This window comes from Meleagris gallopavo, chromosome 7 (genome assembly GCF_905368555.1).
Source record: "Meleagris gallopavo chromosome 7, MGAL_WU_HG_1.1, whole genome shotgun sequence".
Lineage (NCBI taxonomy): Eukaryota > Metazoa > Chordata > Aves > Galliformes > Phasianidae > Meleagris > Meleagris gallopavo.
Window position 1 is genome coordinate 627,022 of NC_139410.1, and position 72,089 is coordinate 699,110.

A 72,089-nucleotide genomic window follows, 5' to 3' on the forward strand; every position below is an offset into this window, starting at 1 on the left:
AACACAATTTTTCTTACATAGCCAAAACACACTATCAGACCAGACACTGAAGAAAAACAACTGTCCCAGCTGAAAGCAGGACACCATAACCAAGAATTTTATAGAAGCTTGCTGCATCTGTCTGCCTCCTGCAACACCAACTGCTGACATAGGTACTGTGCAGGGGAGAATAGAAGGATGTTTTCAAAGTCACTGGGAAAGACAATGTTTTTTTTCCTCTTTTCTCTCCCTGGCCCAGATCAAATACTGAGAAACGACACTTTCACCTGGAAATCACCTTTCTGGGGTGACCTCAGCCCTTCAGAAATGCATTTAAGGGCCTTTTACCTTTGTCTGCTCATTACTAAGGTAGAAAGCGTCTAAATTTACCTTAGGTTGACAACGCAGGTAAGAAAAGACTGAGTTAGGTTGGTCTTGAGGCACTAGGTACTGCTTAGAGCTGCTCCCCTAAGGAGGCATTCTTGTCTCCGCTCATGCACTCTAAGGTGAAGCGGTCAACATGTGAGAACAAAACAAAAGCAACAGGTAAATGAGCTGGTATTTTTTTTTTTCCTTTTCTCTAAGAAGATTTGTGCAGAATTAACGAACATGAAGCCGAGAGAAATAATATAAGCCATGTCCTCAGGTGATGGAATTTCCCAGCCTGAAGGCCACCGAACTCTCCTTGTTTCTGGTGGGCTCAAAGCTGTTCCTCACTTCAACTTTAATGTTTGTGGCTACAATTAGGCAGAGGCCAAACCAGCTCTGGGAATAACTCTCTCCTAGTAAAACTCTGATGTGTATGTATTATCATTTGCATTCATTTTACGGCCAGAGAAGAACTGTGTTTATTTAATGTTACAGTTCATTAACTGTCTTTCATTTCCTTCTAATAGTAAGCTGAATTTCATTGGCGGCTGCTTTAGCTGGTTTTAGTTATGGTGAGCAGTATAATGATGCATGATCTCAGGAAGTCATGGACTATAAGACGACAACTGCCCTTCTAGGGACATCAGTGTCAGAAAGAACGTGAATAAGAGCATAGAAGATTTAATACTCAACTTTGCAGGCTACTTGGTTTGTGTTCAGAGCCAGTCAACCATATAAGTATTAAACAAAGATTAATGCTTCATGACACTTCGCACACAAACAATGTGTTCTTTCTGTTCCTGTAGCTAAGCGACAACATTGCAAAAGAAAAAGAAAAATACCTAGGAGCCATAATTCAGTTTATGAATTTAGGAATAAACTAATATTTTATTAGCATGCACAGACCTTGTGGCTGCCTTTCCTACTCATACTGTCATTTTGCTGGGGACAACTGCTATTCACCCAGTGGCCATTTCCCACCGTAGTATGAAACGCCCGCATTCCTGCTTTCCATCATCCTCCAACAGTCAGGCTGCATGGCATGGCTCTAGGCTGCTCTCCAGTGTAAGCACATTAGTGTTTCCCCATTCACTCAGCTATCACCAACCTTCTGGCATATGCTCTGTTTCCAGTGACTAGGCTGAGTGCTATTCATACTGGAAGATTTTATGTAACAGGGGAAAAAAAATAGAACAAACACAGCATATTGCTTATTTCTCTGCTAGGAAGTGGAAATCTTCCACTTCTGTTGCCTCCCTTACAGAACTTCAAAGACAGCAATTACAATCAAAAAGATTAATGAGGCAGAAGGGCAATACAGGAATGTAACAGCAAACAGACCAGTGCAGATAGGATGGTATTTCACAGGAAAAGTCAAGGTGCTTACCTGTCTCTGAAGATATTGATACTCACATTACAGACTCCAGAAGGGAGTAATCTCCAACCAGAGATCCTTCCCCAGAGGCAGTCAGCCCTTAAATGGCATCTAAGAGATGTGCAGCCAGGTTGCACCCCTTCCAGTCACACAGCTGAATTGCCTTCACCTGTGCTCCCATGACTGACTGGGTCCTGTCCCCAAGTGCTCAATCAGTGGCTCAAGCCATGACTTAACAGTTACCATGCAACACCTTGCACAGTTTTGTGATACCCTAACTACACTGCAGTTGTTAGCTCTTATAGAGAGCACTACGTGGTTCATTGTAAATATGAAGTCTTAAAAATTCTCATGAAATTCTCGTGATCCCAAACTTAAACTAAAAAAAAAAAAAACCAAACGTACTAACAAGGATAGATCCTAAGTGCTGAGATGGAGCCTAAAGCATTGCTAGCTTTCTTCACCAGTTCGGTGTTCAGTTTATTTGAACAGAGCTCTCACATACACTCTGTTGCAACTCTATGTACCTACACCATTGAACCAGAAAAGCAAGACCTTGAAAAGGCTTCTTGCTTAAACATTTCTTGCTTTGTACAAGCTCTCTTTCATGCCATCATATATTGAATAGTTTTGCTAGTCTCTGTATGAGAGCTCTTTCTTACAAAAAAATCATTTTTTGATTTTTTGTTCCTCTGTTTCTAAACGTACAAAAGGAGTGTTGATACCATCGTTACCAAGAAGGAGCTATGACACTGCTGGCACATCACATACAGCATAGACAGTGTTTGAGAGAAAAAAAGGAAAGAAAGACTGAAGAGACAAAGCATAGAAGAAAGAAGCAAAAAACAGAAAGAGAAAACAGATTGTGTGTACTGAATGGCCTTGTATAGAAAAACTATCATTTCTTGAGTTTGGAGAGCAGATATTTCAACCTCAGAACTTGATTGCCACTACTACATTCTACCCCAGGTCACTTGAGCTGGGGTGTGTGCTAGTGTGATTTGCCACAATGCTTTAGAGCAGAGAGGAGGACTCGACACATCTCAGGTAACAGCTCAGCAGAGGAGCCATGGCCACCTGCTCAACCCCCAACTGTTCAAGCATTCTTTTCTTAAGGATACGTGCCAAAAGGTACCTAAACACACCTATCAGAAAACTCAAGTAATAAACTAGAACAAGGTGCCTGTTTAAATAGCAAATGTGGTAGAACAGTACACAAAAAAGGGTTGAAAATTAACTTGCCTCTTCATTTTGCTCTTGAAGCATGATTCTGTCCCTCCAGTATTATTTATGAGTACAACAGTTTCCTGAGCTGAAAAGTAACAGAGGCACTCCATAAAGCCTTTCTCTTCCCATCACCTGGGACAAGCAACTATCTGCTCTTGGGGCTGCTCCTTCCTCCCCTGGTATCCTCGCTGCCCTCACACTGGGCATGCTCACCACCCAGAAACTTCACCTAGAAACTCCATTCCACACTGGCCACCCCAAACACCAGGCTCCTTCCTTGCTGCTGATTATCCCTCAGAGATAGTCTTAGGGATTGAGCACAGTACTTGCACAGCAAATGGGTACAAAAAACATGCCTTATGATACTTCATCTTAGAGTGAGGCAGCTTCCTCTGTGCAGAACTGGAGATAACTAGTATCTGCTGTGGAATTTTCTGTTCTATGGAAATGATTTGTTTCCCTCTATTGTTATAATTCTAATTCCAAAAAAAAAAAAAATAAAATAAAATAGTAAGGAAATAATGCTATTTCTAATGTGATAAGAATTCCAGTTCACCTGCTTGCAATTCAGAGTAGATTACAAGGTACTTTCTGCATGTAATAAAGCAGGAGTTCTTTAAAAAAGTTAAAAAAAAAAAAAACACCTCAGACACCCTGATGATTTTTCAAACTAGCTTCCATTTTATTTGAGTCCAATCCTCTTACGTCTATTCTTATAAGAATTTGACAAGCTTTAATTCACTTCAAGATAAGCGCAAGACAAAACACTTTTGACAAAATACTTATTTTTTAGCAAATTTGAAAGCAAAAAGCTTTTACACATAACGCACCTAATACTCATGAGAAAATTAATCTATACTACAGACTAAGAATTTCGTAAGTGCTGCCTCTGCTATTCTTTCTTTCCCCAAAATGAGTAACCAGCATTTCCATAAAGTAGTCCTCCTTAACCTGGACACCTAGTAACCAATAAGCTTTCTGGTCCTTCATTTCTTTTCCACTTTTAGCTTTCTTCAAATTTTCAAACTAAGACATTTTTATGTTTTATTGAAATCATCTTAAAACAAGCAGCATTTCTAGGAAAGATTAAACAAAATTTGCTTGTTTAATATAGCACCGTAGAATGTAGCTTTCCTATCTTGACACCTTACCAAAGGCATGGAAAAACATTTCTAAAAATTTTTAGCATGGAAAGTAACCTTTCCTTGTGAAGACTTCAAATAAAATCAGCACATGGCAAAACTCTGCCAAGTCCTTGGATTTCTAAGCATTAGAGGAGGGTCCCCCCCCCCGCTCCCCTCCTGCTGCTTCGGCTGGCAAAGGCCACCAGTAATACCCAAAACCTTCTTACACTGGAACAATGGAAACCTCCAGGAAACGGTACAGGCTGAGGCTCAGCAATTTCCTAGTTTTAAATTCTAAGAATAGAAATCAGCCTGAGGCCAACTGCACTGCACTCCAGCTGATACCAGACCAGCGATGGCTTCAATTATTTCTTTTTGGACAAGTAAAATTCACTTGCAGAGAATATCCAGTTGAGTTAAAACCTCTTCTTTCTGGGCAAGTGTGCAATGTGTGCCTGCCCCATACGACTAAATCATTTAACGGCTATGCAAACAGCCCTTTTCCTAGTTGGCACAAACAAGGTAGAGTCAGCAATAATACCAGTATCTGTAATTCCAATTAGAATCTGTGAAAAATTGAAGAAAAGCATCTTTTTTGTTGTTGTTGTTTGTTTCTAATAATGATTTAAATGAAAATGCCCTTGCAGTTCTATGTCATTATGCCCATTGCTTCCTTCTACCTTTCAAGTTGCTCACATGGACGCTTCCTAATCTGCTTTAGTGTTTAGAGTTTATTGTAATCAAGTCAAGGTAAATTGGGTTAACAAAGATTTATTTATTAGATTCCTAAGTAAACTGTAAGACTTGGAACCTGGAAGCCACAAAGCTCAGTGAGAGGACTAAGTATATCATCCAGAAGATGGAAAATGATCAAGAAAAAGGGGAAAAGTGTCAGGCAGCTGAAGGAAGATAAAGAGGAGTAAGCAGCCCGTTTGGCACAGAGAAAGATACCTGCATTGGGGTGGATGCTCTCCCACAATAACTCTTTGTCATCTTATTCCAAGAAACAAAGGAGATGCTCGCAGGCAAGTAATTGTTATTCTTCCTTCATTTTCATCCTCACATCACACTTTTTTAGTGATGTAACTACACTCTCTTGCATCTACATCAAGGTACTTCATTGCATGTATATAATCAATGAATATACAGATGTTATAATTAAGAAATATAGAATAAAGTTCCGCTAAACGAGTTATCATACTAAAGAAGAATGGATGGAAAGCTTACTCCTATCCTGGGCTCACTGAGACAACTCCAAGAGGAGCCATCTCCAAAAGAGATCCTTCCCAGTGGTCGTCAGATCTTAAATGGGGTGTAGGAGAGGAGGAGAAAGACCCCACCTCTTCCAGTAGCAGAGATGAATTGCCTTCACCTGCGCTCCCAGGGCTAACTCATTGCTGTCCTCAGGTGATCAGAGGTTTAGGTCAAGATTCAGCAGTTCCCATACAACATGAAATAAGCAAAAAGGTCCAAGATGAAGCAAAGAGGTGTTATAACAAATGTCAGATTTCTAGGTTCTGCATACAGGCTTTGCAGTTTCTGAATTCTTGATGCCAATTCCCAGAACTTGCTGGTACTGCAACAGTAACTGAGTACCCCAAACTTGGATACAGTGTGTACAAGCTACAACCACAGTCCAGTTGCTACTTTTACTTGAACAATTGCCTAATTATTTATTTGAAACTGTGCAAATTCCAGCAAGGTTCCAGACCTTTCTGGCATTCATCTGTCACACTGTCTGTCACATACAACCACCCAGAATTAAAAAACACATTCCTTAAGCATCTCAGCAAAGAGTTGTCAGGCAGAGCTCTTTTTGATGGATGATACTACTGACAGCTGCCAGAAAACACAGCTAAATTGCTCAACAGACACCTTGAAAGTGTGTGCAGCAATACATACTACCTCAAAAGAACCAATATATATCTTTTTCTTCATCAGTTTGTACTTGTACACTTTATTCTTTAATCCCAACCTCCTAAATCCAATTTCCCTGGAGTTACTTATGCAGACATCACTGGTATGATTAATAAAAACAGAAGTGAAATTGACAATGGCTAGATTAAAATGCCACGATCAACCAACAGAAACTAGAAAATGGTGTAGATCTATAGACAGAAGTATGCCAAGGGTGTCGTTGCTGATTTTTCCAATGCCATTATTTCATTATCATGCATCTACTGACAGAATTCCACGCCTCCTAGACCTCACTACTGGAGCAAGCCCAGATTATTATTATCTTTTTTAACTGTCAGTTAATTTGAGTGTTTTAATTTCTTCTTTTTCTTCCCCTTCTAATACTCTTCTTCCCAATTAGCCTTTGGATGTACTTGATTTGTAGTGAGACAAATTTGTCCTTCATTTTTCAAGTAGATCCACCTTCTGCAAAGCTTAAATGGATCTACAAATCTTTCTGTGAAAAGAGTTCCATATGTAGGGATGGCTTGTCTGTAGCAAGAACATTTGCCAAGTACAGCTTTTGGTTCCCTATGATTTTTTGTTTTTTCATTATTTTACCAAAAATCGGACCAATTACGTATTGTCACTGGATACAATTGAATTAAATGAAAATATTCTAAGTGAATGCTTTCCCCCCCCTCAATAACCATGTTTCACATTCACAATAAACAATAACAAGAGCAACCATTTCTCAAAAGTCAAGGTTCTCATCAATAACCTTCCGCTCTGCATAAGCTGTAAGGAAGTGACAGCCCAGAAATCATGGATGAAAACATGTCCTTGAAAGAAGTAGAAACAGGGGTGAAATAGCTGAGGTCAAACTTCAGGTCAGTGGAGGAGGTCTGAAGAGAGCACTGATATCCCTGCTCCTCGCCTGGTGCCTGCATCTGGCAGCCAACATATCTAATTAGCAGTGTATATCTCCACTTTACTCATGTCAATGATATTTACCTACTTAAAGCTGTGACCACAGTTAAAGAGTCACATTGAGGTTCCCTTGGAAATTCAGGTTGTTATATTATAATTAGCATAGTATATATACATACAGGACTAGGCTATCTCAGCAATAGATTTAATTCAGCAGCTGAGCCTTGGCAGTCAGAATGTGCTTTAAATTCTCTAAAGCTGTTTATTTAGTCCCTGTTAATTTTAGCACAGAAGAAGCTGACCACACATTTGTTTCACAGCACTGCTATTTTCTGAGTAGGTCTTGCTCTTCCTTGCCGATAACCATATTTGCTGTCAGTTTCAATTTTTTTTTCCCCCCAGAACTATGAATATACCAGAAGTATACGCATTCAGTGCAATGTATGTATCAAAATATAAATAAATTTTGTCTTTCAATATTTCTGAATAAAACATGGAGGTGTCAAAAAAAAATACAGAACCATTGCAACTTAAAAACACAATTTCATGCAGAAGAAGACATGACTACATATTTCCCCCAGATAAATTATCATTTAATATATTTCTTTTTCTGTTACTTAAATAACCTCAATGCAATCAGACAAAATAATAGTGATATTAGTGTAAGCAACTTACAGTCTCTAACATAAAAAATAACATTTAAACATTCATTTTCTATGGAAAACCTATCAAAGATCTACTATTCAAAAAAAAAAAAATCAAAAAATCTTCGCAAGGTATTCAAAGAAACATAAATGATTCAGTGGAAAATGAGAGCACAAATTTACTGCAATTTTTTTTTAGAGCCTCAGCTCTACAATTTCACATGTAAATGTACACATTTACTGTGCACAATCACAGTTCTGCTTGTAGCCTTCAGCTGTCATAATGACTTTTGATAACAGCCACAGGCCTTTCACTTCCTAAGAGAGCCAGTTTAACACCTCTGACAAGTTAGGCTCAGGTGGTCCAAGAGCAGGTTATGTTGCTTTGGAGCAGCTGTTACGAGTGAAACATTTTGAGATGACTAAATTCTCCTCAAGGTCCCTAGTAGACTGCCATGAGATGGTATTGGATCCTAGCGGACAAAGTTGAAAAATGTTAAGCAAATGCCTATCTGATGTTGTTATAGGAAAAAGATTAACAAGATGAATGGGAGTAAAAAAAAAAAACCAAACACACAGATAAAGGGAGTGGATGTACCTGCTCGTGTATACACCTAGAGGCAGCACACAGGAAAGTGGTACGCAGTAAAGCAGTCCACTTAGAGAAAGGAAGCAAGGATGAGTTCCAGGAGAAATCAACTAAAACACTTATAATACTAATTTAAGTAGTCACCGAGCAAACTAGATACTAACAGAAGTTAAGAAACATCTCTTTAATGAAAATCATGGTTAGGGATTTTCAATACTATAATTAAAGGTATGTGGAGGTCAGTAAAGTGAACTGTGGTTTAAACCTAGCATCCAGCTCAGCACCACCAAGCTGCTTGCTCGCTCTCCCAACAGCACCAGGGAGAGAACTACAAAAGGTAAAAGTGAGAAAACAGAGGGCAAGATAAAGAGAGTTTAATAGTAAAAAAAAAAAAAAATGCTGTGCAAAGCAGGGGATGGAGCTCAGTCATAGCTTCCATCAGCAAGCAGATGTTCAGCCATTACCAGCAAAGTAAAGCTCACGATATGTAACAATTACCTAGGAAGATAAGTGCCATCAATTCTTGACGTCCTTCATCCACCTTTCCCCAGGTTTTTATTTGTGAGGGCAATGCTGAATGGTAAAGGATATCCCTGCAGTCAGCTGTCCTGGTTCTGTCCCTTCCCAGCTCCTTGTGTACCTCCAGCCTCTTGCTGGGAGACCAATGCAAGAAGTATGACAGACCTTAGCTCTGCTTAAGCACTGATCTGCAACAAGTGGAACACCAACATTTTATCAATAGCTGTCATCACAAACTCAAGATGTAGCACCACATAAGCCTCTGAAGAAAATCAAGTCTAGAAAAAGCAACAACCAGGATAGGAATAGAGGTAACAGACTTGGGACAGTGTTACATTTTATTTAAGTGATTTATTTCTCAGCTGTAGTATAGATATAACTAACCTAGTTTCAGACACCTTCAGTTAGGGTAGACCGGTTAGTAGTTAGGACCTACTCAAACATTAAGTTGCATTTCTGTCAGAGAACTTTACAGCTTAAACTCCTGAAAACAAATGAAAGTCCATCAGTGATTCGTGAAAAAATATTAATATAAATTAAGTATTATGAAGTGATGGAACAGTAATTTTGAAAAAGAAAAAGATGATTTCAGCTCTTTTGGTACCAAAGCAATAAAAATCAATAGATAACTGTCAAGAGGGGGACTTGATTACTTTGCAAAGCTTATATATTTGACATCATCTTTTCATAAAATACTTATAAATATTAGAAGACGTATACAATGTTTTCCTGATGTTTATTTTAATAATTGTGGCTTGACTTTTGTTGCTTGAACATGAAATTTTGTGCTCCAAGTACAGTTTAGCTCAGTTTTAACTCCTTTTCTAGGAAAGGCCAAAAATTAATACTGGATATTTCTTTTCATTTACATAGAATCACAGAACACTCATACATTGTGAATGCTTTCTGCAGTGTAACAAGTGCTACTGATGTTTATGCAACTGTGTACATGTGCATTTAAGAAGAAGAAAGGCATGAAACTGCCTGCCTTATTTTGAAGTGACATAAATGAAGGCATTTTTTACTGTGGTATCTAAGTATTTTATAGTTATACGGTAGATTAAAATACGAAGTTAAAAAAACTAATTCCTTATTCTTATTAATAAATTTATTGAAAATCAAATACCACTGTAAGCAGCTGGGCATAAATTTCAATTCTACTCAAGTCAGTCCACAAAGGAGAAATTAAACAGCCCTGTAAGAAGCGTTATGGAATTATGTGTTTGATCATTAGCTTGTGTCAGGTATGTAGGAGACAGAGGCAGTGTATGTAAAAACATGAACGGCAAGTACACTTCAAAGTTAAATATGACTGAAAATTGAGCATCAACTTCTGTCATACAGCCCTCCTCTCTGCCATGCTATTTTCTTTAATTGTATGCAGGATGGATTTTTGTTATAAAATTATTTTACATGTTTTTGTATTGAATTACGGTATAGGAAACAGATAGGAAGATACTTGATAGATAGGAATAAACTTGTGGCCAACATTGTAATGAGTACTGCTATTACATTATTATTTTTACTTTCCATTGTAGTTTTTATAAAGAATTCTATTGATGGCACAATTATTCTGACTTCTGATTAGAATTCTGCTCATGTCACATTAAAATCAGTGGATCTGGTTTTGTAACCAAGTCTTCAGGAGCTTGAACCTCACACTTGCACTGAGTGTCAACAGTAAAAAGTGACAATTACTAAATCAAAACAAAGAATTTCGGGTAAGCAATAAATCTTTACAAACCACTGAAAAACAGACAAACAGAAAAAACTCAGTGTTTTAAGGTTCAGTAACACAACTCAGTGAGGTCCATGGAGGACTTCTGATTAATTTTATGTAACTTGAGCAGATGGACAGACTTCTTAAGACTTGTCTCCAAGGCTCAGCAGGAAAGACAATTAAATGCACCAGACAGTGATCTAATTATACATTTCACAGATAGAATCCTGCATAAAAAAACGTTTACGTTCTTGAACACAATGTGAGGAAACTAAAATTAATTTCCTTGGCCAGGGAGTCTGACAATTGAAGCATGAAACGTAGCTTAAGTAGCTCAAAGGAGACTAATTTCCACCAGTATCAGCTACTCCTACCTGAGGGTTTAAGCCTCTGTTGGAAGTCCAGAGCCAGTTTATACTACATTGAACATTGCTGGGTGCAAAGACTTGAGGTAGTTTTGGAAGAAGAGAACAAGCTTTCTTAGTATGGAGCTGGATTTGATCTAATTACAAAATTTAAATAAACCTGAGCGTGCACAGCTTCTAACACCCAAAAACCTTCTCTGCATGGTGACAGACACACCTTCTGCATAAAGTTTATTGCTGCATTTCTGTCAGGGCTATTGAGATGACAACTAATTCTTAGTTTCATTAGAAAGGTCATACTGAATTTTGTTTCTTTAACTAATTCAGCCTCTTGGCCCATAGTCATAACATCCATTCTCAAGTCCTTACTGACAGATATTTGCCAAGAACCTTAAAAACCTGCAATGAGAGGAGTTCTCACAGCATCCCCAGGCAATCCATCACCTCGTGCAGCCATCTAAAGACAAGCTTAAAGGCATAGAAGGTAAATGAGAAATCTGCTGAGGAACCTCAAACAAGCGCTTTGGGAAAATCACAATCTGTTTTCATACTTGGAGAATACTGCTCATTTTACTCACAATACCTCTAGATATCATGTACATAAAGCATACAGATGAAGTAATAACCTTAGTATAATTAACTGGAACAACCTAGTAATCAGTTTTAGTCCTGAGCAACAGTATCAGGTCTGAAAAGACAATATCTCACCTTCCTCCTGATAAACTGTACTCAACACGTAAGGGAAAATGGCAGCCCATTTCCAGAGTGAGCCAGAAATATCAAGGGTGTGAGATAGCACTGGCAAGCAGGCAAGACTTGGTAATTCAAACATTCATGAAGTTACTGTAAGCTTTTAATGTAACCATGGAACTGAAGAGAGGGAGAAAGTTTACTGTACACTTATTTGTGTATAATCAACTCCCTGCAGCTATGAGAAACATTAGAGAAAAAGCAAAAAGGTTGTTTTAATGCAGGTCCTCCAATATAGGAGGTTGATGACATGGACTGGTTGAAAGTCAGAGAACTGGCCTCTCTGTAATCAATGAGGAATTACATAAGAAGTGATAGGGCAGAAGTAAAAAAAAAAAATGGGAATAGACTGCAAGCAGCTTAGAAATGGATGGCGAGCACTTGTATTTGATTAACAGAAAGAACCGCAGAGAACTACTTATAAAGGACTTAAAATAAAGAAACACGAGAAATAAATCTTCTCCTCAATATTTCACTGAGATTATGGGGTGGAGAGTAGAAAAGATTACATGTCAGGGTTAAGCAAAAAAAAAGGTGATGCAAGCACAAAAAAAGGATAAAAATTTCATCTGTATGCTTTGTTACTAAGTCCAAGTTTTAGCTGTGTTATTCAGAAAAAAAACTTCAGGAAAGCCTAAAGCACTAGTATGTTAGAAACACAAAGATAAGAACTGGCACAAGAGTGTTGTAACAACAGTGGGATATTCTGCAACACTTACAAAAAGAGGTAGTAAGTTAATTTTTGAAATTAAGATCCATTTGTCATTCAGAAGTTAACCTTAAACTGAAGAAAACATCTGAAGCACAGGAACAAGATTTTAGAACGGAGAAAAATCTGCTAAATCATGATTGCAAATCTATGATTTAAGTAGCTGAACAAAGAAGTTAATGTTTGTTGATGGGAAGTAAAAGTTTATAATTCCTTCTATTTGTGTGTGATCTCATACACAGTTTGAAGTTCTTCTGCTAGAACATGCATGATGACATCGCTCTGGATTGCCACCATTCTCACACATAGAAATGAGAGCAATTAACAAGGAGCCAAATAACTTTTTGAAGCTTCAACCTTTAAGATAAGACAATATCTAGTTTCATCTACAGGAATTAACAGCAAAAGTTTTACTTTAAACTCATTCTTAAAACTTCAAAGTAGTTCCTCAGTACTCACTCCTCAAACTAAGTACCAAAATACATTCAGATTAATAGATATTAGTTTAATGTCAATTTGTCAGTATGACAGTAAGCACTTATAACTCCCTGGAAATAAAATACTGAAAGATATTACGGCAATACAAAAACACAATTTAACATAAATCTTGTATTTCTCCGATGCTAGCAAAACAATTGGTCTGTGTGCAGTGAATAACTCTGAACCTATAGGGAAGAAGTTGAAGGGATATTTCCATAACAAGAAAGCATGCATGTAAAGGACTAGTTTAGTGAAGTTTCCATTGCATAATAAAAAACTCCTGAATCTAAATGAACCATGAGAGTTGATTTAGTGCAAAGACTACTACCAAAAACCCGAAATGACCTTGTGCTATTACACCCATTTGACAGAAATAGATTAAATGTAGAATGACACAGAACGAGCTATTTCCAAGTTGTACTCCAGCCCTGCTCCTGATACAGATTCTCAAGCCAGCAGGCTTTACTAGAGGACTCTTAAACGTGGTTCAAATCTGCATTTGTTTACACAAATCGAAATATTTCAATATGTTTTATTTGTTTTAACACGTTTTAAGTGTCCTTACAAACAAATAGCCCATTTCCTTTGAAAAATCAAAACTAATTTTAATTTTTAAGTTTTATTCTGTTTGCAGAATTACTTGCAAGTCTTTAATTGTAGCACTCCATGTAGCCCGGAAAAATTGTATGGTGACAAGCTACTTGGATTTGTACATAAAACAGAAAAAAAACTTTCTGCAGGTTGATGGAGAGATGCTGTGGTGAGAAAATTTCCTGAAATCTCACAAAATAACCCATGTAAGTTAGCCTTTACATAAGAAAGCCACTGAACTTTGCCTGTAGAAATGGCAACACCTTCACATAATGTAATCTTGATCTGACCCTTTTGTATTGCACAAGGCTACTACCATGACAAAGTATCAACACAGAGACAGTACATAATGCACAAGGGCCAACCATTTCCTCCTCTACTGGATTTGGCTATACCTGAAATTAAAGAGCTCCTTGTATAATTGGAAGCTGTGTTACTACTCTGTATGAGCTCCTTGTGAAGCCAAGTCTTCATAAATGAAGTCCTTTGAAGAATTTAATTGAGTTTAATTAAGCTTGATAACCTTTGAAACACGATGGTTATTCTTTTGCAGCAGGAACCTCACAGAATGATCTTGGTGAGACTGCTAGACATTTTAGCTCCAAGATAAATTAGTTTGTGATTTTAGCATGCAAAATATATAGATATTTTTCTCCAAATTGTTGCTCTCATCGCATTGAGAATGAGCTTCACATGGTGCAGTAAGTTAAAAGAAAACACATAAACATCGGACAATGTGCATTACCTCCTCAGTTGTTTAACAAGTTGTATGGTCAGCAGCTCCGAGATCCTGCTTTGTGAGTAATTAACATCACTGGAGGTTAATTACAGCTACCCATAAAGCCTCATTTACAATCAAGCTGAGTGTAAGACTAGACTGAATATTTTAATTATATAGTTTAATTATGTTAAAAATGATTTTATACAGTCAGTGTAATAATGAACGTACAACAGAGTTTGTACCTTGGTTAAAAAGATTCTGAAACTTCAGATCTAATTCACCAATATTATGTGCAAGCTATTTTATAAAATGTTAAGTAAGGTAGATAGGAAATAGATGCTTATAATGACTAGGAGAAATACAAGAAATAGTGCAAGAAAATGCAAAAAAAAAAAAAAGACTGATCGTGAAGCTTGATTGTTTAAAAATTAATCAAAACTTGATTGTGATAATGAAAGATTTTTCATCTCGTGTTTACCTTCCTGCATGGTGCAGTCTGTATTTACCTCTTTCTTCCTATGTTATTCATCCAAATTTGTAAGAGTTCCAAACCTTATTTTCTTCTTGCCAGAAAACTCATCTATGAATTTCCCAGCAAACGGAAAAAATTGATGGTGCTACAGTTGTTTACATACTTTCAAAATGTCTGTACACGGAGCAGGTGTACCACTCACTCAGATAACAGCCAGAAATGTCTACAAACTGCATTTAACATTTTCCTCTTTAGAAAAAAAAGAGCAAATTGTATGTGACAAATAATAGGGAAGGAATTACTGCTGTGAGTGCTTGGAAATACCTAAGATTGGATTCGCTTCTTAGTGAAAGTGTTATTCTTTTTTTTCCATTTCACACAGCTTTAATTATTATCAAAAATTTTAAGAGGCTGCATAGTGCCATAACTTGTCCAGATACAGGTAGGAAAGCTATGGAGGTAATACTTTAACAGCGCGTACGACTAATCCTGCCTTCCAGCGGGAAGGTCTGAAGTCTAAATCTTGTTACACACCATAAACTACATGCAAAACCCATTCACCATACCATTACCCTGATACCTGTAGTATGTGGAGTAAGCTGAAACATAAAGGAGCAGCAGGAATTATGCTTGAGTAGGGAAAATTACTACAATGTTCTAAGACAAACGCTTCTTATGGACCTCCAAATATGCCACTGTTACTGTCCTCAATTCCTTAATATGCTCTATTTTTAAAGTATAGTTGATAGAGGAAAAATTATTTTGAAACTAACATTTACGCACATATCAGCATATTTTGGCTTGAGGAGTTATTTAAGTAGAAGGAAACCAATGTAGAAATTTTTTTGTGAAATACCGAATAAGTCTTTCTCAAACATACTGACATGGAAATATAGAAAAAGGAATTATGAAAAGTAATATAAAAACTTTAACACTTAAACAGCATGTGGACAACACAAAAGCAGTTATTTTTGAGGCAATACGCTCTACCCTTATCCTATACAAACCCAGCGAAATCTTTCACAATGTAGTTAGTGCTCTAAGACTTTAAAAAAATAATGCATAGAATTACTAAGAAAACATGATTGATTAATTGTCTGTGCCTATTAAATGTAAACTTTGATATATGTAGTTCACACAGAAAAGTTGTCTAAGAACAAAGAAATTACTGACGAGACTTAATGCAAAATTGTCATCATCTTGCCACAGAATTTGCTAAATTAATTTTTTACTTGAAGACCTGTTGTTAATTGCATGCAACAACTACTTACCTACCTGGACTGATTCCTAAATCTTTTTGTGAAGATCAAAAATGCTAGGTACTTACACCCCATTGTAAAGGCTAGGCCCTGGCACAAACTTAAGGGAGCTCATTTGCCATATAGTGGCCAGCAGAGACAAGGATTGCCACTGGCCCTGGCTTTCCAACTACATATCCCTATCTGAGAAGTCTGCCATTTACCCACCCAAACAGACGCTAATAGAATGACCAGGCATTATTATTTATAACTGCAATCCACAGGAAAATTAGATAAGGAGGGCAATCAGATCCAGGTTGTATTCATAAAGCTGGATGAAGTTAATCAATTATGGTCAAGTCACATTTCCACAACTCAAGATAAAAACCACAGCTTTCCATAAAAAAAAATATGGGTTCACGTGCAAATAGTATCCTGAAAAATGCTTAAGCTATTAACTATTGAAATTAAGTTTCATTAACCATATTTTTGATAGGGGTTAAGCAGAAGCGTGTTTAACAGTTAATAAAAACACGAGTCCTATATACATCTTCAAGAGAAAAAAGGAAATATGTTTATGAATCTCACTTGTTCCACAAATGGAAACAATGGCCTGCTTGTCCCGCAGCCAACGTATTTTTCTCTTCCACATTCCTCTAATCCATTTGCAAGAAACAGCAGACTTGCCAGCAATGCCATTTGGAACGTAACATGTTATTACCTGGCAAAATTAGCACATCATTTAAAGCACAAAAGTAACTAGTAAACACATCTTATCACTCAACTGATTGTTGAGAAATTATGGTGTAAGAACTACTCACACTTAAATTTTGTCCCATCTAAATAAAATGAGTTTTGTTTAATAGTGCCCAGTTATTCTTTCAGCCTCCACACATTTATTTGTTATAGTTTACATTCACCTAGCATCCCTGTCCTTTTCTTAGTATGCTATACTCCTAGAAAAGATGACAAAGCCTTACCAAAAGAATAAGTACACACTGCGAGAATAGTTCTTCCAGTTGTCACTGACACAGTTTGAATCAATTATCACTCACTATTAAAAGAATAAAACAGTAAGATATAAATCAAAAAAGATGTAAAATCCCATACTCCAAAGAAACTTTTTGACAGTAGAAGATAAAAGTAGCTGCAGAACTCCATGAGATTTGCTGGAGATTTGAATTTCGCTTTTGTCTAAATGGAAAGAACCCAGATAACAAGGTGAACAGAAGCAACTTAAAATCCTGAAGTAAATTAGGGAAGATTAAGTTAGATGGCTCCAAATAATTTCTAATAAAAATGGAAGAGAAGCTGTGGCACTGATCTGCAGGGAAATGGCAAACTTACCAGGTGCATTTTTAAAATTGAGCAAAGCTGTCTGCCCAATTGTTCCAGCACCCTTACTACAAAGACCAAAATGAAGTTCTGTTGTTTGAGGTAATTAAACACTAAAAACACAATATTGTGTTTGGCATGGATCATCTCAGTCCTTTCAATGGGTCTTCACAGCGTGCTTGTTTTAGACCACTGCTTGGCTTACAGCCCTAATTACTAATTTAAAATATCCATGGTGGACACACTTGGAAAAACTAAAAGGAAAGATACTAAACCTTAACTTGATAAAGACAGCGCTTAAAACCTTCAGCAGGGAGTAATGAGGAATGCAGGGCCAATCATTTAAGCACATGGTTATGTCCTCCTCGTTCACTTTTGACTGTCACTCAGACACCAGTAACCCAGAGCCTGAAAGAAGCAGCAGGTACAGAGGGAGATGTGCTTGCCTAGACAGACCAGATGCATTTGCTTGGGTTGCTCCTCGAAGCAAGCGTTGAGAGGAGGAAAGAAGCAACGCATGGCGCATGCTGTGCTCCCAGGAGCACTGGAGGCATGTTTGCCAAGTAATATTTATAATAAGCCAGAAGGACACATGGTATAGATCATGTGGAATTTACTACATGCTCAACCATTATCAGTTGCTAACTTCCCTAATTATGGGGTAAGCAAGTACGCTAGCACATGATTTCAGCACTTCTAAAAATTGGTGTATGTTTTTCTCCCACTTCCCCGTTCCAGCAACTTCCACTGTTTTCTGTCATTTAATTTCTTTTTTTAATAATTATGCATGTTAAAAAATATTTTTCTAACCAAATAAACACATAGAAGTTAAACCGCATATGCATTGCAGTAATAAAATCAAAATTAATCTATATACAACTTAATTCTCTGAAACCAGTTTTGTTCCACTGCATTTAGCACTATGAAATAAGAGAACATGCAGTTTATAGTAAAAAACATAGCAAATGGAAAATGAAAAAGAACTTGCTTTGACAAGGAAGGAAACGTGTTTCAAACATTAAAAATCACCTTCCATTATCATTACATAATAAACATTTAGTAGGATTTTAAGTAGAATAACTTAAGTTAATTGAGATGCACATAATAAATTAAATACACATGACATGCTGTGAATAACATGATAACATTGTTTTCAGTGCTTGCCAGAAAGGAGTTGTCCATAAACAAATCATTAGTTTCAAATAGCCTGAGCTGGATCATGGAGTTGGGAAGAAGTCAACATATACATACGTAACTAAGAAGTTCTTATATTGTATAGAAATGCTAGATGAACAAAGGCACTTTAGAACAACAAAAAGCATCCAGGATGTGAATCTGAAGGAAAGAAAATACCAAACATTAAATACATGAAATGACAAGAGAGACATAGAAACAGAAGCAAGTCTTTGTAACACACCTGAGTCAGTTGAGGCTTTTCAACAATTCATTTACCTCTGCTTCAGGACTCTTTTTTTTTTTTTTTATCTCTGCTAGAGTACAGGAAGCTGTATTTGGATTTACTCTCTGCATAGCTCTGCTAGATAGAGATAAATTTCTTCTTTCTGTCGTAGGGAAGCATTAAGAGGGAAAAATGGGAGGTTTTAAGAAAGAAAAACTGCACTAGAAAGCCATTGCCAATAACCCAGTGTCCATGTCATCACCTGCAGCAAACACACTCTCCTCCATCCTAGTTAGCTTGATAAGCATCCTTCCCCATTAATAGGCTCATTCACATGAGACAGTCACTCACTGGTGCAGGACCATGTGGCAGTTAGAGTGCTCTGCAAAATGAATAAAGGATCCTCCTTAAAAGTATACTGACAGAACTCTAGAAATTTCACTGAGTATAATTAAGTGTATAATCCTGGGCACGTGCAATGGGTTATTTATAGCTCACTAGAACCATGTCTATTCTCTCATGCATTTTTTGAGTCTTCGTTTTACAGTGACAGCACCACCCACCCAATCCAGGTGTTTCAAGACTGATCCAAAATAGTTCACATCAGGAGATACATCCCCTTGAATCCATGGAATTTTGTATTACCTTCTCTTTCCTGTTCATTGTTTTTCCTTAAAAACAATATTTGTACTTAGCTCTTCCTGAGGATAATATTGACCTTAGTCTTTTCACCTAGAACTTAACTCTTTTGACCTCATCCTACAAGAAAAACTATTAATTTTCCTGAAGGATACACAGCACATTTTACAGATTAGCATGACTGCACAGAGGAAGAAGCCTACAATTTTAAACCAAGAGTAAAAAAACTCCTGCAGCACAATTGAAATTACTAGTTAATTACTTTTATACTGACTGCCACAGAGGTCTAGCCCATTGAAGAACTGACTATTTGATGCTTGCCAACTCCCTTCCACAGGACATAATGCAAGAACAAGCATCTTCTTCACTTGACCACACCGAAATTAAATGCTTATTTCAAGATAGAGTTGCTCGCACCCTACCTTCATAAGTTGCCTATGTGCTTTCTGAAGTAGGAGCCTTGTGACCTATGAACTTCTTGTTTCTGAGAATTAAGATTCAGGATACCACAAAACGAAGCTTGACATATTCTGAATCAGCAAGGCCGTGCAAGCTCTTACCTGCATCCCTTCACAGCCCCGCAATGAGACCATACCCTGAAACTTCAGCATCGTCTCCCTTCATTAGCACTTGATCTAATTTTCTGTCTTCACTCTAGGTACTTATCACCATAACTGCCTTGCAACACATTCTGACAACTACTGCAAGGGTGAAGGAAATTTGGGCAGGAGATCAGCTGCCACGCTCCTGAAATCTCAGAGGCTGACAGTGAAATATTGTACAAATGACAGTGGGATCCCTCAGGTCTGCAACCGAGAACCCCAGACCAGCAGGTGGTTTTCTACCAGACTTTTTTCTACCCCAGGTTTCTAGCTGTACTTGTTTGTCATCCCACTTAATTTATATTCAGTCAGTTTGATGCACAGTACAGAATTAAAGTTCGAATTTGCCTGCTGGAAAAAGTTAAGGCTTGTGGTCTGTGACATCTTCCTGCGGGTAAATGAGGAATTAGATAAATGAAAAGCGATGCAAGTCTTTTAATAGCATTTAATTGGTAACTGGATATTCTTGGAGAAAAGAACTGCTAAATAATATTGATGAAGAATCTGTCAAAAGATGAATGCATTGTTTGGTAAAGAATTGTGTGGGCAAACATTTCAATTGCTCCAGTCTAGCCAGACACAGTGCGTCTGAGTAATTCCTAAGCCTCGTCTTTTAAATTGAGCTGGGCTGGCTTCCAGACAAGAGCAAATCTGTCCTCTGGGTTGTATGGCTAAAGACCTCAGTGCAGAGCTGTGATTGTTGCTCCTTCTGTGATTTCCCATTCTTTCAAATCCTGACATTTCATGTTACAGTGTTGCTTTCGTTAACATTGTTTTTATCCCCTAGACTATGCTAGGTTTAAAAAACAACAGATTGACTCAACTACTGTACAAGAGGTTGCATCATCATTACTGACTAGGATTCCAGTTCTCTAAACCTTCATATGCATAGGTTAAGTCTCAACAGGACATAGAAGTTATTCAGATCTGGGTAGGATTTCATTAGTTTAAGTTGAACAGAAAATTTCTTAATCCACTGGTGCAAAGAAATACATGCAATATATACATTAAATTAAGATTTAAAAGGGGGGGAACATTACATAACAATCCCTTTTAGTTCCTATTTTTGTTACAGACATGGTCACACTACATGCATAGGCTTAGCTGTATGTACAAACGAATCCTGCTAGTTTAAGCTCAGCAGGACCACAGCAATCATGTACTTAATGGAAACAATTCAGCAGACTCCATCATACATTCTGTACATAAAATAAACGTACTCAAGCTTAAAATGAATGTAAAAGACAACCACAAATGGAAAATAATCCATCACAATTATCTAAATATGATCAGTGCCTTTTTAATGAGTTTACACCAAAGCTTATTAGGGCACCTTTGCTGCATTGAAACCAAGTTTTTTTCCCCTCAAAGTTACCTACTGCAAAGGAGCCTCACTTGTGTATACTGAGAAGGTGACATGTAACTATTATTCATCTAATGGTGATAATTAAAAGGAGATATGCCTTTAAATACTTTACAATAATGAACTCTTGAATTCTGATGTAAAAGTAAAACAAAACTGGAACAATAAGAATACAGTAAGAACCACTTGCTACCACCGCATAAGCCAAAATAGTAAGAATAAAACACTATCCATCGTATAGGTGTCCTTCAAAAGCGTTACAGGACCCAAGTGGTTTAGGCTCTGCTCCTAGAAGTGCCTTAGGTGTCCACAGGCCCCAGACTCACATTAAGCGTTAGTATACCTAAAGAAGGCTCATGGCATCAGACTATTTACTTAATCACGTTGAATTAACTTAACACTGCTGCAACATACCCGTTAGGCAGCATTCAGATGAGATGAAAAATCATCTTTTCTTCCCTGATTTCCAAGATTGGAATTAATCCCTGCATTAGATACTGACAGAATTTGTTTTAGAGATTAAATTTGTTCAAAGCCTTCCTTCATAGGAAACGTACCATGCATTACAGTGATGTCTTTGAGCATTATCATAAGCTAATAAAAAGAGAGATAATAAGGACCAAATCAGTAGAAACAAGATTTCAGAAGGTAAAACATTCCCTCTGCCTACAAATTTTTACTTTTCTCTCGCCTTTTCCCTTGTACCCTTTCTGCTCTACTTTCAGATTCAAACTCATTTCTTCACTACATTATTTTATGGAGTCGATGAAAACCTGATAACCTCCCTTTGCTAAGGAGGCAGAAGAACTAATTGCTTTTTGTTCACTATCTTGGCTGATGGGTGAGAAGCTAAAACCCAATTTATCCAGTAATTGCTGCGTTCATGAAAAACAGCATCAAAGCCTTGATGCGTTTTACTGTTGTCTCTTGGGAAGGCTCATGTCTAATTCTTATGCTGATATGGTTCATAATATAGTCCTCCGACTCTTCTATTTGCTCTTGCAATTACAAGGTTTCTTATTCCATTGTGCATATTCCTCTGAACTAAGATTAGCTTAACTGAGCTTCCTTTGAAAACTTGCCTACCCATCAAATGCATCAGCCCTAATGCATTCTGTAGCCACGCAAAATCAATGAACAGCACAATTTTCTGCTTCCTGCAATGATCAATAGAATTCACATAATGGGTGGAAAATTTTTAATCATGACAGCCCAGCATCTAGCAGGCATAAATCTTCTCTGCATTATAGCCTCTCCATTACGAATTTGCAGGTATTGAATAATATTTATGTAGCAATACAATTAGAACTTCACACTTGAGCGGTGATAGGTTGAGATCCCAGAGGCCTGTTTCCGAGACAGTGTACTGGCTTCCATATTCCATATGCAAAATCCTGTTTCACTCCAAGAATTAAGACTTTTGTCAAAAGTATACCTCCTCCAGATCAGGTCTAAAATAGCTCCAGAAAATTTAACTTAAGGCACCCATACAAAGCAATTAAGTATACTTCAGTGAGTAAATAATCTGCCATCAAATGAGCAGTTCCTATCTGACAGACTTTTTCTTGCACCATTGCATTGACCCAGTTTAGAGAAACCCATTCTCTTCCTCGACTCATCCTCCTCCAAAAACCCACATGGGTCAAGAAGGCACTGACCAATTGGCATAGACAGCATGATCTGCAGCACACTTAGCTTCTTCAGTAAGTGCACAATCACTTATTTCATTTATGAGACAGAGACAAGAGGATCAACTCCTTTTTCTTTCTTTTTTTTTTTTTTTATTTTTTTTGTCACCTTTGCTTTTTGTTTTTCTGGGGGCCAGAGGTGCTTACAAGTAAAATAACCTGAAAGATACAACATTATTTTCCCTCTAATATCTGAAGTTCAGACTATATTCAGAATACCTCTTTTCACATATAAAATAATGGAAAGAAAATTTTCTCTATTAACAAAAAAAAAAAAAAAAAGAAAAAATCAATTGAAGTTAATACAGAAAACCCTATATGAGAATTCGCTTCGTTTCAAGCAAGGCTTCTATCTGGTACCTATTGGCAAGACTTGGAAGACAGAATTGGGTTTTTTGGTACCCACATCTGAAACGATATTAAGTGACAGTTTTGGGAAACAGAGTACCTACTTAGAGCTTCCTTAAATTCCAGTATAGTATTCCAAGTTACAGAAGATACTCTGCATAGCAGAGCATTACAAGTCAGCTTACTCTGAATTCATAATGATTATTCTGTTGCCTTTGCACTTAAATAAACAATCAAGCTGCACTAATATTAGTCAATGAATTTTAATGAAAAAATCTTGAGCATCTTAAAATGTAACCTGTCATTAAACTGATTCGCTTGTAGTTTTGTCCAGCTAGACCTTTCAACTTTGAAGAACACACCTTTTGAACTCAAAGTACTTGAAGTAACTTTTGAAACATTTGTTTCTGTTTTAATTCGTTGTTAGCCCTGAAATACTGTTGATCAACTGGATGTCATAAAGCACTGGATGAAGCCTGGCTTTCTCACTGTACTTGGAGCTACATATATTTATCCAATTGTCTCTCTTTTGCTATTTTAGTTCTAAGATGTATTGTTGTGTTCTTACTAGCCTGCATATCGCAAAGCATGAAGTCAGTTCAAATAAAACAAGCCTTACTGAGGAAGCAGCCACTCCTCTAAGGCAAATGGACAAGAAACCTGGCCATCTATCACCCAGCATTCTGTACAAGAAAAGGGAAATTCAGCATAAGCAACTCAGTAGGAACATGAATTTTGAATATTAATGCAAAACATGATCATCATCCCAGAACTGTACGTGAGATGTGCATTGCTCTAATTTAGCGCTTTTACAGAAGCTAGTCACTGCAAAATCTAAGTGCTGTGAAGGTACAACAGAATACTTGGAAGCCTAAAAATATTTTTAGGATTTTTTTTTTTTTTTTAATGCTGATCACAGCCAAATGTGATCCACAGTAAACTCTGCTCTCTGATTGCTTACCAATCCATGTCACTGCTTAAGTCTGGTGCTTATATCTGTGCTACAAATCATACAGGTTGCACAAGACAACAGTTTCAGACCATTCTCGCAATCATCACTGAAGCGATCAGGAAAAGCAAAGGTTATGTGGCAAGCGCTTCATTACTGCACTGTCATAACTATAGCTGTCTACATATTTGCTGAGGTTTAGAAAAAAGATTTTTACCATTACCTTATTTTTATAAGAATTTTCTAAAGGAAGAAATATTGATTTGCAGTGAAGACACACACATCATCACTTGATACAGACAATGGATTACAGTATAAGTCCACCAAATATCTAAAGAGAACATAAGGGTTTTCTTCCTTTTTTTAAACAAGAATAAGCAGGGGGAAAAGAGAAACATGCTGGAAAATACATAGAGAATCTATCGTTAAAAAGCTAATCAAATAAACATTCAATGGGGGGCTCTGCTATTAATTCTTAATTTAGTGTAGAATTAAGATTAAGCAATGAAAAGCCTCAGTCTCAAACAACATCAAACCACAGCTTCTCAACCCCAGCAAACACAGGACTTCCTGGCTCTTAGTCTATGTTGGAAACTATTAACTCAGTGCTAGCTGGAGGCAGACAGCACAGGAAACAATTTCACTGATCTGTGCATATAGACCACGTACAGCTGAAGCATGGAGATTGTCTGAAATTAAATACGCCATTTTTACAAACTATGTAATTAAGTTATATTCCTCTGCACCGTATTGACTGCTTGCTAGTAGATATTTCTGTCTATCCTCCCTTCTTAGTATGATGAAGGAGATAGAGTTACAGTTTTGCTCTCAGCCTGCAGGAATCCATGTGGCCTTATCAAGATTTAACCTACAGAAAGGTCTCAAATTGCTGCTAAACTGAAAAATAGCATCTAATGAATATCTTTTCTATGATTAACGCTTCCATTTTAACTGCTTCTTGATATGATACTATGATGAGCTTCTAAAGATTCAAATTAAGAAACAATCAAGGAAGTACAGAATAGTAACTCAGCAGTATAAACACGCATCTTGGCATCCAGCTTATCATGCACAAAAGTATCCACATATCACCATTCACTTTCACTTATAGGAGACATCCTACACATTCTCAGGAGAGAAACACGTCTATTCAATTATGTTAAAACAAAAGTCAAGTCACGATCCCATATTATTATCAAGTAATTTTTCAAATTTTACTATTATTTTTAAAACAAAAGGCATAAAACGCCATTACTTTAGCAGACGATCAGAATTACTGCTCAGCTTAAATCCCACTATTAGCATCTCCAAAGTAGGATGCATTTATTCAAATGTTCTGAATCTGTTTCTCAACCCTTAGTTCTTCAGACAATGTCACAAGACCTAATACTTAACCATCAACAAGGCACCGTCTTCTAAGACAATGTTAACTATCAACAAATGAAAACAATTCTTGCTACTAAAAAAACATTTCAGCAGATACAAACGTTAAGAAGGAAAAAAAGAAAATAAGAGCAGGCAGATCTCCCTTCTCACCAACTTCTCTCACTGGTGAGTGCTGCTCACCGCCCCCTTTCTTCTCCTAAGGTCAAGGTGAAAATGTGTCCAGCAATGCTTTGGCCACACAGCATCAGCACTGGGTTCAGTGAAACAGCAGTCCTTCACAAATGCTTTCACAATCCATCCCTCACTGAAATGTAGTAGAACACTTCCTTCTTCACACTGCCATCCCTTTCTGGTAGACAGGCTAACTTGAAGCATGAGAAGTGAAGTATCTACTTTAACACTGTGCTGTGCTGCTGGGTGCCAATCCAAAATCAATACTTGAGCATTGCAATCTTATGACACATTAAATGGTTCAACCTCGATCCTACAAATTCTGCAAAAGTGTTACTTTAGGTGGGCTCAAAGGGATAAAATATAAACATATAGATAACAAAGTTGTCTACAAATTTTAGTTAATAACATGAAGAAAAAGCAGACAAACTCAGCCTAAACCTCCCACACTAAGCCCTGTCTCTTGTCAATTGTGATGCTAAAGATTCAAATTAAGAAACAATCAAGGAAGTACAGAATAGATATAGATATTCTCAGTAAAATAAAATAAATAAAATAATTAAAATAAAAATAATAAAAAATCATAGAATAGGTATTCTCATTAAAAAAATGCACCTGAAGTCTTTCATAACAATTTCTAATTTGAACTCCATATTCTGTTAATATTTACCTCACTGAACTTACTCATGCATGAGCATGCACAAATACATGCTCAGTTGCCTGGGCTACAAACATCGCAAAAATGATACATGCTTGAGTTCCTGTTTCATTTGCTATTTAAGTTTTCGAAAGCAGTGGCTTCCCCTTAATATCAAGAAAAAGGATTACTAAAATACTTCATTTTAATATAATATTTCAGCCTTTAAATAGCTCAGCATCCTTCCTTGTCCCCATGCCCAATGTAATCTAAGTGTTTCACCCTATTTTACGTCACACATTAATTGAAGTTCCACAGGAGCTGGAGAGCCACAGTCTAGACAAAATAAAACACCAAACAGAAGTGACATTGCCTGCTGAAAAGACTTTATGTTCTGGTAGTCCTTTTTGTCATTATAACTAATTATATAGGAGCAAATAAGCCTGCAATATTAACTCAACACTCAGGGGTTCCTAGAAATGGATACTCCCTGTGATGCTATGGATATTAGAAAATACAGTTTCACAGTTCTGTTGTCAGTAGGGCCTTGTGATCTATTAAGTACTGTCATGTAGGAGAAAAAGGGGAAAAAAACAGCGAGTTTTCAGAAAAATAGCTTTGTTCTCAGTAGCACTTTCTAGTGCTCTAATTTTTATTATAGTTGATTGCTGTATAATGATTTAAGCTAACCTGGTACATTGATATCAGCAATAGTTACATTGTTTCTGAATAAAATACAATCTCCCTTGACTATTTATTATGAAAACTTAAGACCAAGAATTTTGAAAAACCTTCAAATGAACTTTCAAACTTGCGCCCCAACTCAAATGATAACAATAAAGCATCTGAAAACAAGTCTGACTGTTTTCCACGAATCCTAGTGTTTTTATAAAAATGCAGGTTTGTTGTCAATAAATATTCTCTTGTTTACTGAAGATACTTTGGGAAAGAGAACGCATTTTTACTACTAACAAGGCTAAAAGACAAACAGATGAGACTATACTGAATACTAAGAACTACGTAACTGCTTTTTCTCAGCTATTTTAACTGGGATAGTACTAATAGATTCAGCAACTTCCAGGTTAGTAATGGGTTAGTTGTCATATTTACTTCTATTTCTTGGAGTTCCCCCCCCCATTAGTTATCTTTTAGAGTAAATGCCAAAAATTGTGTTGTCACTGAGCATGAATCACTGATAATCTGGAAGAGAAAATATTTTCCTTGATGGCACATCCCTAGCTTAATTGCAATTGTACTTTTTGTTGAGTCTCTTAACTGTGGTGCCTCACCGTTATCCCTTTCCTTTTTTGGTTTCACTTTGCTAGACTAAGCAAGGCTCTCAGTTTGTGAATTGAGTGGTTATAGAGTAGATACAAAGCCACATACTCACGCTATTTGGTGCGTAATACAGACACACTTGTATTATTAATTCAGATCAATTAACTTGTAGTTCCACAGCAATCCCGAGACCATGCTATCCCATTTTTCTCCAAGGTCACTATTAGGAAGAGGTCACTTCTGCCGCATGTATAAAGCTGTTTCTTCCTCCCACTGCAGGTAGATGTTGCTCTGCCATCACCTCACGCACTTCAAACATCAGCTGAATGTTTTCTTTTTTTTCTCTTGCATCAAGCACACAAAGATACTTGTTCAAATTTCAAGAGCAGCACTTAAAAGATAAGGAAGTGCTCATCCCCCTTTAACTACCAGATTGTGGCAAAACCACTCTTTATCTGATTGAAGCTTGGTTTTTCTGTCCCCATGACTTAGACCTACTGACTGTCCTCTGGTACATCTGCAATGCTAATATCTGTTCCCCTTGCTGAGTATACCCCTCTATCTGGCATCTGTCCTGACAACAAGCCAGCCATGAACATTTATAGGAAATGATGATAATACTGGAAGTAATGCATGCCTGTGCCTCAGCTGGCTGTTTGAATAAACAAGCTGGGGTTCAGGCTAGTAAGCAGAGCCAGGAGATGATTGTTCAGCTCTAGCATTTTGCATTTTCATACAGTGGCAAAGCATCTATAAATAGTCTTTGAGGAACATAAACATTTTAGTATAATGGGATTCATGTTTAATATGGGCAATGACTTCCCTTCCCTTAGGATCGCAATTAAAATGTTTAGACGGAATTAAACTGCTTCTTGGGCAGATACTATGATGCAGAGCACAATATTTAAATGAACTCCCAGTGACTGATAGAAAATGGATCTTAGCAATCAAGCTCTAAAAGATAAAACAACATAGCTGTATATTATCACTACATATGCTGATAAAATACAGGCACTTGAGGGCCACTAACAAAAAACATTCGATTTCTGAAAGAAACTAACATACCTCTTCTAAAAAAAAAAAAAAAAACAGCAGTTTTTGGAGGCAAGTTTGGGACCTGTTCTTATTAACTAGCATCATATTATTAGCCAAGATTTCAGCTTTGGCAAGACAGATTTTTGTGTACAGAGTAGTTTGATAGACATGCTGTTATTTGCAAGGAACAAGTTTTGATCACTGCATTCTCTCTGTGCGAGATCCTTGGCTTTAGCTGTAAAGCTCTTGGGAAAAGCTCCAGCAGGGAGCAAAGTTGTAGAACGCTTTCATGAGTCTCCAGTTAATCCAGAAGTGAATCAGGGATTGTTTAGCCCTTGGCACAAATTGGGATAATCTCTGGGCAGCTCCCACCAGTGTTTCTTTCCAGTTCTCTACAATAGGAAATGGCCAGATTACGATTAATTTATCTTAACCAGGACTTTTTCCTCTTTGCTACACGCTGCATCCTACATGTAATAAATTTGGGTCTAAGTGTTATGATACTGATTTCCACAGAAGGTTTTTCCTAGGAGACAAGTTCCTAGTGCTAGCAACAACTAAATAACTCACATAACATAGTGATATTTAAAGACAAAATAGTTACGCTGAATGATCTTAAAAGAGAAGAGCTCATGGCATTAATTTCCAAATACTGGAAACCATTTATTCACTAACAAGTTACACTTCCCAACTATTTAACTCTTTTTAGGTTTGCTATTCCAGTCACTAGTTGAAGCACTTCTGTTTAAGTGTTTTTAGGATTAGATTATATACTACATTGTGATTATTGTTCATATCCACAACAGCATATTACTATTGAGAACACGCACATATTAATAACTTAAATCCCAGGTGCACTGAGAAATTCCTTGTTGATTTAGACAAAAGTTTGTCCCTACTTTTGTCAGAGGGACAATTCTGCATTTGATTTTGTTTCAAATTTTTCGTCTTTTCATCTCAGAGCCCTAGAAAGTTCCATATCTATGCTCTCAATACTTTTTCATATTTATTAGCTTGGAGAAATTCTTTATCACCCTAGAGCATTTTACTGTGTATCAGGCATCACTTGGAGTTCAAGCTTTACCAACATCTAACAGTGGATCTACTAGTTCTTAATCTCATCACATCAAATATTAGCAGAAATTATTTCCAATGAACCTAACTCATTAAGCTCTCGAGAGTTGCTGTTGTTCATGATGTAATGAGAGAAGGAAACAGACACAGCAAGTGAAGACACTTTTGGCTTGCCAGACCTGTTTAATCTGGGAAGCATATTCTTAACAAACTGAACTTGAGGAGCTGTTAACTTATTCTGTTAGTGTTACTACTCTGTCAGTCTATATTGCCCCACAGATATATACAATGCTAAACTGTAATGCTCTTTGGCTTCCACGCCTTTCCTAATTGTGGTTTGGAGTCATTCCACACCCTGCAAAACCTGTGGCTGAGGATTCTGACATTGTACATCTTCCAACTAATTTGTATGATCACAGTGAGTATGTACTTGGCTAGCTCCTGACTGCCACATGTGGGTCATGTTGACACTCAAATTTTCCTTCTATCTCTTGCACTTGAGGATCCTACCTATGCACCAAGGCTTTGGAAGCACAATGACATTTTTAGCTATCGTGGTTCAGTTAACACTAGAAACTTGTACCTCTCTTGAATACATGGTACGCATCTGCTTCTCACAGAGCTTGCAGAACATCATATTGTAAGTAAGGCCAGTGGAGCTTGAGACTTGAGATAAAGCATACCTTTCCAGTCAGTGTGCTCAGGAATCTTGCTGTAGCTAATCAAGACACTCTGAGATCCAATTTATATTAGCATTTCTGCTCTGTGAAACCAGAGGGCAAGTCCTGCAACGACATCTAGAAAGTTCCCCGTGGTGTCAAAGTACTCAGTATAGCATATTACATCTTCCCATGTTCTTACATTAAATCTTTAAAAGGCTATCATTTCTACTACAATACTATGGAAACACTTAACTTGCTTTAGGAACGTAGCCTAAATTCCCTTGTTTGAGACTGGCCTTGAAACAAACACTGCTAGAACACAGTATGACTTACAAAAAAACCAACACAACAAAGCAAGGAGTCACTATAAAGTATAAACATATTCTTCCTACTACATAGAACTCAACTTTCCATAGCATCTGTGAAGGCAACAGAAAAATGCATTTAAAACAGAGCAAGAGATGCCTACTCAAAAACATGAAGAAACTGCTAAATTGAAACCGTCCATTTTGAAACAAAATATCAGTGTAACGTGTTCACATCCTGCAGCATCTGCAGCTATGAAAAAGTGCTTCTACCTCAATTGTGTGTGTGTGTGTGTGTGTGTGTGCGTGTGTGTGTCTTACAAAGCTCACTCTAGTCCACTTTTTTCATTCTGGTAACACATGCAGACCGTACAATAGACTTAAACAAATTCAGTTACCAAATGCCTTAAGCTTTTCTTGAACAAAGGTATCTAAAAACACAAAAAACTAAAAACATAAATCAACTATTGAAACTATTTTAATACCTCACTATGAATTCCCTGGAAACTACTTATTAAGTCTTTGTGGCTGTTATCTACTATTAACAAAACTTCGAACATGCCAAGAAAGCAACCTACTTAATTTCTTTTTAATTGTACAGATTTTTCCAGAAGGTATGGCTTCTTTAGAGCTTTTGTCATGTTACTTGAAAAACAACATAGCTGTTCTTCAATTATTCTTTAAGGTAAACCAGTTAATACTCTGTATAAGCTACTCCAAGACTTGAATCAACATTTCTCTATTATAAGAATAGCTGCTAGATTCAAAGATAGAGCTACAAACACAACAGATTATTTGTATTAGTTTAAAAAATTAATTCTGTATGCAAAATGTTAAATGAATGAAATACCCAAAATATAACAAGAAATGTGCCTGTATACAATTACATTGAAGTGTTTAATTATTCACTTCTGTAACATCTACAAAAGAGAACGATGTCCTTTGACAAGTTCAGTCTATTTCAGTGACAAATAATAATTCATCTTATAATGACAAAAGAATCAAAATAAGCACACTGGTCTTTACTGTACAGTTTTATCCTAACTGAAAGGCATTTGCCTGCTTCCTGACCATTGAATCCTTACTAAGTGGTGGAAAAAAATGCTCTTTGAGCTTGAGCAAAACTTTAGTCCAACCAAAGTCCCCTTACTGTGAGAGAAGCCAGTATCTCGCAGATTAGAGCAAACAACAAGCTTTTCTCATATTACTTCCAAATTTAAGAAGAAAGCAATATTTGTGCAGGAGTGAAGCTCAGGCTGGGACTGATCACAAGATTTCTGACTAAGCTCAGGATGAAGGTGTGCTAAGCACCGTCTGTCCCACAAGCATGAAGACTGCATTTCACTCATCACACCATCCTCCTCGCCTCCATCAGGAACAGATGGGTAGGAAAAACAAATGGAAAGTGGGGCACAGTGGAAGCAAGCTGTTTTTCCAAAAGGAGCAAAGTGTGACTGTCAAAAGCATTAATATTTCCTAACACTGCTTTTTCTAATTAGCAACTGTTTGGTTGCTATAGTGATGATTTGCTAACACAAATCCAAAAGGAAGTAAGACACACAAAGGGAGGTGAGCTACTGTAGTAGAAAAGAACACAGAGGTGACAAACTTGAATGGGTGAAAGGAAGACAGTCACAAACTATCTTGATAAAGATGGGTGCAGTACAATGCTGCTTTTATGCAAATAGCTACGTCAAAGTATTTTTCCACAAGCTGGAGGTTACACACTACACTGGAACAAGATCAGAGCTCTCAGTGCTTGGAAAACAGAGCTTACCGTGATACACAGAAGGATTTATTTCTTGTCAAACCTATGCTACCTCAAGGAAGAAAAAAAAAAAACAAAACCAAGCTTCAAAAAGGAATACTGCCAGCATACCCTTTAAATACTACCTTTTTTTTTCTTTTTTTTTTTTTTTTTACAGGACATACTGGACTAAATGAGTCATTATGGTCTGGTGAGTAACGAAAGCACATTTTCAAAACAGCTCTAAATATTATGCTGATTTTTAAACATAGGCTATGCACATATTTGGGTGGAGGACAATTAGGGCTGTACTGCTGTTTTCCTGGGAAATTGAAACAACATTTTTGTCCTCAGTCTTAGGTTCATCTGCAAGATGGATTCTCATCAACCTGATTCCAAGAGAAAGTTAACTTTTCACTTTTTTCCCCACCAAAAGGAGAGTCCATCTCATTACGAGTCTTTACATCATCTGACATTTTTCTCTCTGTCATACCAGCCTCCAAGGAGAAGCTAAGGGCCTGATTAGGTTCTTTAACTACTACTTCACAAAAATTAGGTCACAATTTATTTCTGTCCTGGAAAACTGCAGCGATGAGCTAGATCCCGTGATCATAGCTCAGCTCTCCATAGCAAGGAAGATAAGGAAACTGGGAGCTGTTCTCAGGTGGTCAGTGTAGACACCAGCTCTCAGAGATAAGTCTTAGTGGTAAAGACCCATGCTCTGGATTCTCATTTTGACCAAGAGCTGTATCAGGGATGAAACTGACCTGTTGCTTTAGGTACATTTTGTACTACAATTTGAGTAATCTTGAGCACAAAGCAGCAGTTTTGGTGTCTCAAATAGGGGCATTTAGGATTGTTGCAAGCCAGGAAGCTGATTCTTGAACTTCCTCTGTGCTTGCCTAGACATAACCTCAGACGCAGAGGACTTGCTAACCCAGATGCAGCTCTCGGATGAAAAGGTCAGTTGTGAAAAACAAAGGCCAAAAATACCATCGTGGTAGAAGTTGAAAAAGGAGAGATGAAGACTAGCAGTGGAGACGAGAGAAATGGAGCTACACAGGGAAGGGATAGCTGACTAGAAAAAAAGCTAAAATGGTATAAGCTAAGAAAAGTTTCTACATATTTACAAGATAAATTGTCTCTAAAAGACACATGCGGTACAAATCAGATACAAAAAGAGCCTTACCAACATGTGAATATGGTGGAATCCAATTAATTCTTTAAGCAGAATTTATTTAATTCATTGAAACTTGATTTGCACTGTTGTATTACACATTCAGCATGTACTTGCAGGTCTGCTTGTACTGCTATAGCATTAATAAGAAGCTTTTATGCATATTTGTCTACTCATCTGAAAAGACAATCTGCCAAGAACCATGTTTTCGCATTTATCAGTCAGAATGTTTTGGGCCAAATCTAGTGATGTAGACTCACAGAAACAGAATTTTACTTCACAAAAACACTGCCGAGAAGAACAAAATTTAGGAAGCATAAGTGACAGGCAGTTACTGGTCTCTGCCTATTTTCAATTCATCAGAACCAAGTTTCTCTTAAACTCATCTGACAATAGTTCTATTACTTAGCCATTAACTCAAACACTGTATTTTCCCCTTAAACCATCAGCTTACAATCTAGGCTCAAACACCTGCAACTGCCTGGCCCTTCCACCTGGTGCATTTCAAGCAGGTAAAAATTTAACCTACATTGACATTTGATCTGCTTTTTGACTTAGTGAAGAGCATCAATGTAGCCCACAGCAAGAATCAACCCACAGAAATACATTCAAGAGACTTGGTTGATATAAATAAAGGTGAGGATTGATTAGATAACTGAGCTGCAAATGATGTGCTTATTCAACAATCACTGGAAAGGTAATGAAATACTGATAACTCTATCCAAAACACTTTCAAATTCTACTATTTGTCCTGCAACAGTTTGTGGAGTCTTGATATTCAAGGATACATCCAAGGACCTGATTTTTTTTGCTGATAATTTCATGTCCATGCAGCGCTCAATGTTTTAATCCCTTCTTTTCTACAGTGAAATCAGCTGTTTTTTCCAGGCACCTTATTAGATTCTCTACCAACAGAGACCAGGGAGATGCACTCCGCTGTAAGGTTTCCTAGCTCTGAGCATCACTGTCTATCTGCAGTACCTAACGCAGCAGGATACTGCTCTCGATTAAGGCTTTCAAGGTTTACATGGCATTCATAAAAATCAGGAAGATTAATATACTTTCTACAGGAGTACAGAACTGAAGACGGAAAAGCAGTAGCAGAAACACGCATGAAGACTATGCTGGTTTATTTTATCATTTCCTGAGGGCTGCTACTCTCCTCCCTTCCGCTCCATCAGTACATAAATCACACTTGTGTTTCCTTACATCCATGGAATACCAAATCTCTTGCTGTCTCGCTTCTTACGAAGATCATGAGTTAGGGGAACAATAATAGCCACATTCTTAGGCTGTAATAGCAACATTTAGAGGTATTTGTCTTTCCCATTTTCTGACAGATCCATTACTAGTTCATTAGCCTTTAGTGGGTAGAGACATTCAGTAAACAAATGAAAGTAACTCCATTTAAGAGCTAGTGAGCTAAATACAGCTCTACCACTTAGCCTGCTAATTATATGGAGTGTTGCAAGTGCACACCGAAACAAATCCATCCTTTTGCAGCACTTACAGAATGTCTTGTCCTAAAATTTCTGGAAGTGAAAGCACACAAATTGGCTTTCTTTGTCACATTGTCAATGACTACAAAGATGGGAAATGGAAAACTCATCCAGGAGAATTTGTGCTACTTTATCTTGCCATAGTTGAAGGAGCGTGGAGATAATGATCTTTTTTGAATTTGCAATATATAATCTTTCCCTTCCACTATTTCCCTGTGCAGACGACAGACTATTCCAAGAACTAAAAAACACAGCAGCTGAAAGGTCCATCTCTAATTTTCAAACATAAAACTCAAAAAAAAAAAAGGGATTTAACGTAAAAGTCAAGCCTTCATTCTTCCCATACATGTGAACATGACTTTTTGCTTGAGTATTTAGCTCCAGGATACTTTGCCTCATGCAACAGGATAACATTTCTCCAACCCCCCTTCACTTTTTCTTCCCACCACATTTATGCTCTGACAATCAATCCAGGAAAATGATCATCTTTGTACCATTGCTTGGATCGTAACCCCTTGTATCAGGCACAGCACACTATCACACCACACTCCAGATCCCAAAGATCCCCTTAGCTAACCTATCTCCTTGTTATGTGCTGTTCCATCACATTAGTTCTCCCGCTATGTTAAGTTAAAAAAAAAAACAAAAGAAACAACACAATGGAAACTTGTAAACCTCAGCTGAAGATCTTTAGTGTACTAAACAAATGTCTATGTTAGGGGAAGAAATGGAATGCTCTTTAAAAAAAACATTTCAAATTGTTTATTGTTTTGACATAGCGGGGGGAAAAAAAGAACCACAATTAGTATTACCTGAAAAAAAGCAATCATGCATTAATAACTTGGAAATTTGTACATGGGATGTCATCAAGAACAAGTTCACTTACGGAATGAAAAGGACCTAAGCACTAAGCCAGACTCCTTTCTCAGATTTAATAGTGAAGTAGAAGATTCATATACTGTTTTCTCCACTTAACTAAGAACTGCTTTCTATTCAGTTTACTTCCAACTTGAAATTAAACAAGTGGCAATAAACAGCCATCACTAGGATAAAATAGCTTTCTGTTGGAGCTGAGAATGAAGATTCTACGTAAGAAATCCAAGCTTTTTGACTTCTTTGTTGGTGCAAATGCTGCCTATATTTTGACAAGTTATGATGTAGCTGTCAGAAATACACATTTTGTGAAGTTATGTTATTGCAGGGCCCTGTTGTAAAGATGCTTTTACGAAGATGTTGCCTGTGTTTCTAATTGATCAGAGGAAGTTCATCTCTTTGAGAAGCAGTGAGAGCTGGGATCAATGACCCACTAGTTTAGTGCAGCTCTTAACAACCAGCAGAGATTAGGAACCTGTCAGAAAGATAACACCAGAGATTTATAGATTGTTTTCCGAAGACATTCTCAGCTCTCACGAGTGCTCTGTTATGTTTCTCTACCCTTGGGTCTGTGATATGCACTCCCCTTACAGATCTAAGCTGTAATTCCAGTTTATTAAGAAAAATCACTGCACCTCAATGTGCTGCTCAACTTAGAGCAAACTGGGAGAGATATGTGGAAGCTAAGTCAATTAAGCACTTAGAAAGGCCAGAGATAAAGGAGAAATTCAAGTTATAGCTGCAGTTTCTTCTATCATTTAAGTAGGGTTTAAAGGGACTAGGTCCATTTCCCTAACAATACTAAATTGATGGAGAGACATGATCAATGAACGAGCCCCACGTACTCATGTTTGGGCGTCCGATTTCTGAAAGGCATCCGAAATCCTTGGGGAAGGGCCACAGGAGGCAGACGGAGTATCTTTTCTCACACATTCATATCTTCGGAAGGAGTCAGATTGATGCATGACAAAACCATTAGTACAATCCTAGTATTGATTTAGCACAATTAGGCTGCTTTACATTATCTGAGGATCTAGTTTCCTTCTCTCTGGCTGAGCCAACAATTCCGTCAACATTATGCTGAGTTTTCCCACAGCCTCTTGAACATGTACATAGCACCTTTTCAGACCAACTCATTTATGGAAATGTCTATTTTAACTCTAAAGATAATCTATTTCCTATCTCAAACGACTTGGATCGGGCTATCCATTGTAGTTAGTCCAGAAGATCATGTCTTGTCAGTATTCAGTTCCGAGAAAAGTAAAAATGAAGTACGAGAATGGTCACCACCTAGACACAGAGGACATTATGGTCTGAGAAGGAGAGAAATTCAGAGTGTACAGGGAAAGGTTACTCACTCTAATGCACATAAATTGTGAAGCAGTGAAGACTGGCGAGTTTCAGCCTACAGATTTATCTACACTCCTTTACTAACTCTGCAGAGGACCAGCCATCATTTTCATAAAAACATGACAAGGACAAAGATAGACAAAGACAATTAGTTTCTCATGAGGTTTGAACAAGGTGCAAGGTGATGACTTGAAACCAAGCTCCAACAGCTAAAGATATACAGCAGTGTAAGTGGGCTGATGTTATTTCTTATCTATGAAGTGAAGCATTAGGCAGCATCACACTGCCAGCAGCAAACAGTTACCCATTTTCAACTGAGGAAAGAGAGGACTCCTTTTTGGCAGGGTAGCAAGGTGGTTGTGTTCATTGTCTAATCATTCTTAGCTGGATTTTAAAATTTATTTCTTTTGTCATTTCTGGCAGTCACATGAAGTAACTGACATTCTACAACTCTCATTTTTATATATTCATTATAGTTTTATGTCAATATGCCTTGGATGACTTAAAGAAATACATTAAGTGGGCAGGTCAAGTTTAAAAATGATTAAAACTTAAGGAACTCCTAAAAAATATTATATGAAGTTTTGAATTTATTTTGATTCAATAGTGAAAGCCAGATTTGATTTTTATTTTATTTTATTTTTTTTAAGAGCTATATGTATCACTAGATAGCAAAACTAGTACAGGAAATATATCTGTAGCAAAGAGGCAAAACAAAAAAAAAATTCATGGCTTACAGTAATAAAGAAATATTGATACAGGAACTAAATATGCAAGACAGTTGTTTTCCCACACTGTCATTTAGTTTAAATTCAAGACATCCACCTAAATAAAGAAAAAATTTTATCTGGGAAAAGGATGTGGCCAACACCAGAAAACATTGGAGGAATTAAGCCTATAAAGACATAACTTGCGTAAAACAGAATTAGTTTATCTCAACTTGAAAAAACAATGACCCACAAAAAAAATTGGTTCTTATCCTTGTACTTGTTGGCATGTTTACTCCAGATTGTTGTTCCACTTGCGAACACCAGATAATCCTATTGCTGCATGCAACCACAATTATGTCCGAACACTGCTTTTTACAACACTGAATACTCAACCCTTACAGTTCAAGAAACAGACTTAAAAACTTAGGAGACAAGATAATACTGTCATAAGTATAAAACAAACTGTGCAGTAATAATAAAAATAAAAAACTACAGTATGTTCATATCAATTTGGGGTGAAAATTACCCCAAAACAAAAGATATGCACTGCGATTATTCGAGCACTTGATCAGGATGAGGCTCTTCAGAAGTGAACTACAGCATGAAGGAGTGCTGTGTTAGAAATTTGAGTGAGAACTTGATATTAAATACAGCCTTATTTTAAGACTGCAGGATAATTATTTCTTAAGTGTTTCAGAAGATGGGGAATACAGAAGATCTCATCATCCACAAGACACTCCGAGACACTTTGCATTTAACTCAAATAAACATCAAGGGATTGTTAAGGCTCATCGTACTGATAGAAATAGGTCAATATAACTTGGAACATGTTCATGTTGGTTCCAAAAAATTAAAAAAAAAAATCGCCAGCACAGAACAATAAACACAAATGGAAAAGTGTTAGGCACTTGTTCTCATGCATTGTTTTTAAGTTTCTACAATAGCAGATACTATCAACAAGCAACTCCCTCACAGTAATCAAGCAGTTTTTAATTAACATAATATAACCATCCGTAGTGACTGTCAATCCACAAATATTGACAAATTTTGGGTAGAAGTTTTGCAGTTCAATATGTCTAAGATAAATTGTTTTTCACCATACTCATCTTACTTACCCCAGGTATAGAAAGCAATCTAACTGTGACAAAACATTTTGAAAGGAGACAGATCCTGATTCTCATTTAGACTATTTTGATCAGTAATACAAAATACTTATGATGCATACTGCGCCTTGCTGATGTTTCCTAAAACCTAAAGCTAACTCTTCTCTACTCTCTGAAATCTGAAGATGTATAGAGAAACAAACCAAGAAAAATATAAAACAAATCCTAAGACAAAATGCCAAACACACAAGATACTACTCATTTCCTCTGTGACAATCACTCAAACTGTGGCAAGCTGTACTAAGACATGTTGTGCACACTGTATCTAAAATTTCAACTCACGTTACCACCCTCAAAGTTTCACAGTGTAACGGTAATCAGCAGTTAACAGCAGAGGAAAAGATACTTCTGTTACTTCTTGACATTGGGCAAGGACTGAACTACAAGTCAGGCCTAAGTTGGATAGCATATGTCACATAAGTAGTATTTGATCTACTTAAGTAGGTCCATACTGAGAGTGCAAAAGGTATATAGTAATGCTACAGAACAGAAACAAGAATTATCAGAGTAGCTTAAAAAAAAAAAAAGAAGAAAATGCCAACAAGTTTACAACAGTAGCTAGGAGTACAGGAGGGCATGGTAATCACCTGGGCTCATTGCTGGACACATCTGAGTTGCTAACTCATTCACAGAAGCCGAACCAGTGCTACAGCACAACTTGTTGTTAAGACAAGCCTGTGACAGAGCAAACAAAGCCAGCCTGCCTCTTTTCCTTGTGTTTCACCCTGCAGCTTGCTTCTTCTGCATTTTCGCATCCACCTCTGCTGTGATATACATATTACTTCATTCTAACTGATCTTCGTATGCTTTCTACAAGAATTGAGGCACAGAGATTGTAAATATCTCCTTTTAGGGATACCAGTACGAAAGCCTAAAACAAGTGACATGCCAGGGAACAACAGCGGTTTTGTCAGCTCTAAAATGTTTATCTACTCCTTAAATGAATCAAATTTCATTCCGATAAATAAATTCACTTGGATTAGCACCTACATCTGCATTGAGTCTCATAGGCATTGATGAGGTAACCCCTAGGACATGAACCCTCCGACTCCCAAAGCTAGCTAAAGGATTAGACCTGTACTTCCATTGCACCCTGAAAGCAGAAAGCCGTTGTTTTGCTTTTGACTTGTGCAACTCGGGTGACCTAAAACTACAAGTGCCTGTAATAGATGGTCAGCTTAAGTGCCACTGTACAATAATAAATACATTTGGCCATTTGATGGCAGTGTTAAATTGTGCATCACAGATACTGGTTATGTTCAGGATTTTGCTCCTTAGGACCATAAACACCTCTTGCAGTCCATGTGTGAGTTAAAAGCTTCTGAACATCTCCACCACTTTCCCTCCTTCTCCTGCTATTTTATTTTTTAATAACAAACGTACAAAGACTGTCAGAAAATAAAAAAAGCACAATACAGATTAATTATCTGAAATATAGTGAAATATTGGTTTATACTATGTGTAGACATCTCAGTGGTTTGAAGGACATATGGTTCCTACTGCCACATTACAGATCATGCCATTAAATCAGAAAATAATATGAATCACTTCTAGTCACAAGTCATCACAGAAAGCAAATGTAAAGTGAAAGGACCCATTTTTCCCTCTGATCGCAAGAAGTCCACCCTCTACTAAAGGGCTTGCCAGAAGAACTTAATTTCCCACTCTTGTACATTTCCACAGTGCTCAAGATCTAAAGCCTACAACTTATTACTAGCTCTGAACACACTAGACTACTAACAAAATAGCTATCTTAGACTACATCTACTTGCTCAAACATCTGTCACCACCCTGTTCAGTCAAGTGAATGATTCAGAGTGAACAATTAAATGGCAAATGTTACTTTTTGTTGCATTTACGAATTGCTACTACCCCCACTCCCCCTCAGATTTCTTCATTTGATATAATTATTAAAGTAAATCAGCTCAGGAAGTGATCTGCTTTCAGGATTCAGCATCTACAAATGAGGCTACTGAATTCGTAGCCCACACTTACTCCCTGCGATACCCTTCCTCAGCAATCAAGTAAATGCACAAAGCCTTGCAGCAGCCATGACATTTCTCATCCTGACTATTTAATTATAGTTAGCATAACAACTGAAACTATTCCACAACCCTCCTAACAGATAGGGAATGCTCACTTAGAACAACTCCTTCAAACAACTTAATTTCTTTTTTAAATTAAAAATTTTAAGTCTTTAAATCCTCTGCTCTGGAACAAAAGACAAAATAACAAAACAAAACAAAAAACCAGCAAAACCAGACATTTCCTTTGACCCCTAACTTCGCTTGTTGTATTCTGAACGTATTACACCAATACCAATTAAGACAGAGATACAATTAGAAAACAAGACTTAAAATTAACTAATTTAGAACCTGCAGTGGTGACCCTTGGCTGCCTGTTGGACCCTATCGGCCATTCCTTTGGGCAAGATAGCAAGATTGAAACAGCTTACAGGACAAACTAGAAATACCATTATCATAATGTGAAAAAAAAGCTGCAACACAAAAACATCAATTTAGCTTACCACTGATTAAGACAGTACAAAAAAAAAAAACAAAAAACAAAAAACAAAAAACCTCCAACCAACTTATGCTTCTTAGATTCAACTCTCTATTGCTTCTTTTCCCACTCATCTTGCTCCTTTCCCAAGAGATTCAAAGCTAAATCAGCACACTCCAGTACCTGCCTGCTGCTCCATCCTCATGATACTTTTCTGCTGTTCCGGCATGGTTCCTCTCCACAAGTCTCAACAAGGACTCCTCACTTCAAGCTGTTCCTTCCACCAGAAACCCACTCCCTACTAACTCCCCAATACAAAGAAATAGCTACCAACATCAACCCAACAGGCTCCCTCTAAATTCACAGCATTATGTAACTTATTGTTTTTCAACCCCCACAACACGTGAGGGGCATTTTTGCCCTTCCCTGAATTTTCACTGACGAGTCACACCTGGAGTGATTGGCTCAGCTGTGCCCTGTGGTATGTGCTGGATCCCAGCCAGGGACTAGGTCCCAGTCTCTCCTCACACAGATCAGCAGCACCAGATGAAGATAAATGCCTAACATCCTAAGTTAATCTTTTTCTAATTATAAACTAATAAAATGAGGGAGAATGTCAGAAAAGGAATATTTTAGATACGTGTTTTCTTTTGCTGGTTTGCTACAAAACAAGTTTTGCTGCTAATAGCAGAGTAACAGTGTTATTGCTCACAATGCAGCATTTTCTTAGGATTGAGCCTGGGTGCACTTTTCTATTTTTGTTCATATTTCTAGAAAAAAAAAAAAAAGAGAAACCTTTGCATAATATTTTCTGTTTGTTGTAATTTTGAATGTGTTTAATCTCTTAGTTTAAACACTCTCTTTGACAGGAGTAAAGAGAGTAGAAAGCTTGTGGCTCAGCTGTTCCTGTGGCGGTTCAGTATGGCCATGAGTGCACCAAGCCACACGGTGCTTATCTGTTTAAGTGAGAAGATGGCTTTCTACTTCAGTATTTAAATAGCTTTTATTTATTGACTTCAGCAGCTCAGTTTATTCGAAGATTCTACGGAACACAGACAGTAATAATCAATCTCCTCGTTCTGTGTTTTTAACAAAATAAATCTGATGCCACCATCTTCCCAAATATCATCTAAATTCATTTCTTCATATTGTTCTCCTTAAGTGGTCTATAAACTATCTCAAAATCCAACTGGAATGATCTTTCTATCCGATAGGAAGCTTTCAGTTTTAGAGCTTCCATCTTCCTTGGGCACCAAATATAACCAGATAGCATAGTGACCTCAAGAAATTGTGGTGAATATCTGAAGATATTGCAATCATATTAGTAGCCTCTAAATTATTCAGAGCACTTTCTGGTAAAACAGTGCTGCAGGCAATGAAAGAAAAAAAAAAAAACAATTCCCAGGAGATTAGATTGCAGTCCACCAGCCCCCCCCCATTCTGCTGTCTGTAATTATTTCCATCAGATAAGTTATTTGCTATGCAAGCTTACCTTCAAAAGCATGTTTGTTAAAAAGAGAAAGGGGAAGAAATCCTTTGTAGGGTCTGTACATGATTAAATGGCTTTAACAAAGCATAATGAATAGTAATGACACAGACCTGTCAATTGGAATGTTAAGCATTCTGGCTTGTGAATCAGAAGAGCAAATGGTAGCAAAATTATTACTTGTTCCAAATAAGTGGGTTCTTGCCAGTGCTGCTGATTGGTGAATATTGTTTTCTTCTATACGAAGATACCTAGGGTGATACAGCTTTCTAAATACTGCCATCATTTTTTTCTCTCGTTTCATGGACAGGACAGGCCAATACTAGGTGAAATGAATTTGAAGGAAAGGAGGCTTTTCTAAGGTGTTTCTTTATCTTTCGTCACCATGTACTTTAAAATTACACTAAGTTATACAAACACTTGGACATAAAACTATAGAATGCAGAAGCTGAAGAAAGAACATTAAACTTCAGTTTTCCACCTATTTCCTTCTTTACAAATCCTTTTGTGCAGCTTCTCTGTTCAGGAAGGTCCACAGAGACAAATGGCTGAGGGCATATCACTAGCTCTCTGGCGACATTCATTAATAATGTCACCTTTTATTTAAAGACAGAGTGTGCTCTAAGAACTCTCTTTTTGACAATACACTATGTGGCTAAGGCAATTTTTAACAACTATTACTCTTATATATTGTGTTTGAAATTGATACTACTGAATGTATGCGTATACATTGTGTGAGATAGAAAGGTGGTGAAGGCCACTACCACACCATCAAATAAAAAGATTAGAAATCTGATGGCTTTCTATTGAGGGATGACTGATCAAAAGGGATGCTTTAAGAATATCGGAAACTACGTTTTCTCCAATGGAGAAACGTATACCCTGTTTTCTGAAGCTCTCTATCAGACCTGTCAGTTCTGCTATCAGTTCTGTGAACTGTTTCAACATGATGCTGGCTGGATGAAGTGGGGGGAGAATGGGGAAAGCAATAAAGGAAAACATAAGTCAGAGTAGGATGTGGTGGGATTTTTTTTTTTTTTTTTCAGAAAGCTCGAATATTTTTAAATAAAAAACAAAGCTTATTTATTCCTTTTGAATAGAAATATTTCAGCAGCTGACAGTTCTATAAGTAGTTTTCTATTAATAATGAAGAGAAATAAAACAACTGAATGTGTGGAAATTCTGCCTTAGATTTTCATAAACTTGGAGCAGATTCCTGAATGTAAGCAATAGTCCTGTTTTGATGTAATTTATTTTCCAGTAGAGAAAATCAGCACTTCTGAAGCGTTATGTGTATACCTGCTCTTGAAGAGGCCAGATAAATCAGACTATTGAGGTAGATCTGTGTAGACCTTAATCCAAAATTGAATTGCTCAAAGCAGCCCTAAGGTACTGATTGACTAGCCTGATTTTATTAGCAAATGAACGAGAGCTCCTCTCTTTGTAATTAGAGGACACTTGGTTGTCTGATAACACAGCCCTACTATGACTCCCTCCTTTCTTGCTTCCCCTGGGAGCCTTTGGCAGTTCTTCTATGTATTTAGGTAGTCCCCGAGAAAAGGGAGCATCTACACATTCCGCCTTTTCAGGAACAAAACATGGAAACAGGGAGGAAAGAATTCAATTGGGAAACATATTTCACACTGTCTGATTAATGCTTGTATAGGCTTCTTAGGAGATAAGTACTATTTTATTAAATATTTTATTAAATTCTCACTCTACTAATATCAGAAGATTTCCTATGTTAAGCACTGATCTCTGCAGGTTGAGTATTTACTGCATGCTTAATTTATTTTTTTTTTCCCCTAAAGTTTATTTCGCTTCTTAGGTCCATTGTATTGGGAAAATGTTAGAACCTTGAATTTTATTTTAAAAACTTGAAATACATATATAAACCAACTTAGCCTCATATTCTTCCATCATTTTAAGATAAATGAATATATAATGAGACTCTGTTGTGATATATATCATGAAAGCTCATGAGATAGAAAAAGTAAAGCAGTAATTGAGTAAAGAGTTGGTTTGATTTTCTTTTGTCAACACTAGAGAATATGATAGTTTAAAAAATATATTGGTAAACGCCTTCTGGAATTTGGCTACTAAATTATAATTTCAGTTCTTGTTTCTAAAAAATATAAAGCATAGCTAGACCCGAAAATGATTGGTGATGACAATCCTGTTTTATTAAGTGAAATTTTGTTTCTGCGTGAGTCACTTGGCTATCGCTAATTTCCCCTGCATCACAAGAGTGACAATGGATGATCTTTAATATGATAGCACCAACAGCTTCACGTCATTGAGTTCACTTGAAGAGATGTTGATTTAACTCACTGAAATCAGTCTGACAACTGTATTAATTTCTGTGTAGAGGACGACATGCAATCCTGCTGGTATACCCCAACCAATACTCACAATCATTTGTTGGAATACAATCTTGACAAATCATTTAAGCATTTACTTTATCCTGATTCACTGCAGCAAAACACTCATGCACATGCCTAACGGTACAGGCATGCTCGACTGCTTTTCTGATTAATGATGGACCAGAGACCTGGTGTCTAATTTCTGGACTAACAGTGTCTTATTGCTAGATTGGAAAAATTACTCATTCTTGTACTATTCAGGGAGATTAACTTCACATTCCATTTCTCTTTTTCCATGAATGCTGCAGGTGAACATATGTTGGGCTGAGCCTTTGGGTAGAAAGAAGATTGAAATGCTGGCACATCACTGAGCTAGCCATGGGGTGACATCCCGAGCCCCTCAGGGACCAAAAGGGCCACATGCACACCTGCACACATCCACAAAAGGAAGTTTATAAACTACTAACACTGTGTCAGTTGAATGGGCGAATCCTAAAAATCCGTTTTCAGGAAATGAGAGAGGAAAGAGTTAGAGGCTTTTAACATCCTGTCAAAATGTCTGCTGCGTTCAGGAATGGTGTGTTTTTGCTTTAAAAAGAGATAAATAAATAAATAAAATAAAATAAAATAAAAAAAAGCATGACAATCAGTCCTGAGCAAAAAAGAACCAGAGGAAGAAAACAAATGATGAGTGTCGTCCTTAATGTGAATCCTGATTTCAGCCTCCAGACTTGAGTACAACAAGGTCAAGGTCTGAATTTAAAGAAAAATGCAGCCTCCCATTGCCAAGGCATCAGAGACAGTGTCAGACTTAATTGTCAGATTACTGTCTAATCAATGATTTCTCTGATTAGTGACCCACTGACAATACAACCAAATCAATGTGTTTATTCCAAATGTTAGTGCTGATGTGCTAGAAGAGTGAAAATCAGGAAGAAGAATTACAGCACTAAGTAACTCAAACCTCCGGCATGCCAACTGATGCTGTCGTTTGGCTTGCTTATTTACAAGTTTTCAAAGGTTTACTCGACTACAAAAGGGCTCAATGTTCAATGACACCTGCTATATTATCTAAATCAGTCCATTGCTGTGCACTGTGGAAGACAAAATATTTCTTTATTTTTCTTTTATATAGTTTTTGGCCTGTATCTTGTTGATGAGTTCACACTTGTAGGCAGGAGGGCAGTGTACTAAAGCTTCACAGAATCACTGTTGAGGTGGAGAACAAAAGCGCCCTGAAAACTGAATGGAATAACAAAAAGACAACAGAGTCTGTGCTCTAATTAATTTTACATGAAAAGGAGAACTTATAAAAGGCAATAAAGGATTTAAAGCCCAGAGGTATCTGGACAGAAACTTAGGAGAGATTGCATAACTGTGGAACTGATGATAAAAGTCCATATACCAGCGTTTGATTAGAAGCAGAGGTTATATACAAAAAATGTAAATTATGACTTAATCTATGCCCAGAGTAGATAGATATGCAGTATCCTCCTGATAGTTGAGACAAATGTGGAAAGAGGAAACTGGATAACACTGCCTTCAATTTTTAATTTACATTTCAAATGCAAACAGTTTTAATTATGTCTAATTGAAATGATTTATTGCCTTAAGTGAGAAGGAAGAAGGCCTGCACAGAAACGCAATTGCTTAATCTTTGTTCTGCACATTTTTCCTGATCCTCATTTGTTTACTGTGTTGAATGCAGAAATGGGAGACATATCTGTGTCGTGCTTTCGCACATCTAGCTTCTCAAGCTGAATGAGATAATCACGATATGAAGAGAGAGAAAGTACTTTCTACAGCAGAGAACCAAATCTGTGAAAAGGTGAGGTGTTTAAAGATGAACTGACATCCTGCTTCAGAAATGCGAGCAGCCAAGCCGTGGGGCTGTGACCTTATGGGAATGCACGTCTGGGGAGGAGCAATGTGAAAATTTTATTTCTCTTGTGCTCTTCATCCAAGAACTTCCCCTACAAAACCTTTTTCAAAGCAAAAAGCTAGAGTTGGCTATCTGTATCGATCGTTGAACTCTGTACTGTTTGCCTGTTAACTATATATCAGCCTGTAAAGTAAAACTATAAATCATTTCTTAAAAAATATTCACTGACTTTAAAGAAGGTGAACCTATTTGAAACATGTTTCAAGAGTTACTACAAATAAATTAAAATTAAAGAAGTTGATCAAAGCACATAGAATAACGGTCTTCTACTATAGGGATAATTGTTTATTTTTAAAGATAAACTATTTTCTAGTACAGTCTATAAAGATTTTCATAAAGCAATGGAAGTGAAAAAGCAGTTGCTTATGCCATATGTAACTGACCTGAGGGTAAGCAGCCTGCCAGAAATCTCTCATGAGGCCTAACTATCCATATAATCCTTGCGTTTGAGTTGATGCTTGCAGACAAGCAAAGGCGGATGTCAAAGTTCTGAAGGCCAAATTAAGACAAAGTTTCTCCAGGTTTCTCTGAAGAGCAAAGCATTTCGGACTATCTTTCAGCTCCTGTAACTCAAGTCTCCTTGACAGCCTATTATTAGTTCAGTCATATTACATTCTCTTGATTCTTTCTGACAAAGTTATCAAACACCCCACTGGGACCACAGCCAAAGAAGCATTCACCTTTACACAGAGGGCCAAATCCTGATAAAGAATGCGCAGCTGGAGTAAATGGACTGTTTGGTGAGAAAATAGAGCTAGATGGAGATTTCTGCTGCATCTTGTCACAGCTGGTATAAATCCAAGCCACAAGGAACTACATGGTATAGGGAGAAATAAAATATACAGCTCAGCAGTGTGGGCTTCTCCCCATGCCGACACTCCTGTGCAAATAGCCGTTGTGGATTCATTTTACCGAGATGTGCTTTTTTTTCCCCTCTCTATTGTCTATTCCTTCATCCATAAGGAAAGAGCTATTTCTTTATTTTTATCTTGTTCACAGCAGCAATATGAGCAGTAATTCTTATTCTGATGCAGTAGACACTCATAATACCCGATTTTTTTCATATCCTTATTACTTATTATTTCTGATATGCTTGTTGCTTTTTATTTTAGTGCAATTACTTCATCAGATTTTCACAGTTTTTATTTTAGTGATCTGACGTTCCATCTTTTGCAAGTTCAAAGTCATAAATTTCCAACTGTCCTTCATTCTCCAGAATATTCAGCCTTGTTAAGGTGTGCTGGAACAGACGCCGCCACTCTATCTTCTTATAAATTTTTGAAGAACTCAGAATAGCTCCTGGAGATGAACGTGGTGACTTTTGATATCCACACCATGGCTAGAGCATAGATAGCTACCATGGGTACACCAGTACACTACAAAAAGACAACACAACTCTTGCTGTGATTCTATCTGATTAAGTAGAGAAGTCCAGAAAGAAAACCAAGCTCATCAGCCAACTCTCTGATCTGTTTGCTGTAGCACACTTGAACTTCTTAATCCATTGCAGTCTAGTCGTTACACAGCTGCTCAGTAATGGGTTGCTTGTACATATGTACATATGTACATGCGTGTGTATAAACATACATTCACAGACTAAGGAAAAACAGAAGATGGCAAATCCCTCAAGAGGAAGCTATTGATTGTAAAGGAGGAGACAAAAGATAGGAGATGAAAGTGCGTGTAGGAGTTTATTTTGTTTTACTGGTACATTTGGCTCCTGATTTACATGCTTTGCAGTAAAGTGGAAACATTCCCGTGATTCTCACAGAAGTGGCGTCTTTGGTCAATGTAACTACCTGGCTTTCTAATGCTAAGAAAGATCTCTGTAAACATCTTTTTTTTTCTTTTTTTCTTTTTTTCTTTTTTTTCCACAAGGTAAAATTTCTCTGCTATAAACTTTAAGAAATATGATTCACCTTGTAAAAGGCAACCATCTGTCAGCTCTAGGTTCAGATACCTGCTTATCGCAGCTTCTGGTGATTTTCTCCAAGTAGAGTAGTGCAGGAAGATAAGAAGGAGTGTTAGCATACTGCAAATATATTGTCATCTTCTGCTGTGACAGACAAACCAGAAACATGTGCTCGTTTAACCTGAAGCAAGCACTACATTGGCCATTAAGAAGACAGATTTTTAAATTGAAGGATTACTGCTGATTACTGATTACTTTGTGAACAAGATTATTTAATGAACTTTAATTTCCCGTAACTAATTCCTTCTCTGCGATCCAAAAGTCATTTTGGAACATTGCAACAGGTGACATTAATAAATTCCAAAAATATCTTCTATCTTTTGTAGAATCCATCTAAATCAAAATAAGTATTTTTCACTTTTTTCCTTATCTGGCATTCCACATCTCTAAAATACTTAATAGAAAAAGATAATATGTTTACAAAAATAAAACTGCAGGAGACAAAGATAAATTAAAACGCAGAGTAAACAATGGATGAAGTATGTATTCTTCTTTCTGTGACACGTTACAAGGTGCAGTCAAATACCGCAGCTTTGTCAATAAAGATCACTGATCAATGCTTGTATTTAATATGCAGAAATGCAGTTAATCTGAGAGCACAAACATTCACTGCTATTTTAACTGCTTTTGCTTCTTTGCCCATGAGCTGAGCTTCTCCAAGGAGTAAGAAATAATAGAAGTGAGCTGTGGCTGTCACATCTAAAGCAGAAATCAACCCGGAAGATTTTCTACACTTGGCACTCAGAACAGTTGGGAAGGTCACAGTAGCATCCTTTTCCTTTGCTTACAATTTTGTCATTATTCCTGATGTGGAAACATTTCCTTGTGTATATTTAACACTGACTCCATTGCAACTACTCATCGGATAAGCCCTAGTGGGGTTTCTATGCAGACGTGAAGTGACACAGACAGGATTCTGAGCTCCTGCTGCTACTGGCAAACCTCACCTTGAATCAAACTAAGCTACTCCTCAAGGCCGTTGCCCTTTCAAAGAGCAGACTCTCACCCAAGAGTTCAGTAGTAACTGAGAGCAAGAAACTACCAAATGTAGGAGTGCAAAAACACTGGACGTTTTGAAATCTCTTTTCTAAGTCCTCCTGTCTGCTAATCATCCTTGTGTGCTAATGAATAAAATAATGTTCTACTCTATTCTGTATAAAACCAGCTATTTTATGTTTTCTAGAGCAATTCAGATATTTTTATTGGTTGTATCTGTGACTGTTCAACAAAGATATGTTTTGCAGAAAAAAAGTAGAACATATACAAATAAGAGTAATCTTTTAAAGTAAAGTAATTCCATTTGTTGAAGATTTATTTAAAATGTAGTTCATTGGTATTTATATAGAATAGAATGAAGAGGCAAAAAAATGTAGATTAAATGTGAAATGTAACGGTTATGGTTCATAGTAACATTTCATATTTTAACGCGTAGTTGCAGTCACAAATGAACAACAAAATGTATAATTGTCTTGGTTCTCTCACATGGACTGTTTTTATGAAAACCAAGTATTTGCTGTTTTTATAACCAGTACTATGATTTCTCTGTGTGCCAAGCAGTTAAAATTAAGGCATTTTCCAAGTAACCCTTTGTTATAATGTTTGAGATTAAAAACCCCCTATCTTAATTTCATAGAGAACAGTCACTCAAACTTATTCCCAAGGATAGTCTGGCAAAAGTCTGTCTTTTCTTATGTCAGTATCAGTGAGAAAGCTTATCTTTACCAACTCTGTATCTCAGTGTTCAACGTGACATACGAACTGAAAAGTACCAAGTTGTGCGTAATAAAAAAAAACAAGGCAGCCATAGCAAGAATATATTCAGGGGCAAAGATTTGCTTAAAGACTAAACTGAAATCATTTTTCAGGAATGTTGCTGAAATACCATTGTAGCACTAAAATCAGATGCAAAACTTATTTTGTGAGCTTTAAGCGTATGTCAAACTCCTACCCAGGGAATGTTTGTCAGAAATATGCTGTGTACAAACAGAAGACAATATTAAATATTGCAAAATGAAATCTAATTCTAGAAATTTTGCTTCAGTACTTGACTAAAACATCTAAAACATATGTTTCTCACACAATTCCCCATCTCGTGAGTGGAGGCTTCCCTGTCAGAACTGAGAGAATCAGGAAGAGGTGAGAGGTATCCCCTGCACACCTGGTGCTGTGCCAGCGCTACAAAGAAGGAGTGATCCCCCCTTCCTTATTTATCTGTTTTTATTCTGATATGGTTTTGTTGTAACTCGCCACAAATAATTCCGTCTTTCCTCTTGATGTGAAGAATATGCATGCCTAGCTGCTCTCTGCAGTTCATTCCCCTTGTAATTCCTCAGAAAAATAGTCATACTTGCTATGTTGAAGAGTGCATTTATGAAGCTGAACTCATGATTTTGTCCAATTCCTGTTTAGATTCTGCTACCTGCCTCCACACCAAATCTCAGTACCAAAGCAATCCAGAACTTTGCTGTCTACTCTGCATTCCTGTATGTGTTTTAGAACCAGCTTCCATTGGTTTATGTGGTTGCTGCCTCACTATTAGACTGTGGGATCTAGTGAAAAACAGTTCTAAAATAAAATATCCATAGCCCTCATGATTTTGTGGGTCTCAGATGAACAATATTGCAATTCAAAACTTTCTGATTTATGCAGTTCAAAGTAGAAAAAATGGCAACCAAAATATATGTATTTTAATTTTGAATGAATTATCATAATTTTTTGTTGTTCTTCTGCTTGTTTTGCTTTCCCAGAAATTATTTTCCCTTTCTATGCTATGCTACTCATTAGGAAACCAGGAGAAACTGAAGCCAGTTGAAAGTACTTACATTTTAAATGAGATGATATTCAATGGAAGATATTAGTGAACAGTGACAATGAGAGGATGTGCATATGAGTAACACATAAACATTATTGAATATGGAAACAAATATTTATGGTTTCTGCAAACAGAAATAAATTATATGTAGTTGGGGTAAGTCAAGTACTCAGCACTGTGCGAGCCATAGGCTGTAAGTACCATTACCCCCTGCATAAATATGACATAAATCATCATGCAATGAGATGACATTTTCTGCAAAGCAGTCCTTTTAGTAATCATTCCATAGTAACTTAAGATTATCAGATAACTACATGGAATGGAAATAGACGAAATAATCACTCTCTGAAGATCGTTTGTTAGCCTTTCCTCTTCGCCAGATAGAGATACTCTTGTTAAGCTTGCTCCTGGCAGATGTAAAGTATCATAACTGAATACGATATGAAATCTGTGAAAACTGCATTTTCACAAGGGCTTTACGTACACCAAGTTCTACTGAAAGTCTAGGCTAATGGTTAATTCTAAGCATTAAGAAATCTAAATGACCAGCTCATAGAATGTACAGTAGTGGTGCTGAAAATACGGAAGTGGGAAAGTAGTGTGCATGTGTCAGTTCCTCAATGTATAGTTTTAATATTTGCCTACTACTCCGTTTCAGCTGTTAGATACCTACTAAGTATAGCATAATAAGACTGCCGGTAATAGATGATCACTTTAGTGACTGCTGGTAAATGAAAGCTATTTTATGACAACTTCTAGAGCTGATACAATACTATTTAATCTCAACCGACCTGAAACACACTGTCAGAGCAGTGAAGAAAGACTTACAAGGGACCAAGGATCAAACTTGTTGCTGTTCTGCATCTTGTCTTAATTTTCTATTACAAAAAGAGGAATAAAACAGCTGCTTTTCAGATCTGATTCTATTACATATCCACTTAACAAAGAGATGAGGGATGACATATGTAGGAAAACAATGGAGAATGTGCCCTTAAGAAGATATTTTTGTCCAGTTATGCATTTGCTTTTTGAGCTGTCACGTTTTTCTCTTGTCCGCCTAAGTGTTATATACTGGAAAGTAAATAACTGTCATATATATATATATGTATATGTATATCCTGTTCCAATGTGCACACATAATATACAAAATAGAAAATCCGTGTTTGCTGCTGTTGTCAGTAGAAATCAATAAGTGACATTTCCAGTGATGTGTAGAGACAACGCGTTAGGAAACTAAACTGAATTCAGTAACCAAGTTTTGTAGTGTGTATTACACGGTCAAGCTGGTAGATTAATAGGTAAGTATACACTATTACTGACCTCACTAGATTCTTATCCTGAATTTTTTCACAACTGCTTTATGTGAAAGAATAAAGTTTTCGCAAGGTGCTCTGAGGAGAAAAAAAATATATATTTGCCTTACCATTCTGAGTTTCTATAACAAATGACAGAATGTACAAGCTACAAACACTGCTTCTATGTTAGCACTTAGAAACTCATATTTCCATTTCAGCTGCTGCATATATAAGTTATTAAATGTCATCTCTGCATTGGTACACAAAACAAAATATGACAGACATACAAGTGTCAAATAGGATTTGTGTAGTCTGTTGGCAATCTGTTTTGAGGTATACTCGTGTGTTTTCTTGTAGCTGTGAGTCACACTGTAAACTAGATTGTAAGACACTTGAATTTAAATGTGTATTGCATTTCAGGGGATCATTGTGGTTTGCTATGTTTCAAAACTCTCAGTGTTTTTGTATTCCAAGAGGGCTGCAAGATAAGACAAATTTTGAAAATCCTGCTTACAGATTCCTGCATTTCTGTTGGCCGTATATGCAGTGTTTTTCCTCTGCTCTGGATGAGTTTGTTTGGTCACCTTCACGTGTGCACAATGAGGAAAGTAGGAATATAAAGCTACTGTTTGCTGGCCAGCACACTCAAAATACAACCTGATCAGCCGTCTGGGCTGAGCACCAGTGCTGTCACCACACCTTGACAGATGGAGAAAGGACCGTAGTTCTGTAGTTCTTTACTCATTATCCTTTTTTTCCTTTAGGATTTTCCCTGGAGGGACGGCAATGCGTGGTACAACCCAGCTCTGGAAATGTTGCAGGCAAGGTTGAATGTTCAACACACGCTCTTTGCCATGTCCTTCGGGCTACAGTGTCCATCAGGGAAGGTCAGTGATGTTGACACTACTCTAGGTTATTGCAGAAGGGAACACAGAGCTGCTCCAGTTCAGATTGTTGGATGGTGTTCAGCTATTGCAAAGCACTCCACAAGGTCAGCTTTACAGGTAAGTGGCTTTGCAGAGAGAGTTTCACAAGCACAGCTTTTTCCCGTGTCCAGATGAGTGTTCCATACAGCAGTTCCAAGATTTAAATATTTCCCTGCTAATTCATGTAGAATAGATTGACACTCATGCTTTCACATTGGACTGAGAGAGCATTTTTAACCAGCAAAGGTGTTTTCATTTTTAGATGAATGGATGACATATCTGACATTTTTACAAGAGAAATAGTAGCAGAACTAGCTAAATCTTTCTAACCAGTAAGAATGCAATTTGATGATACTGCATGTTTTGCCTGCCAGTAATCCCTGATCCTTATTTTTTTCCTTCGGAAAATCTTTTCTCTTCAATCAGATTGTAAAGATAATAAATTCCTTCTCCCTGCAAATGAAAATAATGTAGCCTTTGAAAAGGCTGTTACAGCTTTCCTCCCCGCAATCACTATTTCCAAATGTTTCCATTCTGTACTCCAAAGCACGGGGACAAATCTTCATGTAAAGATTCAAATGCGAATAATAGAAAGCTACTGTTTTTTATAGTCACTGAGGAAACATTAAGACCTTTATTTACGTGAACCAGACAGTTGCACTGTTTTGACTCTATTCACTCCTATATCATGCTTAGTGACTAAAGTATCCATGAGGTTATGTGTCCTCAATCATTTGCTTCAAGAAAACAAATAATTCTAGTTTGCAGTGTAAACCAGAAACAAAATATAACCTGAAATAGGTGATTTTTGAGGTCACATTTGTCAAAATGAAAAATGTCTGAAAGATTTTTGGGTAGCAGAAATGATGGAACGAGGGTACAGATCTCTTGCCAAGAAGAAAAGATAATGAATACTGAAACATAGTGATGATTGTCACTCAAATAGTTTTCAGTAATGAGATTCAGCCTGTGTGTTCCTAGCAACAGATGCTCTCAAAGCCCCTGTCATGAATGACCTTTAAGCACAGTATTTGTTGTAAAGAACCATATTAACCATCTCCTCACAGATTCAGATACCCAACATAATGCTTATGTCCTGAAAAATCCTCTTTGAAATTTTGGGTTTTATTTCATCATCACTATTATTATAATATCAATTCAGGAATGTTAGTATGAAAACAAATGGGATGTAGCATAGAAAAAGATTTTCTGTCACGGTGGAATATGAACAGAAAAGTTTATTATGTTGAAGAAAAAAGGTGACCTAAAACAGTATGGCCAGTTACTGTAGCAGGTATGGCTTGAACAGTTTTTTTCCATTCGTATCATTCAGCAGCTAAAGTGTCAGTGAAACAGGTTCCTGTTTAACCCTTAAAGCTAAAGATTCTTTCCTGCTGCAACAAGTTCCACTAGAATGGATGAATAATTCAACTGATATAACATACACTTCTTTTCTACCAGATTTCCACTTAGACATTTAAGATAATTACCACAGGATTAAAGAGGGGCTCTTTTTGCTAATCATTTTCCTACCCACCATCTTCCTTCCTAGAGAAGGGAAGATGTCAGAAAATAAGGGGGAGAAATCACATTAATTAATTCTTAATTTTGAAATCTAAAATTCAGATGAATGTTCAGTGTACTGACTGCAGACAAGACAGTCCTTGTTCAGATGAAATAGGGGAAAGCGCTGTAAAGGAGGTTGTATTATCTGCTTTGAGTTGAGTGCTAGGATTACAATCTGTCCTTCTCTGCCTTCAGTGTCTGAGGTGAGAACTTGGGGAAAAATTAAGTAAAATTACTTAAATAAGAATATTTAATTTAAATCAAAAGCATTTGTTTCTCTTTAAGAATCTGTGATTCTTATGAAACTTCAGATATTTTGGACAAACTCAATTTCCATACTCATTTACATGAGCTGCCTTACTGATTTTTTACATTCTTCATACTAAAAAGGAGTTACACTGAGAGAGTTTTTGAACAAAGCAATAGCATTAATGCTCATTTTCAGCTGTGTAATTTCCTTTTTCTACTCTAAGAAACCTTTTCAGTACAATACAGTCAAATTTCAGAATTCTTTTCACTTCCTTTCCAATCTGTTTTCTCTGTCCCTCTTGTGCCCTAAAGAATATTGTGAACTGCAGATTGGTCTGGAGTTAATTACGTGTATTATATCACAGAGATGATTTCTGCACTGAGTAAAACCCTATAGCTAGGAGTACTATGGATTTTAACTGCGTTTATTTATCCAGAGGAGTTATTGTAGTGTACATAATCACTTTCTGTTGCCAGCGCTAGTTCTCCATAAATTACAAAACTCTGATTGGACAAAAACAACTTGTTGTATATGAAAATGAAAATAATAGTGCTACCAACGAAACAATGAAAGGACAGACAGGTAACTGAATGAAAAAAATTCTCCAGCATTCCTTTTTAATATCTCTGACCGCTTCCTTCTGGGTGCTGGCCAAACGGAAAAACGAAACAAGCCTAATAATTTATTATTTTGGACTCTTGTACAGGGGCTATAGAGGGAACAGCAACACTTACTAATGTTTGTAGAGAGTGCAATTTATTATTGATCTTTTTTCTCTTCTTTTTTTTTAGCTACTGGCATGTGGAGACTATGAAAACGTAAGAAATATTTATAATATTTATTATTTCAACTGCTACAGTCTTTTGGCATACACAGTCTAGCAAGTTAATTGTTTCTTCTGTTTGGTTGTTAATTGGAATTTATGTTCTTGTTGTGAAACTTCACACATTCTCATTTTATCAGCAGCAACTCAGATTAATACTACAAAAACTAAGATATTCTTTGCAAAGTTCCATGCTTGACAAATTAGTCGAGAAAATAACTTTCTATTATTAGTGTTCTGTTTTCTGAACAGTCATTAGCTAAACATACTTTGTATTTACATATCTGAAGTGAAGCAGGAAAGAAAAAAGTCACAAAATTTAGTTCCGATCTAAAAATTATGCTGCAAATAGGAAATAATTGAATTAAAATGTGTGTCAAACTCATTGGAAATAATAATTTAAAAACTAATGCGGGATGTCTCAAGATAAAAATAACAAATAAAGGAGGAAGAAAATCAAAAGAATGAATATATTTGCAAAAGTAGATCCACAAAACAGGATCTTAAGCATGATGTTGGAAGGTAAATTATCCACCCAGGGAGCGCTGGGATGGGCTGAGCGCCGGTGTTGAAGTTCCAATATATTTGTACTCGCTCTCAGGAGGAGTGGGGCCACTGGCAACATGATGGCTGCAGAGATACCTAAGTCAGACAGCATAAAAAAAACACATGGAAACACTTGTTTTGCTTTTTTCCTCTCTTATTCTAGCTCTGAAGACCTGAGCTTGTGCATCTCTTTGCACCAGGAATCGCTTCCTGGATTTATGTTGAATTTCCTCTTTATATATCATTAATCAGCTTCATATGGATGTTTATATGATGAAAGCAGTTCGCCAGCTACGGCAACAATAGAAGACAGAAAACACGCTTAATAGAAATGGTCAAGGTGCTCAAAGAGAATGCTACAGCAGTAAGATCTTGACAGTGAGGATGACTAAATATAAAGTGCTTTAAAGCAGGTTTGGACTTTGTCTGAAAGAAGGAAAACATAACTCAGAGAGGTTCTATATCCTGTGCTGTAGAGGATTATCACAACTGCTTTACATTATCTGCCCTTTATACATTATGAATCACTGCAATGTTTGAATACTTCATTTCCCTGACGGTTTGGGAATTGACAGGATGTGCACATTTGCCCTTGGGTTTGTTATTTCATACCACTGCCTACCATTTGCATGTATATTTTCATTTTATTTGCTCTTGTCAGTTCTTTACACAGGATACAAGTCTATTTGAAGGAATGCAAAATGGTGGCCTGGCCAATTCTAAAGCGAACCGTGTTGCGATACCGGCTAAATAATGCATGAATGGATCCGTGCTAGCAATAATTCACTTCCAGTGCTATTCATTTCTTTATCATATGTCAGTTCCCTTTCCTGTCAGGATATCAAATGGCTGCAAAGTGCAGCGTGCTGTTCTCCTTATCTTTGAGCTAAATGTTCCATTATATCACATTTTAGGCTTTTAAGATCTCATAATGAAGCACACATAAAGTCTGAAGTGATCTTGAATAGCATATTCGTGATGCAATACGTTAAAAAATGATACAGCACCAGGCCTGAGTATTATGCCACAGCTGCTTGGCAGGATGGAGTATGACTTAAATCATTCATCCGTTAGAATCGTAGGTACTTTGCTGCTGCTTTCCTGTGAGATTTCGGAGACATTTAAATAAATATCTACAAACATATATAAACACATAAATTTGTAGATATCTTGAGATCAAGGAATTTGACTGGGGTTAGAGAAGTGTGCAACTCTGGGATTCAGCACTAGAAAATGTTTTCTGTCTTAAGCCACCATGCGTGCCTGCTTCAAATCTTTTGGTCTTAACCTTTGAATTTTTACAGTGTGAGCATGTTAATCTCTTTCTCTTACAATATTCTTCCTTAAATGGGAAATGACACTTTGAAGATGTAGACTGTGTACAATGGTATACTCATTGCTCTTTTGGATGACAGCATAGGAGCTGAAACTATTTTTGAATCAGAATGGCTCATATGATATTAATATATGAAACAATCTAATTCTTTACTTTTGTTGAAAAGGTGGAATAAGAAATGGATTCACTATCTAACACGAGTCCCTAAAATACGTATTTGAGTTGCCAGTTTAACAACTTTGTTTTTCTATTTCATATTTCAGCTAACACTGGCTTATTTATTATAGCATTGTTCTTAAAATAAACAGTCTAATAATAAGTTTCCTGCATGGTATGTCACCAAACAGATGCTTGAAAGAACAGCAGTGATTCAAATAAAAACAAAATAGAAATCTTAAAAGGTCACATCTCTTCATGATATTCCAGGTGTCAAAAATCAGTGAAGCATAAGTATCAAAACTTAAACGTATCAGCCGTTGGAAGAAGAATCCAGAACCTGCAAAAATTTCTGAGTCATCTAACTACTTCTAATTATGCAATACACATAAGAAAAAATACTGGATTTGAGTTAAATTTAACCTAGGGTATTGGGAACACTTCTGAAAACAAGCAAACAAACAAAAAACAAATGAAAAATACAAAAAAATACCCCAGAAAGTAAAAAAAATCTCTTAAACAGATGTGACTTTCTACGTCTGGGAAGATGTTGTTCTTTACAAATGCCAGGGTTACTGCTGCGTCCATAGCAGGTATTGGCAGGCACTGTAGCCCTGCATGGGCTTACAGCTTCTGTTTGGTTTATCACTACCTTCACTATTTCCACTAAAATATTGTTATCTTCTCTCCCCTTTAAATAAAAAGACAAATCGGGGCAGATAGGTACCATGCCCAACTTTGAGTATCTCTGGTCAGTGTTCAAGGTGTTACCCAACCTAAAGAGCTGCTGTCTTAGACAAGACCAGTACTACTGTGGATACCTCATTGCATTGGGTTCTCAGCTCTGTGTCTTGTAGGACCCTGATAAAATGAACCACAAAAGACACCAAACAGATGGACAGCTGCACTATCATTACTTATATTTGCACTTAAAAAAATTAAAAATCATTGATTTCTGAATTGGAGGCAAATCTAAATGATAGCAGGTAGACTACCTCAAGCCAGTAAGCACATTTTCCTCCTGCAGACTTAACAGATACAGGATGAAAAAAAAAAAAACGAGTGGTGACATGCAAGAGCCGCTCCATATCCCTGCTGTACTGTCCAGGCTGATGCTGCAAGTGCCTACAGCAGCCGCCAGGCATCTCCTTTGCCTCTGCTCTGGGATACGCAGGTTGGGGAACTCAAAGCCCCAAAAACCTAGTATTTAAGCTTTAATGCTCAGAGACATAATCACAGATCTTTTCCACATTTGAGCTAATCCATTAGCCTTACTCAAATTAGCCTATCTGTTTATAAGATATTAAATGCACTACAAAGTCTAACATGTTTTCCATGCTCTATAATCAGAGCACCTGTTTAAAAGCTCACTGCAGCTGTACTTCCTGAATATTACAGGCCATTAGGCAAGTTGTGCAGTACCCTATTTTTATAACCTAATCTCTCTTCCTCTTTCACATTTGATTTTAGAAGTATAAAAATGAGATTCTTCTCCTTCTATACAACTTCTCAAATTCCTTTACTGACTGAGATGGGGAGAATAATATTTATATAATGCTCAGCTCTACCTTCCAGTTGCTATGGTAAAACATTATCATAAAATATTTCATTAACTTATCCTGTTTAACACAGTTCTTCCCACTTGAGAGGATATAGAAACTTGAGATTCTTGCAGGACAAGGTTTTGGTGAGAGATGCTAAAATATTTTATTTTTTCTTGAGTTATTCTCTTTAAAAAAAAAAGAAGAACAGAAGATGTTGAATTGGATGATGCTTCTAAAACAGAAGTTTATGGAATCATTCAAGCAGGCTCCATGAACGGAGGGCAAGGGGACCTGCATGGCCTCACTCTGCACTCTGTGTATAAAGGCCAATCCCTCTCTTGTACGTGACTGGACAGCATCGGAAAAGACTTCTCTGCTTTAGATCAGAGATCATGTACATGATCAGTCTCCATCTGTAACTGTCTAGTGAAAAATAGTAATTACTACAGGTTGCTGGCATTGGCCATGCTATACTTTTTGTGCTGGTGATGGACCTTTTTGTTTCTGACAGGATAAGAGAGTCCAGTACTTAGATCTCAAATCAGATATTAGGTATTTTCCATCATATGTTGTATACATTACAAACAGGGAAGAGACGGCCATTTAAAAACTATGTCTATTGTAAACTTTTCTATGAAGTTAAGGAGAAAGTATACTTTCATTTTTTTTTTTTTCCAGGAAGATACATGTAAACAAAATCTGTAATTAGCTCTATTGCTTATTTTCAATATTTGCAGCGCTCTTTCTGAGTGCTACACAAATTTCTGCAGAGTGAGACAGTCTACATATAATCCAATTACAATGCATTATCTATTTATTACGTCAGAATATAGATTTATTATGTCCTGCTTAGCAACTGCTTCAATATTCTGTAAATAGAAACAACAACAACCAAAACCAAACACAATCACTCAAGGTTTTTCAGACAGCAGAAAGATCATTAAGTGATAATACAAAATAGATAAAATATCAACGCGCAGCACAGTGACAATAATCATTAAGAGAACTCTTCTTCTATACGCAAGTGCAAATAGCATCACTGATTTATTGCTGTTGTATGTAAGCCACAGGAAGGCCTTGGGGTGGTGAAGAAAATTAGGTTTACAAGTTCTGTTCAATGGTTTTGGTGCATTTGTGCTATCTTCCCTAGGTAAGGGGATGGAAGGAGGGAGAAAAGGAGAAAGCAGAATGTGCATGGCACAAGCTGACTTCAGTTGTTGTAGGACTTTTGTTTTTTGCCTTTCTTTTATTAGCATCGCTAGCTCATATTATTGACTGCAGCATGCAAGGTCTGACCTTCAGTTCTCACTTAGAAAGAACATAGTACAGTGAATTTCATTGCAATTTACCTGTTCAGACAAGAAATCTCTGGCAAATGACCAATTTAAACTTTCTTAGAATACATCTACCTGGTATGTATTACTTGGTAAGCCCTCAACTTGTGATACAGTCCAAATTAGCTAATTTGGAAATAGACTATCATGGATACTGCAATAATTCCAAAGATACATAGATGAGCTTCACATTGACATTGCACATATGATGAATACTTCTTCAGAAAAAAAAAAACAACAAACAAACAAACAACAACAAAAAAAAAAAAAAAAAAAAAAAAAAAACAGTAGGTGAATATTTGAGATGCTGTAACCACTGCTGGACTTATTCATCTCAATGTAATCTATTACACAATAGATCTACAGAACACAAATACCTCCCAGACATTTTTTCTTTAAAGTGTGATTTAGTTGTCCCTTCTTAATCAGCTAGCTGGGACACGGTACTGAACTATTCTCCTTCCTCGTTTTCCAGTCACTAAGAGATTCCCAGTGAAGGAGGTGAAATAATAACATCAGAGTAAGATAGTTAAAAATGAGCTTATCCCTAGCTTTTATTGGGTTATTGGTAGGGAAAAGGAAATAACTTCTCGGAAGGTAATAGGTCATACCAAGAGTGTTAGAGGAGACAGTTGCTTTGGTTCCCTTGTCAGAATCATTTTTACCCTTTTTCTTTCTCCCCGTTAAAACAATGATGCGGTAGGCTTTGTAGATCCTGCAAAAGTCCAACTTCTGTTAAAATGTTCAACCAAAGGACAAGATGTTTATTTGTTTTGTAAGCTTATTATTCTAATCAGGTTAAGAAAAAGTTGCTGTGATGTTTCTATTTCCTTACTTAACATATTATACAGTATTAAAGTAGCAATTAGAGAAACTCAGTTTATCACCATCACTCTCTTCTCATAACATTTGCTTTGCTCATTGCGAGGTTATTGTTGTACTTTTCTGCTCAGCCCTCTGAACTGATGTCAGCTATGATATATACATAATCTATGTAATATTATGAAAAATGGCAGTAGACAGCAGTGTGAATTCTTAGTCAGATTCCTGGTCTTTACAGTGCTTACAGTACTGCCTGGATCCTGTTCCTCAGCATCAGTGAGATAGTCTAAGCTTGTAGACATTTTATTTATGATGTTCTCTCCAGAGGTTAGGTCATCTCAGTGCTTACCCATGAGCCCTTTCTGACTGGGAAGTTCAACTTGAATTACGTTATGTGGCCATCATTAAAATTCTCATATTGAGTTAAGTCACAAGAAATGTGAGTAGGAAAGTGAAAACTTGACAAGCTTAATGGTCATTTGAAGCTACTGTGATTTATTAGCTCGTCCCCCGAAATGAAAGTTTTAACTCAAATGTACTATTCAATAACAGACCAACTGACATAATCTGTCCCAAATTTACTCAAGTGGCAGTCAGGCCAGGACCTTCCTAAGACCCCATATACGTGCTGTCTCCTGAATATTGGTGGAGAAGAATTTTAGACCCATGCTTTTTCATGTCTCAGGCAAGACAATGCCTGTCACAATCAGAAACAGTTGAGCCAGTGCATGAATTTCTGGTGTGGGATCTCTTTGTCACCATTTTGTGAGGTGCAGTAAATAGTAAGTAGCTTTGATAGGAAGGAAAAAGAGTTTTTGTTGTTGTTGTTTCTTTGTTTTTGCCACCTACAATAAATAGTTGAACTCTTAAAAATACATTTTAAAAAACCAAACAATTGAGAATCTGTTCTATTACAGAGTCATTGGTAAATGTTCTTAATATTTTGGCGTTACTAGGTTATTTGATTTATTTTTTTTTACTTTACAAAAAAAGTCCATGGATTATTACATATTTTGTTCATAATCTGCAATTTGTGAACATATCTAAACGATAGTTCTGCCATTTGATTGGATGACTCAATAGTTAGAAGTTTTCAGGAAATACTTGTGAAAATTAATGTGTGTTGCATATTCATCAGGATATTTGCCATTATAAATTTGCATATGTATTCACTAAGTTGTTTTTACCTACAAGATATTAAAAAATAACTACGGTATGCCTAACTGTTCACTTAAAGATAAAACTCATTAAATGGGATAAGAACTCACTTATTTACCAGGTATTTACACGTATCATTTGGTCAAGATAGACTGAATTTTACTAGGGATACCAATTCCACACAAGCATTTGTCATGTTTAATTTCCAGTTGATGAGCTGTTTTCATTACTTCCTTTGCAAAATTGCTCTGCATTCTGGTAAACTAATTTTCAGAGTGGTTTCCTAAAATGCCCTATTCTGATTTTATCTCATTATTTGTTATGTATTACATTAAATAATCAAAATTCCCTGCATTAACATCTTTGACTATTTTGTGGGCTTTTTCATGGTTTCACTTAGTAACGGTTTTATCTAATGTTTTAGGTTTTCTGGTAAATCACATGCTGTAATTGTCTATTTTTTTTTTTTTCCTTTGGGTTGGATTTTTTTTTTTTAATCTCCATTTTGTAACTTTCTTTCTGGAAATGTACTGTTATAAAATGAGCACGGGACTTTATCTTGGCTTCTTCATATCCTTGCTTTGTCTCTTCTATATCTTAGAGGTCTTTATAACACCTTTTAGTTTTCTGACTGCATCATTTATTCATGTCTGCATATATTATTCCTTTCTTCTTTCAGTATTATGTTCTGGATTTTCATCTCTTTCACTATTTTTTCTTTATGTTATTTGTTTATATTCTTTTCTTCACAACTTTGACTTTTTTATTTTATTTTTTGAAGTACCCAGTACCTTTTGTATCATCTTGTTACTATTGTAGTTAGTATGCAGAATTGTGAATTTAGTACCACCTGTATTTTCAGTAGCACACTGAGAGTTTTATGCTTGTTATATAATGCTGTTATGAAAGGTTTGTACTTTGTGTGACTAGTGGATTTAAGTTTTTGCTAGAAGATATATTTCATTGGAGTCACCATAGGCATAGACGCTGCAGCTATAATATACCATCTTGCTCTGACTATAAAAGTATTGAACTGAGAAGAAGTAGGTATCAGAGGAGAGACCCAAGCCCTGTACTGCCTTCCAGACTGAAGCAGTAGGACTCAGCTGCACCTTCATTGAAGTTCTCCTATCTCACCAAGAACCACTGCATTTTCCATTGCTTCCATGTACTTTCACAGAAATTACTTAGAAATTGGCAACATTTGCAGAATTTATTGACAGCTTGTAGTTTAGCCATCCGCTGCTCTTGCAGGGGATACTGCAGGATCAGCACAAAGAAAATCACCTCTAAGCAGCAATCTCCATTGAAGAGTGATCTCTGTTGATGGACAAGAGCTCAGGAAAAGCTTAAGCAATTCAAAAAATAAAAATAAAAATAACACACTTTCTGATGCATCTCTTAATCCTAGTTGGATTCCTCTCACTGATGCTGACAGGAACTTTAACTCTCTTACAAGGTGTGGTTTCCAAATGGAAAGTAAAATGGAAAAGAGAAATGAGGAATTTCGAAACCGTAATCTTGTTTTGGTTGATGAATTCCATTTCACGTGTCTATACTCGGAAAGAGTGTTAAAGATTGCCCATTAAAATTATAGCAGTACAGTGCCGCATAATTTTTATGTGTCTGGTCGTGAGTAACTGAATCATCTTAAATGTCAAAGCTGAAAGTCATATAGCTGCTTTCAGGAGATTTTTATATTATCAGTAACTCTAATTTATAAAAACAACACCTCAGAATGTTTGTCCTGTCATAAAAGACAGACATAGTGAATCAAGATTAAGACAGTTTGAGGTTTCTCTGAAAAAAATAGTGATAACGTGGCTCAGAGTACTGCTCTGCGTGAATAGGGAAATAAAGCCATGAAAACAGTTCCTTATTATAAATTCTTAGCACTAGATTTAAACTAATTCCATTAGACACAGTATAGCTAGGAGAGTATTTTTTTGAGACTGCTAGACTTGAAGACGAGAGTGAAGTCATACCGAAAAGGATTCAAAATTTCCACTCTGGCATTTTGAATTTGATTAAAGGTTTGCGCTTCTAAAGCTAACGTGTATGTTTTATATAACACAGTAGGGGCCCTATTGTCAAGTGGACTGAGGAGCCATGCATCAGCAGCTATCATCAAAATAGCACAAATCCACAGCCAAGATCTCCTAAAAGACTATGGGGTGTTATTATAAACCTAGTCAAGTACAACATGTTATTTATTCTGCAGACATTTTTCTTACAGCAGCCAGTCCCTTTTCAACAAAGGCCTTGTTTAAAGGAAACACGCGTATTTTCTCTAGGGCATTGCGCATGTGAGTCCTTCTGGAAGAAAGTTCTTCAGTATTTCTTGTGCAGAGTAACCACAGTGACAGAGATTGACGCTGCTGTAATATTTCAGTATTTGCACTGTGATTTTTACTACACATGTGATATCAAGCGCTGGTACAGGAACACAGTTGCTGTTATTTGAGCACTGAGTATGAGCTCTCAATTTGGTATTGAATGTGAGGGACGCTGGTTTCCATCTTACGGAAAAAGGGATTTGGGGAGAAAAATAATGATATCTGAAGGCCCCTTGCATCATATTGTCCTGATCAGAGAGGCCGAGGGCTGGAAAGCACCATCCAGTTCTCACTGCGGCCAATTATTTGAAAAGAGCTGTGTAACAAAGTATTATTCAGACTATTACTCAGCTAATACAAAAATGTGGGAAACTGGTGCATATTTCTCCCCTTTACTCCAACTACAAATACGGTGAAATACGTGAAAGCTAAGGCTGTCTCTTCTACAGTAGCAGTGCACAGGTACGGGGCATGTCCTTGATGGCACCCCAGTGCATAATTCTGAAGTGCCTTTGGAAGGAACTTAGCAACCAAAGTTAACGTGACAAGCACATCTCACGCCCAGCAAACAGAATGATTCACAAAGCAATCTTTTCTTGGGTTTTCTTTGTCTCTGTTTTCTAGCCCTCCTCAGCAGCCTTGGTAATTAGGAAATATTTCCTGCTTTGTCAGTTCAGATTTATTTGCTCTCTGCTAGTATCCCCCACATGGCTGGAATACAAATCATATGCCAGAAAAAATGAGAAGTGATGAAGAAGAAGGTGATTAATGACTTAACATCTTATTTTACCAGATAAAACAAGAGGGGTTTCACTCAGTTTGCCTCCAGATAGTGTTTTGTATTCGTTTTGCAACGCAGATAGAACTCAATTGTATCAAAAGTGAAAATTCATAAACCTACAACAGTCTGTGAAATATGAATGATTGATCGCATACAGCTAGCAAACTCTTGAAGAGATAAACTAATTCAGTGATGAACAACGCATTTCATACTCGATTAATTATACAGTACATTTTGTTTCAAAATATTAAATGCCTAGAACAGTCTTCTGCCTGAAAGCATCTGGGCTTTGTAATGAGACAAAAGTCTTGAGTTCAATCAGCTGTCTGTGCAAGAGTTTAGAATGACTTATGTCTGAATTAAAGCGAGGTTTAGGGCAGCGATTTCCTGGCAGGAAATTAATAATGAGCTAAATTAGAACATGCCTAGAGATGATTTAAACAACTTAGCTAGTATTATCTGTGACAGCCTGTCATTTTTTTTTTTTTTTTTTCCAGTTCTACTATTGTCTAGTAAATAATTGAAACCATTGAAATGTTGGTAGAGCACTGACTCATCTTGCGAAACAAGACTCATTCATATCATCCTTCAAGCAAATTTTTAAGGAAAAAGAAAAGAGAAAAAATGCAAAAGGCGGTTACAGTTGAACACAAGGTGGGAGACGGAGAGCTGAACTGTGAAATCTTCCAGCGCCGAGGGTGCTGTGACGGAGCAGCAGATCTAGAGTTTCTTCTCAGTTGACTGAGATTGCTTTTGGTGCTGCATTTTGTAAAACAAACGCTCACACTGGAGCAGACTTGAGTCCTCTTTACACTGCAAATGTTGAACTGAATAAACTGAAACAAATAGTTCACCTTTTTCTGACTCCTTCAGAAATAGCATTGCACTCAATCACCATATATTCCTTTTGAACCAGTGTACACCAAAGAGAATTTAAAAGAAACAGGGCTTGGAGATTCAGTATCCAGATGTTTCAGCTATTGATAACGGCAGCTCTTTCCCTAAGCAAATTATCATGAAGTTGTCTCTGTGTGGTCAGGATGTGACATGCCAATATAAATTATTTTTGGCCTTTTTCTTCTTCCAAAGTAAAACAAAACCAAATTCATTTATTTTGCTGTCCAGTACTTAATAATTAATATAAATTCTACAGTGCCAGGGAAGGACTCAAAGAGGGCATGCGTAGTTTAAGTGATTGCCAGTGACACTGACTCCCTGCGACATGCTGAGGGATCTCACTCAATAAAAGTGACAAAGCAAAAGAGGCTGTTATTACAGGGAAACCTCAGTTTGAAGTGGATCCTGACAATGTAGAGCTAATGGTATGATTGACTTCCGCAAAACAAAGCGAAACAAGACAGAACAAAACCCACCCTGAACGATTTCACCAAGGATGCTAAAACGAAGGGAAAGTTACTCCTGCTACTTTTATAGTGAAGCTCTAGCTGTGTGTAAACTTGCCATGGAAGTACCCAAGACTGTAAAACGTCTCACTTTCAGTCCCCAAAGATTCAGTCAACTTCTAACTGGAACAGCTTCACACATTGTTGGGTCTTCAGATGTCCTTGCAGGTGTAGGAGTAGGAATGACTCCCAGGAGACAGCCAGAGCTGTGTCAGCATGCAGAGCGTGCCTGAAGAGAAAAGGTTCTCTACAGCCTGTGCTCAAAACCTCTGTGATTCCAAATGTAATTGAAATCCCCAGGGCTGCTTATTTTTTTATTTACAAATGGATCCCATAGGACTGGAACAGCAAACTTTTGCATCCCAAAGGAGTATACAAAATGCTGTACTACTAGTCTCTTCTCCCTGGGAAGTAAGAGAATGTCTTAGCTAAATATTTATCAATAGTAATACACTGCAAAAAGGAGTTTTGCTTTCAGAATATTCCAGTGGAACTTTTTTTCACTGAAAGCATAGAAAACATACTTGCATTAAATTCGGTGGAGTTAATCCAAACACATCTTTTATTGTGTGGATTTCTATGTTCAGGACTTCTCAGATTTCTTCATAGTGGCTGAGATAGCAGTGACTCATTTTCCAAGCATCGGCAACTTGTATTGGAGGAGAAAGACAAGTATGTACTGGGGAAAAGTTATAGAAGGAAGATACAACAGCATTTCAATATGGCTACTGTTTCCTTTGAGGTTCAGACTTCTCTTTAATTCCGTAGCGTAGTAAATATGCTATTTTTTCACAGAGAATTAATAAAACAGAAGACAACAGTAATGGATCAACATTGAAATTCTCCTATTTAAAAATTGACATTGTAATTGTAATGGAGTATTAGAGATGCAAATATTGGACTATATTGTCCAGTTTAGTGATTTTTTTTTTTATATTTCAATAGTCCAATGCACTTACAGTTTTATTTACAGGCACTGCGTTTTTAAGTTCAGTGAGGTTAGTTAAAATCTATGACTGACTGCAGGATGTCAAGAAATATAAATAAAATAAGTAAAAAGCTATTTGTTTGGTTTTGATCCTCTCATATTAATGCAGAGTTGTTAGATACATAATCTTTCCCCAAAACATTTATTCAGATTTCTTTTCCTTTGTGGAGGAAAAGAACAATACATTTACTTTATAAAGTGCTTCAAAATCAGGAAGTAACACGCAATTTTGCAGCACAAAAATTACTAGACCCAAAGCTCTGAAACTATTCACTCTTCCATTTCTGTCTACTTTTACAGCATAAAAAAACCTAAGTGCATATGCTACATTGTATTGGAACAAAAGAACACGTAGTAACACTGAGATTGAAGGCCACTTTTCTACATGAAGAGGAGCTGATGGGGTCTAGATACTGTATTTGCTAGAAAATGTCGTTCTCTGATTCTGAAGAAGATACATAGTTCAGATCCACAAACCTTCCATACTTGTTTGTTTCAACAAGTGAGTTTTTCAGACAATAGATGTCTTAAAGGAAGTGAGATGTAACCATAGCAATTGCATCATCCTCCAGAATACACACCTACAACAGTTCCAATTTTCAAGTACAATTGATTTGGGATAAATAGGCATGTTAACAAGCAATTAACTCGACAGGTTTTCAGAACGTGAGTTTATTTAGTGCAATGAGAAATCTTAGACTTTTCACATGGAAGAGTTCAACCATAGGAAAAGTAGTTTGATACTATGAAATCTGAAAAAAACTAATAAACATTCAAGATGCTTTCAGTTATGTTTGCATGAAGATATATGACAGAACGCAAGTGGATCTGGTCTCATTAGCTCCGGCTCCTTGCTTTGACGGAGGTGAATTTTGGCAGAGCATGATCATTTTCTACATCTCTAGCCATACTTAGGCTTTCTGCTAAATAATCCTTTTCTTTTTCTGAGCATTGTTTAGTTGCTTTATGTTAATACAAGACTAAGCTTTTTCTGTTGTCTGTTCACAATATTTGTTTTTTTGTGCTACTTAAAATGTCCCTTATACCACCCTGATTTAAAGAGCCATTCAGAGCCATTCATAATGATCCTTCCTTTCTCCCTCCTTACTTGGATCAACTAAAAAGAGATTTATCAGTTGAAAGTCCAATAGCACCTAGGTCTTTAAAATTATTCAAGTTTGATAGGATTCATTGTTCCCCAGATATTTTCCTATTTTTGTTCGTTAAGTTGTTGCATCTTTACTGACTATACATATAAAGACATCCCTGTTGCAGTGTTGTATAATTTACCTAAAAACAAAATAGTTCTCTAGTGTAAAGTTCCAATCTTTACTTACTATATTCTTCCTGCTAGTGTTTAATGATTTCAATTTAATGATTATCTAGCAGATAGATGGCTGTGCCTCGGTGCGAGTAGTAACTTCCATTAGCACATGTGGAGAGCACTGCAGTGAACTCTCAGAAGTTGATCTTGGCCCATGTCTCCCAGTACACATTTGTCTCTGTCCCTTTTCCTAAGCGTGGCAGTCTTTTCTGTTTAGGGCAGGATAAGAATCGTCTGTGCATTTAGCGGAAGGCTGGTTTTCAACATACTACCATGGATTGAAAACATGGATTGGCTAGACAAGTGATTCAAAACTCATTAGTTAAAAATAGATTCTCTTTTTCCAAATATTCTTTTAGCCCCCTTCAGCTATTTAGCACTTTACAGTGATCAGAATTGCACTAGTGGGCCGCCTCTTAAATACATTTTCTCTTAAAAAAAAAAAAATCAATGAAGACCTTTTAAAATAATTCAATAGTCAACACCCGTGACTTATATAGGTGACTAATTCAATACAATCAACATATCAAGTGATTTTACTTCTATGATGGAAGGTAAATTGTAGCTGCTTACTAGGGCACTTGTATTGCAACTTGGTCTGTGAAAATTACAGACTGCCATTATACCTTTTATTTTTGCTTATGTAAACAATTTGGAGAAGGCTTTCTGCATTTACTAGAACGGGTCCTGTTAGAATACAAATTACTCTTGAAAACCAAATAAATGATTCCCAAAGTAAATCTTAAGCAGAAACATAAATTTCATTTGATGCAGTAGCACTGTTACAAGAACATCAGTTGTAACAAGATACATAGTGAAGCGGTTTGCAAGCCAAGCAATACTATATAAAATTAGCAAGAAATGATCCACTAAATGAGCCCTCCTATATATGATTTCAAGCCTGCGTTTGGAGCAGCATTATATACCAGACTTTATTCAGTTACCCAGCAAGTAAGAAAGCAATAGAATTAAAAAAGAAAACAGCATTCAAGATAAGGTGAAGTAAAGGGAGAATACTCAGAGAGAAATGAACACCCAAATAAGATGGTAGGATGCTATTTGTTAGGAGGAGGAATTAATAAATACTTTTTGTAGAAACAAAATTTAATGAGATTCTTCTGGTTATAACACATACCTGATTCTAGTGAAATAGTGGGGATGGTAATAGCACACTTAAAATGGGGTGTTTTTGATTTTCTGAAAAAGTTTATATCCCTGTGATTATTCCTCCCCTCTCCCTCCACGCTCAGAAAAAAAAGAAAGTTAAATTTGTGCAGGCCAGTAAGGCTTACTTTTTCTGTTTGTTTGGATTTTTTTAGTTTTCTTTTGTTTTTAG